This window comes from Zootoca vivipara, chromosome 7, assembly GCF_963506605.1.
Source record: "Zootoca vivipara chromosome 7, rZooViv1.1, whole genome shotgun sequence".
NCBI lineage: Eukaryota > Metazoa > Chordata > Lepidosauria > Squamata > Lacertidae > Zootoca > Zootoca vivipara.
This window is the reverse complement of record NC_083282.1, coordinates 56,880,068-56,931,906: the sequence shown is the minus strand read 5'-3', so window position 1 is coordinate 56,931,906 and position 51,839 is coordinate 56,880,068. Positions and strand designations below refer to the sequence as shown.

Below are 51,839 nucleotides of genomic sequence, written 5' to 3'. Positions count from 1 at the left end.
GCAGTAGAGAAGGTGGCAGGAAAATGTGGGGTAACAATTGCTTGATGTGACATTGTATACCATTCTCCACAAGCAAATCAGACTGAACATTCAACAAGCAGGTTGTCTGGAAGCAACCATGGATAATCTCAATGGTGCTGGTGTGCGTGCAAGAGACATTGAATGGCGCAACCATGTGGGTGGGGGCCAGCTATATGGCTAGACCTTTCCAGAAGATTGGTTCCCCTGGGATGCCAGTTGGGTAAGAAAGACCCACACATTTAACCCCACTTCACATGGTTGTTTCATTCACATACCCTTCCCAATAGGACGAGACCACATTGCAGGGAAACAGCGCACCTGCCCCCCCCAGCTTTTCCAGCTACAAATATTCAAATAATATGCTGTTGTTCCCATATTTTGAAGTAACCATCCCTCCATTTTAACCATCCCTGTGTTGGCTTCATAGTTCAAGTCTGTCGACTAGGCCTGTCACCAGGGTTACCGCCTGGTAGCAGGTGCCTGCTCTGAAGATTCATTGTCACTCGGCAGAGGTAGCATTATTAGCACAGAAGGGAAATTAACAGCCCATGGACAGTGATTTGTGTCTAGGGGGTGGGAGAAAGGGCAGCCAAGGGAATGCCTTTCCTTTCTAAACCACCCACTTTCCCAATTCTAAAATATTTGCTTTCAGAAAGGGGAGGTGTTGTCATGTTCGGCGCAGCCGTTCAATTTTTCTGCACACTGCATTTATCACTGAAATGGTTTGCTCCATCTGCAGTGTGGAGACCTTGCATTATGCCTGCTCCCGTCCACTGGGGTTTGGGCACATAAATCACCTACTAAGCAGGCTGGATAGGGTGCAAGGCAGGGATATGCATCTGCTTCTCCAATGGCAAATAGCTTCCTGATATCATCTTAATGCTTGGCTCCCCAGAGACCCCTGGGCTTCCTATATCACTGCTTGACACATTGCGGCTGCTGGCACATAGCTGAGTCAGCAGGCAGCCTCTGAGGATTACCCAGGGGCTTGTAAAGCCCAAGGATAAAAAATGGTTAAAAGGTGCAGAGCATGACAAATCCTTGCAGTCAACATGCCTCACCACCGAGCTAAAATGCTGTTTTCAGCAATACCCACCAGCTACTAAATATTCGGTCAGGCTCCCATCATCTCAGTTTCACTTAGCCCCACAGCACACCTCTGAGAAAATAGAGAGTATCAGACCAAAAGATGTCATTCTCAAATGCATGCCAAGGTACTCCACTGTCATTTTAAAGAGGAAAAGCTGCTTCAGGAAGCACTGAATGGAAGCAGAGGGGGGAGGTTTGGGTGGGGAGGAATGAAATGCTTAATACTTCACCCTGCCAGCCACCTTCCCACACCCAACCCACCCATCTTCAGGCAGCTTATTCTGGTTTTGTTTTTTTTAAGGGAGGAATAATCAGGAAACCAATCTGCAATTACGGTAGTCCTGCAACAAGAAGCTTGGCACTTAGTAATACAGTCATACCTCTAGATACGAATGCTGCGGGTTGCATACAACACGGGTTACGAATGTGCTGAACCCGGAAGTAACGGAATGGGTTACTTCCGGGTTCAGCGATTTGCGCATGCACATGCGCTGAATCGCACAGTGAGCATGCGCAGATTCGGCGCTTCAGGTTGAGTACTGCTCTGGTTGCATACGGGGCTCCGGAACGGATCCCGTTCGCATCCAGAGGTACCACTGTATGCCTTTCCCAAAAGATTCACCACTCCTGCATACTACTTTGCTGCAGCATAAATAAAATCTGTCTTCATTATCATTCTTGAATGGCTTACACATCCATTAGGTTGCACTGAGGTTTTTCCCCTTTCTTTAAAAGGTCAACTTCAAATATTTAACTTACATATATATATTGCGTTGCGGCCAATGCTAGTCCTATTCAGAGCAGAGCCACTGAAGTCAAGGGGCATGACTAACTCGGGTTCATTCATTTCAACTGGTCTACGAAACCCACCGGTTTCCATCTTTAATTTGCAAGAGCAAAATTGCTAACATGATCCACAGGGCTGTATACCATAGCTGAGCCCCCTTTCACTGGATGGGACCAGGTGTTTGGCTCTGCCCACGTGGCTGCAGTATTTCATAGAACTGTAGAGTAGGCAGGGACTCTGGGGGTCATCTAGTCCGACGCCCTGCAGTGCAGGAATATGCAGGTGACCTATATACTGCATCTCTGCTGGGGAGCATCATAAAGCAGCAGCTCCCATGTGGTTCAGTCTGTGTGGTTTAACAGAGCCAGAAACTGAGGGGAAGGGCCACAGCTCAGTGGCAGAGCATGTGCTTTGCATGCGCAAAGTTCGTGGTTCAGTCCCCTGCATCTCCAAGTGGGACTGTCTGAAAACCTGGGGATCCAGTGCCAGTCAGGGTAGAAAATGCTGAACTAGATGTGACTGTACATCAAAAGCAGCTTCTGAGGCAGGTTGAGGAGCAGCTGCTGCTGGGGGTGCAGGGAAGGAAGATGCCCTAATGCAGGCATCCCCAAACTTCGGCCCTCCAGATGTTTTGGACTACAATTCCCATCTTCCCCGACTGCTGGTCCTGTTAGCTAGGGATTATGGGAGTTGTAGGCCAAAACATCTGGAGGGCCGCAGTTTGGGGATGCCTGCCCTAATGTAAGGGCACCAGCCCTTGTTGTCCATCTCTAAGGGGGAATCTCCTGGATCACAACCAAACAATTCTACGTCAGCCTTAGCTTCTCTGTGCTGACATTAACTTATCTGCCCAGCTGTTTCGTTGTTGCTGTTTTAATCAAAGGAAAGCAGAAGACTCTTTACTTGGCTCACAGCCTTTTGGGATGAAAAAGTTAATACACACACCAGGCCTGTAAGCTTGAGATGAATCAAACCAGAAACCTGGAAGTGTGTTGCTTGCCTGCTCTGCTTTGGGGTGAAAGCAAAACATTTATAATTAAACATACATGCAGCAACAAGACACCTGCCTCTCTCATCCATTTATCCTAATCAATTTTGGCTTGTTTCCAAAAGCAAGCCTGAAATATATCCTGGCCATTTTCTATTTAGTGGGCAACACCTAGAACCACCTGAATCCAGCAAAGTATATTGAGGCAGACTAGGAGACAGGTCTGGAACAAATGGTTATGAAAAGAAAAGTCTGGTCCAGTCTTCTAAAGCACTCAGTGCCACTTTGATTAAAAACAAATAAAACCAAACAGTAACCAGTGAGTAAAACAGCCAATAAACTCACCAGAGAAATCAGCCCAAAGCAAGCTGAAATAATAATTAAAATGTTCCGCAGCCCTTGCAGAAAGTGACACTCAATACAGTGGTACCTCGGTTTAAGGACGCAATTGGTTCCAGGGAGCCATTTGCTCCCCAAGCAGTACTTAAACGGAGCGCCTCTTCTGCGTGTGCGCGAAGCGCCAATAGAACACTTTTGCGCATGTGCGCACCGCACAGATCGCTTCTGCGCATCCGCATGCTGCGGCACCCAGAAGTGTTACTTCCGGGTCTGCGAAATACTCAAACCGAGAGTACTCAAACCGCAGCAGACTTAAACCGAGGTATGACTGTACTGAGAGAATCCCAGAGTGCTCCCATCTCCATTCCAACTTGGCATAAAGAAGATATGCATAAGTGACCCTGGTTTCCTCCTGAATTTTAAAGATAAGAGCCTTGATCCAGGGTTGGACCCAGGGTTGACACAACCAGTACTCTTAACTCAACACTACGACCATTATGCAAGGCAAAAAGTCCTTGAGTGTTTTAAAACAGAATTTCCCCCCACTGATTTCCTGTTGTACTTTCAGTAAACATGTCTGTTGTTTATCTCAGGGGATGCAATACAATTGCACTGGTAAACACAGGAACACGCTTTGCATTACTTTTTTATGTGTATGCCTAAAATGTTTTAAAATGTGACCACATCGCTTAAACAATGCAACAGCTCATTATATCTATCAATACACTAAAACTATCAATACGCTTAAAACAAAAATACAACCTACATACTAAACCTTCTACAAATATTTTCTCATCAGAGTAAGGTTTTTTTTCTTATTAAAAAGGGTATGTGCACTGTGAGCGACCAAGGCTCTATTGTGCCCCTTGAACCACTCTAACCAACAGATCAAAAGAAGATAAATTAGTTTTGTTTTCTCAGACTAAGCAGCCCTGACAAGTGGGGTGGGGGGGTGAGTCTCACCTGACTGGCAGTTACAGGCAAGGAGCAAGGCTTCCTACACAAGACTTCTTCCCGGTAAGTCTTCCTATACAATGCCAGGTTCCAACAGACAATCAAAAAGCCCAGGAGAGAGAGAGAGAGAGAGACATGGCCAAACCAAGCAAGCCCTGTAGCAGGAAGGACAGCTCTCGGGAAGTGGACAACTTTCTCCATCATGTTCCATCATGTCAAACAGAGCCCGTGTGTCTCCTTTGGTGAATGCAGTTTTTAAACCAACCCTGTCTTAACGTCTCATCTCTTACCACTATTCAGATGCTTCCAGATGGGTTCATTGCCATAGTTGTCAAGAAAGGCAGAAAACTGTGAGGGCTTCAGTGCAGAGTTTATTAGTTCCTTGGGGGATTCCAGCTTCTCACATGCCACATCCTACTTTGGTCTCTGTACTGGCATCTACACCTGGCTTGTTTGCAGACAGCACTACTGTAGGTTGATAATGCCCACTTGCCAGACTCTCTGACGTCTCTTTTTGAAGTTAGTTTCTGAGTCACTGCTTGAAGCCTGGGGGACACAACTTTGGTCCCTCAAACCTAGGATCCTTTTTACATTAGACTACTGTACCAGAAAGGGCTCATCAATGAACAAAGGTCAACCAAGGAACAGTACGGTGAGGTATAGTTTCTTTGCTTCCGAGATAAGTATTTCTAGTACTTAACAACAAACATTTCAAGGCAGCCGGCTAGCCAGGTTTGGTTCAGTGAGGCTCCAGTGCCTGTTAAAAGTGCATGACAAGCTTCAAAATGCCAGCTCTCACTGAACCAAGGAAAAGAACCTCCAGTTCCATTGCTGAAGATTGACAGGAGTAAGCAAACAATAAAATTTGGGTGGGTGGGAAACAATATTTCTCTCTCTCAAAATGTAACTAACACATCAAACACATTTTGTTCTCTATTGAGGTATGCTGATTAGACGGTCCACTCTCTTAAATCCACATCAAAGTGCTACAGCAGGGAGGTAGAATGCATAGGCATCTTTAAGACTCAACAATGAAGTTTTCTCCCCAATAAGTCTTCAACGATGTGGATTTACCCACATTATAATTTCAGGCTCTGCAGCCTATTCTCATCCCTACAGTCCTGGTGCAACACCATTTAACCTAGAGAAAGAAAACAAAAAGGTCATTTGGATTAGAGAAGTAGTCACAACTCGCCTTTTGAATGCATACATTTTTCAGTCTTCGGAGAGCAATGCTTTCTTATCACACTTAGTACTTTCTCTTAGGCATAGCTTTATATGCTGCTAAAGAGATTTCAGAACCTCTTACCGCTGGATGATGCTATTGTTGAGCTGGAGATTGTGAGCTACTATTTTCATCTGGTCCTGAAGCTCTTGCATCCTGTTCAAGACACACACACAAAAAAGTACAGTTCAACTTTTTTTATTTAATTATGCATTTTAAAAATTATTAATTATGCATGACCAAGCAGATGCTCACCAGAACATTGGACAATGCATTTTCTTCACCCAGGCATTTGCAGATTGTTAATACCATGCCTGGGTGATATCTGGCTGGTCTGTAGATTGTGATGTATTTCACTATGTTGTTCTTACTGGAGTTATATTCTATTGTTGTAAACCACACTGGAATTACTGGTGGAAGGTGGCTTAGCACGTTTTGAATGTGATAATATATCAACTCACATGACACACACTGGCCTGAGGGGTAAGGGATATATTTAAAATATGTGCCATACACTAGTTGTTTTTCATCATAAATTATTACAATGGTGCACAAAAGAAGCACACCCAGAAAACATCCAGACTCCATATGCCTTGACAGTGACATCTGTGTGCACATACCCAAACACCATGTCTTGGTGCTTCTCGTTCATGTAAACTTGTGTAGGTGCAGATTGTGTTTTGTTGCCTTGGAGGATTCTCTGAGGCAACTCATCCAAAGCCTGTCAAGAAAACGAAAAACACCACAGATCACTACAGGTGTACCAAGCACTCTTCTACACTTTGTACATTAAATTATGAAAAGCGAATTGCCTTTCAAAATGCGAGAATCAAGTATTATATATGAAAGGTCCTACTTCCAATGGAAAATATTCAGGGGAAGCAAAATGCAAAACAGAGAACAAAAACAATGGAGTGAGTACGTACAATGTTCCTTGCATATACCCGTTAAAGGTGGATCCTGTTTGCAACAAGTGATTTAGGCAACTATGTTATGCATACAGTAACTGCAATTATGGTTCCATTGCTTTTGATGGGGCGACTCTCCACTGAACCGTTATTTCATTACATCACTGGGTGGAACTCTTGCCAGTTGTGAGACCTTCACAACATAAACAGCTGGTTAGTTGCCAGTCTGAATTAATCTTTTGGTCCTGGACTCCTGCCAGCCTGAAATAACCCTGGTGAAGTCCAAAAGATGCTGAAAAATTCCTCCAGCACAAGGTGGTATCAAGAAAAAGACAAAAAGAAATGGCAGAGTCTTGGGGAGTGGTCTGTGGAGGAGCAGACTAAGCATTCAAACAAGCAAGAGCAGTCCTTATATCCCAAGTGCTGCCCATCCCTGGACAATTTTGTATTACTTTTCTGCCGTTCTGCTTAGTTACCCTTCAACTCCACCCCTCAGAGAATGGAGCTAATCTAATGTGAAAATAAAGCCAACTTTTATGACAGAGTGCAGGGCCAGATTTACGTATAAGCTAAACAAGTTATAGCTTAGGGCCCCACTCTCTTGGGGGTCCCAAAAAATTTTAAAGAAAAAACCCCCTGGATGTACATTTCCAAAAAATAAGATAAAAAACAAAATAAAACTTACATACAGTGACAGTGTTTTATGTCGTGTAGGCTCCTATGGTGTAAGTAGCGGGCCCCGCCTGCTCCCCTGCTCCCTCTGAATATCACTAGTTTGCTCATTTCTATATATAGGGTGCCTACATTCTGCATGGACTGCATGGACATATATATTCAACACAAAAAACAGTGACAATTTGTTGTTGACAAAGGACAGCTGGACATATAAAGGGCCCCATTACCTTCAGTAGCTTAGGGCCTCATCAAACCTAAATCCGGCCCTGACAGAGTGACACACGGGGGTCACATTGTGGATTTGGATAGCTGGGACACTTAAATCAACTGAGGTACAAATAAGAGGTTGAATCTAACCAAGCCACCACAGAATTACTTCCGCTCGTGCAACAGAACTTTCCCTCCCTTCCTCCCCCTGCATTGCTCCCAAATCTGAACCAGAGGCTCTGGGAAACCCCAGAGCAGATTGTGCAAACACACACCCATGGATTAGAGCTATAATAAACTGGACATAGTTAAATTTAATTTCAGGTTGCTGTTGGTTTTTGAAATGGTTTGAATGGCAGAAGAAGAAAAATCGCCACTGTACTTTATCAAGGCAATCCTGGCACCCTGAGGTCTCTGCACCACAGGAGGTTAAAGATCTGTTCAGCTTCTTCAGACTCTTCTTCAGGTCAAACACCTTCCTGAAGGGATAAGACAACAAGTGTAGTCAAACAGTTCTTCTAAGGAGGCATTTTGAGCTTAGGTTGCTCTAAAACGGAAAGAAGTGCTCAGCCACAGGTCCACAAGTTCCCCATGGATTTGAATAGCAACGTCATACAGCACTAATGATGTTCCAAAAAAGTGATATAGTTTTTGGAGTCTCTGGGAATCTACTTAGGACCACCACCACCCTGCCAGGCATTTCATCAAAGCTTCTTCTTTGGCGATCACTTGTAGCCAAGTCTTTCATGAACAGGGTCTTAACAGTGAGTCTGTAAGTGACTGTGGAGGCCAATTCTGGATCCACATGTCCTTCCACATCAAAGCAGCCACATCCGATTGGCCATTTTTCACAGTAACAAAGGTAAGATAAATAGACAAGTGAATTTTATTTTAGAAAGTTACAAACCGCTTTTGGGCGGAAGCCCCTCAAAGCAGAATGCATTAAAAATTAAAACATAATAAAAATAGTAAAATACACAGAATTCTATTTCATTCTGCTCTGTGCCTTGGGGGGATTGAGAAAGGAGCTAATAGGGAACTTGTTGGACCAAGAGCAAAAAAGGCAATTAGAAACAAAGTAACAAATCAACACATATACACAAAAACAACAACCCCTGAAGATCACAGCACTGCTGGATATCAAGGAACAGTAAATGAAATGATGCAACATGATGTGCACATATTAGTTAACAATATTTATACTTTTCTGCAAGATCATATATCTGCCAAAGCTATACCATGGGTATACACTGTTAAAATACTAGAAACCAAAACCTATAAAGAGATCAGGGAGATGTGTTATCACTGTGAAAACTGTAAACTGTAATTTGGTTATTAACTCAATGAAGTGGATAGATTTAATGTTAAAAGCAGAGCATGAGCTAGGTTCCAATGATTTCAACAGGAAAGGTATGTACATGCTTCACTCATTCCCTTTGAAATCAACCTATATGTGTAAATCATTTAACTCAATGGGGCTTAATCTGAAATAATTGGATGTAGAATGGAAGCCTTAAAGCAGATCATATTGATACTTATCAGGCATCTTTAAAAAAAAAAAAACACCTTAAATCTACTGATGCAAATCTTTCACTCATGGTATCTACTAGGATGCAACAAAGCTACAGTATCTAGTACAATAGTTTTATTTACTCATCATGATGATGCAATTATATTTTGCTTCAGCATGATTCAGAGGTGGAACTGATTCTTGAATCTCCTTCCAATGTCATTGCTGCTTAATTTGATTCTGAACTCCTCAGTTTTGACAACCTGTGTGACAGCTTTTGTCACAGCAAGGGAAGACTAATCATGACTAAAGATAGATTCTTTTTCACAACAAAAATCCACACACATTTAATTCCCTTTTTTAAAAAAGTACGTACAATGTGTTTCAAGGCTTTGCATTTCATTTTCTTTCATAAAAAAATGTTTTAGCTCTCTGGAGCAGCTGAAAAGTGCACTGCTGCCTTGTACCATGAAAACGTGTCCAAAAAAAAATCTCCCTGGAGCTCTGGAAGTAAGTTACTTCCACAGTTCCAGGGGCATTTTGGTCTCATTTTCACTGTGCAGAAGCAGCAATATACCCTGGAGCCACTGCAAGCAGCTAGAGAGGTAAAGGTAAAGGGACCCCTGACCATTAGGTCCAGTCGTGACCGACTCTGGGGTTGCGCGCTCATCTCGCATTATTGGCCGAGGGAGCCGGCGTTACAGCTTCCAGGTCATGTGGCCAGCATGACAAAGCTGCTTCTGGCGAACCAGAGCAGCAGACGGAAACGCCGTTTACCTTACCGCCAGAGCGATACCCATTTATCTACTTGCACTTTGACATGCTTTTGATCTGCTAGGTTGGCAGGAGCTGGGACCAAGCAACGGGAGCTCACCCCGTCGCGGGGATTCGAACCGCTGACCTTCTGATCGGCAAGCCCTAGGCTCTGTGGTTTAACCCACAGCGCCACCCGCGTCCCATATGCAAGCAGCTACTACCTGTTAAAAACAAATAGCCCGCCCTTAGACCACCTTGTAAAATTTGATGGGAGTCCAGATACTGAAGGACTACAAGTCCAACCCACAACCTATTCTAGTAGATGTGGATCAGATGAGTACACTTCAGAAGTCAGTCCCAGTGAAGTCCTCAAGCAACCCTAATTATGATTAGTATCATCAGAAACCTTCAGGCCCTTTGAAACCTGATTGAAAAAGCTGCTGTGCTTCAAAAGCATTTTGCAATTAAAACCCCCCAGTTGGGGTTGCAGTTACTTCCTTAAGTGACTGCACTTTTCTCCAAAGTAATAAGTCAATGCATGACTCTCCATCACCACTGGGCAATTTGCTCTTTGCATTATTCCCCAAACACCCTTTAACATAAAATCATTCTTTCTAAGTGCTGCTCTTTGTCTTAATAATGGCTTCATTCCAATATGAGAAACTTGCTTGATACTGAAAACAAAGAAGTTCATCAATATTCCAACTCAAAGGCTTGGGAAAATTTGCAATGTGTAGTCCAGTGAAATGGGTACTAACGTCGGCTCGACAGCATGTCTTTGTTTATAATGTCAACTATCCTGCTGTGCACTATATCATGAAGGGAAAAATAAACTCTTATGCCTAGTTAATTCCAAGATTTCAGAAAGGCACTGGACGCTAATGAGAAAAATGAACACAACTCATTCTGACAACCAATCACAAAGCTAGATACAGAGCTTGAAAAGAAGCAATGTCCCTTGCAGAGAAAGGCAATGGGCTGCACCCAACAAAGTCATCCCACTAGCATAAGGACTTTCTCCTGTGCGGTGAGGGTTTTTTCTCTTTTCCCAGCACACCTCCATAACCTCCAATCTGTTTTGGGGATTTACCCCAACCCTTTATTGCACAGGGAAAGGAGAGGGAGAGGAAATCCTGTTGCAAACGTGGAAGTCATTGTGGCAACAAGACAACTTCACTGGATGCAACCGTATTATTGCCAATGAGCATGATTTCACCTCCGTTTTGTTTGATTCAAAGGTCTTCATTTTGTCTGGAAATGTTTGCTGGCATGGTATAGCAAATTAGGACAAGATGCATTTTGCAGATCCCATAAACACTATTCAAACAGAGAACCTCACAAATAGATGAGGTTGACTGAGATACAGATGTGTTACGGTAGCAGATGTGAAATTTGTGTGGGTATTGAGTGAGGGGATGTGTCTTGAATGAGTACAATCCTACTTTTGAATTCTGATGCTTGCTTTCTAGAGCATATTATTAAATTTCATTGCTTTATGTACTATTTTTATTTCTGGTGTGTGTGTTTATGTAAAACACTTGTGATCCTTTCTAAAAAGTGGTATATAAATACTTGAAATATAATAAATAAATAAATTTGTTGTTGGGGGAATACTCGAGAGAGATGCTGGAGAGGGGGCTATGAATTGAAGCCTTTGCCCAACTTTCTGTTGTTGACCTCCTTATGAGGCTTGGCAGCAAGCCCAGTTGGAAAATCTCCTCCCTGGCAGAAATGTGTTTTGAAGCAGCACAGGACATAACGGTCAATAAGGGGCAGGACTTATATCCACAGAGGTGATGTAGAATGCAGCTTTCAGCTCCTCTCTTGAACTTCCCTTCTCTTTTCACCTTCCAAATGAAGCGCATTTTGTCTCTTCGAGGAGGTCTGTGTTTATCATCCATGAATTGACCTTATGTGTGTACAATTCAATGATGGTAACATAGCAAATTAGGCTTCCATATGGAATGAAAGAGCCTGGAATGGGGAAAATTGTGGTGTGGCGGTAAGAGTGTTGGACTAGGACCTGGGAGACAAGGAATCAAATCCCACCTTAGTCATGAAGCTCACCTTGGGCCAGCCAGCTTTTTACAGCCTAACCTATCTCCCTAGGGTTGTTGCAAAGATAAAATGAGGGGGGAGAAAACCACGTATGCCACCCTGAGCACCTTCTAGGAAAGATAGGATCTAGGTGTAATAATATAAATGAGCATTGTTGCTTTAGTAGCAGCCAGTGAGAGTATGTGCTAGGAACACTGTTACCTCATTATAATTCCATGTGCCAAAAGAGCAGCTTTGTATTGTTGCAAACAGTTGTCCTGGAAAACTGAAAGAACCTTTTTTGCTAAATGTCCTAAATTCACCCTGAAAATGAAACAAAATAAAATGTACATTATTTCATCATTTTTTCTCATAATTTAAGCATTTAAAAACCACAAGCAAACACCCACACTAATGCAACAAGATTATTAGCCACAAAGAACCTCGCAAATTCAGTTCATTTCCAGTTAAAAGGATCAGGTAATAAGTGATGTGAAAAACCTCAGTCTGAGACTTTAGAGCAACACTGGGCTAGATGGATGAATACTTTAACTTGGTATAAGGCATATTGCTGTGTTCCTGTGAGCAGGGAAAGCCAGTTCCCTGTCTCAGCTGATGGAAGAGGAGAAGCTAGTTTTCCCCTTGCATGTGATATTCCTACTACTACAAAGAAGGGTGCTGGTTCTCAACAGTCACAAGGCTATTATGAGGTGGTTGTTATTCAAGTGCCTCAATGAAACTTTATTGATTGATATAGTGTGACTCACTCCTGAATCAGACAATCTGAGCATGAGCAGCTCAGGAAAGTTTAATGGCCAACCACAGACCAACAGAATACAAACCAGAAGTATCCGATACTCAGCTGGTCTGTTATACACAAACTCTTACACTTACTTATCCAGCTTGTGGATCTGCTGCTCATTGTAGCCCAGGCCTAGAAAGAAAAAGCAACTTATCAGTAGATTTTCCAGGGAATGACTTCAGGACTTTGCAGTTTCACAGATTAATACCAGTACTTCATTCACATAAAGTATATTACGAGATAGACCAATAGGAAACAGGGAGGTGTCACATTTCCAGTGAAAACCAATGAGCGGTGGGTGGGGGAGAAACTGTTCTAGGTGCTTCCAGCTAAATAATAATAATAATAATAATAATAATAATAATAATAATAATAATAATAATAATAATAATAATATATTTATACCCCGCCCATCTGGCTGGGTTTCCCCAGCTACTCTGGGTGGCTTCCAACAGAAAAATAAAACACAGTAATCTATTAAACATTAAAAGCCTCCCTGAACAGGGCTGCCTTCAGATCTCTTCTAAAAGTCTGGTAGTTGTTTTCCTCTTTGACATCTGTTGGGAGGGCGTTCCACAGGGCAGGCGCCACCACCGAGAAGGCCCTCTGCCTAGTTCCCTGCAACTTGGCTTCTCGCAATGAGGGAACCGCCAGAAGGCCCTCATTGCTGGACCTCAGTGTCCGGGCAGAATGATGGAGGTGGAGACGCTCCTTCAGGTATACTGGACCGAGGTCATTTAGGGCTTTAAAGGTCAGCACCAACACTTTGAATTGTGCTCGGAAACGTATACATGTTACTTTGATGCAGCAGAACAAAAGGCCCTCCACACCTGTTCTAGGTGCTTCCAGCACATCACTACCACTGGCTTCTGCCTGCAATCTAGAAGCCGTTCCTTCATTTTTCTCAATTTGTGAGGACCCCAGGGATGAAACACACAGAAAATAAAACAAGGCTTACAACTTTCCCTTTTGTTGTGAAAGAAGAAACTTTGTTGGCACTTGAGACTTAATAAACTTTTGTTCTGACACAGTCTACACAGGCACTTAGCAGATATGAGCACCTGCACGCAAAGCAGCCACAAGTCCCTTGCTTTTCAGACTGGGGTGAGCAGCCTTGAGATTAGCCACAGCTTTCAGAACTGTTATCTTATCGGTACAGGTGCTGCTGAATGGATGGCTCAAATCACCAAGTACAGCAGTGCTCATGTGGCATTTTTGTTTGTTTCAAGATACTGCTGCCAAGATGCCTGCTTGGGGCTATTTGAGTATTTCAAGGAATCTGCCTAATCAGACCCTTTAAAGATGTACCTGCCCTGGTAGTGGCTAACAGACCTCTGATTTATGAAATCTGTGCAAGCTGATGATTATATAAGAGAGACTACCATCATCATCAACAACTCACCCCTGCATTTCCGGGTCTTCTTGAACTGGTTGTAGATAAGCTGCATCTTGTCAAGGCAAGCCTCCATCTGCTGGATGCTGAAGAACCAGTTTGGGAAGCCAGTTGTAAGATAGAAAGAAATGAACTAATCAGTTCAATGACATCATGGGCCAAGGGCTGTGTCTGCTGTAACAAAACTCCCAGTGGACCTGGTCCAGAAAGGAATGAGTGGGAGGCAAGACAGCTACTGCACTAACTCTCGTTGTTAGCTCTGTTCCAAGCACAGTCTTGCATCTCAAGAAGCAATGTTGGTATGAACAGCCTTCACCAGAAATCTAGAAACTGATGCACAATCATATAATTTTTCTTGCAAGCCCTCAATGATGTCAGTGAACCAACACTTGTCTGTCCCTAGAAGACACAAACAGGAGAATCAGCTGTGGATACTGAGAAAGATTTGTTGGCCTTTCTGGTGCCACTCCTAATAGTAAAATGAACTGCATCATTACAAAGTCAATTTAGATATAAAATATAAAACGTCCTGACAGTAAGAGCTGTTCGACAGTGGAATTTGCTGCCAAGGAGTGTAGTGGAGTCTCCTTCTTTGGAGGTCTTTAAGCGGAGGCTTGACAGTCATCTGTCAGGAATGCTTTGATGGTGTTTCCTGCTTCGCAGGGGGTTGGAATGGATGGCCCTTGTGGTCTCTTCCAACTCTATGATTCTATGTTTATCTACTGCCTGCTAGGATAGCCAAGAGCTGAGCTACATGTTCAGAATAATTTGCATGTCAGAAAGATGTGTTCTTGCCTAGTCTCATTCCTGATGTTCTCACTTTCAATATGTTGGGTTGGAGGATCATCCAAATGCAATAGCTCTGCACCACATGACTCTTCTGAACATGTAGAAAACAAAGGCTCAAAGCCTATACTTTAAGCTCACTATTCTCTATTAACTCTCTATCCGCCCCCGCCCCCCATTTCTTTATTCCCCATTACTGCAGTATCTGGTCCATTACATTCTTTTCCATAAGTCTTCACACCATTTTTACAAGGAAAAGAGGTGAGTTGCTAATCCTATTTTGCAGAAGGGAAACTGGAGCACAGACAGTTTTAAAGACTTGCTCAGGCACAGACACAGACAGAGCTCAGACAGACAAGAACATTGCAGCTGGTTTTAGCAACGTCCATCCTGGTATACTCAATCTGTCTCAGTAAGGCCAATGTTGATGCCGGTTTTCTTGTACAAATACCTGAGTGCTGTGCCAAACACTGGAATGATGCATCTGATGGAAGCCTTAGCACTAATTGAGAATGTGAACTAACCACTTTCACCAGCCAAATTGCTAAGATAATGTAATGTGAGAAATGTAAATTAAATGAAGAAAAGTTATTTTCCTACTAAGGCATATGGATGGGAGCTTCTGCTTGCTCAGCAATTTGGCACAAAGTTGGAAGTGAGAAACGAAGCTATAATGAACTGTGTCTTATGCACCAACATGAAATGCATCACCCACATATAAGCCAGTATTACACACAATTGTTGCATAGGCAAGCATGAGATCAGTACAAGCTCTGCATGGCTGACAAGTATTGAGACAGTCAGCTGAGAGGAATGAACACATCCAAGAACGGACACTAAAACAAGTGATGCTCCTTTCCTTCCTGTGATGCTTGGCATGGAGATTTCCCTGATTACAAGCCTCACCTCTCTCCAGCAGCAGCGTAGCAAAGGACTTCGAAATGCGAGCCCAGTTACTCACCAGGCTGCATGCACTTAAAATATTTGCAATAATATTGCAGCATCAACCAAAAATATACAAAGGGTGTTCCATTACTGGGGCACCAGCACCAAAGAAGCCTTCTTTTTTTGTCACATATCACACTTCAGCTGAGAAAGGCACTTGGAGAAGAGCTTCAGCAGAAGGTCTGAACTCATGGGCAGGCGTCCTCCTCCTCCTCCTCCTCCCCAGCGCAAGATAGTTTCCCACCAAGGGCTTCTCACTTTTTACCTCTAATATATTGCCCTGTTCCCTGACCACACCCTATCCATATGATCTCTCTCCAAATGATGCTTCAGAGAAGTCACATAATACTTCTCTAGCTGCCAATATGGCTGCATCACAACTTCAAGAACTCATTTTTGGTAGTCTCGGTTATGTACAGAGATTGCATGCTATCCACTAGTCAAGCCCACCTCTTCACAGGTGTAGGAAGGTGTTCATTTCTAAACTTACATGCTGGTGAAGGTTTTCCTGCCAGGTTCAAACTGCTGCCTGAAACATCCTAGGGCATCATTCCTTCCCTGGGTTGCATATATGCTCGATACCTTACCTTATCAGTACTGCCCTTCACATTTCATCAACATGATTCCACAACTCATTCGCATTGTAGCTGCTTTTTTTGGGAGGCGGGGTATCAGGCACTGCTCCATTCACTGAGAATGTGCTATTTACTGCTGGAGGATTATGCATATTCAGACTGAGGGATGTTTTTGGCTCTGGTCTCAAGACTATTATTACCCGAAGCTTGAACATAGGATCTCTTGAGACAGGTTTAAGGTATCAACGAAGACAGAGCCTGGCTGAGCTTCTCCAGACAGAAGAGGCAAAATAGATTGCACTTGGAAACCTGCTGTTTGCTTCCCCAGTGGCTGGAGTTTAATCAAGGCTATGTTTACATTGTCACTTATTTTTATGGTGTGCTCATCATAGTCAGTGTCACAAAGTCATTTGCTGGCCAGCATTAATAATATGGCTTGGTAAGGAAGCTTAGAGAGGTGACAGTCCACAAAAAGCACTAGTTCCTTGTGAATGCCAATAACCAAAACCTATTATAAGCAATACCACCTGAACTGATTAGACTGGCATAGATGAGGTAAGAAAGACTATACAAGGGATACTGTTTTTATCTGCTGCTTACTGGTGGGTTTAGTTCTTTTTATACATTGATACTGAAGTAATGAACATCAGGTTTGTTGTTCTAGTGTTCCTATTTTGTTAACTATTTTGAATGCATTTGTGGTAGAAAAGTGACATTTAAATATTTTAAATAAATAAAATGGAGTCTTTCCACTCCACGGGGAGAGTGTTATTGTTTTCATTTGCTGTTATGTTACATATTTTTGTGTTTTAATATTATAAACCGCCCCATGAGCCTCAGACGAGAAATTTGAAATGAACAAACAAACAAGTATTCTTTTGGCTACTTGAAAACACATAGAGCAGGTGGTCCATCTACAAGAGCCTGGTTAGAAGAGAACCCTTCCTAAGAGGACATCTATTGTGGAGTTATCACAAAGGCCACAATATCTCGTTCCCTAGGAAAATTATATTCCTCCTCTTGCAACCATTGGAATGGAATCAGAGACATAAGCCCTTATTGGACCAGGCTCAGGAAATCACTTGTAAGAAATCAACCTCTGTACTATATTTATAACGAATGGTTTGATATCACCAAAACCCTCTAGATTTTTAGGATACGGATATTTAAGCAACCATTACTCTTATACTAAGTCTTGCAATTCAAGCTTATGTATGTCTACTCAGAATTGAGCCCCACTGTGCTCACCTAGACTTACTCCTGCGTAAGTGCCTTGCAGCCTTTAACTCTGAAAATACTATTCTACCAACCTTCTGACTTCTTTTATTTGACTCCTTTTCTTTCCCACATCAGACAGAATGCATTGTACAACCGACTGGTGATCAGAGATGCTTTGGAAACATTTAGAAATTTCTTCAACCTGAGCCAGAAAAGACAAAAAGGAAGACCAGAAGGATTCACTACAGAACATCTATGATCTTGCATTGATATCCACCAAAAACTTACATTTATTTATTTCTCTTTTTCTTTCTCTCTCTCACACAAAACCAGCATTTCTTGCTCGCACACATGCATTAGGTATATATTATTATAGATACTTATATAAAGTCATTAGATACAATCCAACTTTATCATAGTTCTCACAGCAATGCTAAGCATGTATGTACAACATGTATATATGTATAACCATCAATCAAAAAGAAGACCACCCACTCTATTCCTTTAACCCATTTGTGTTTATCAATCATTACACAGCCACCTCTTTTCCCAAGTAGCTCTGGCTCAGATCAGACCTTTTGCAGACAAGAGAAGTTGCCACACAGAACTCTCAGCTGTCTAAGTTGCTATTAACAGGTGGTCATGGGAATCACTCACAGCTTGTAGTCTTGTTTTCAGTTCCGCCAGGCCTTTAATCTCTGGAATCTCGCCAACCCCAGCAATAGTTTCGCACCTATTATGGTGAATGGGACCCAAAAAAAAAGAGGAACAGTTTCTGATCAGTCTTCAGAGGGGCTTACCAATCTCTATAACTGCAAAGTAACCAAAACAGGGGGGGGAAATCAATTTACCCAAGAAATTTTCATAAATACAAAGAAGAACTGTTGCAAAAAGTTTTCAAAATGGAATGGTGGGAGTGGGGAAGAGAAGTGTTGTTCGCTACCCACTGCATCACAGGAAACTCTCATGCAGTAACAGTCCACATACAGCAGCACTTAAAATGCAGTGGTTTTCTTGGCTGGTGTCTGTGTGGTGGTGATGTAAAACCACATTTTCCCAGGAAGCAAAGGGGAAAGGAATTTGGAGCTACGTACAAGCTGCAGGGAAAGAAAAAACAAAGCTTAGGAATCTGAAATGGAGAGCAGAGAGAGAAAGGGAAAACATCAACAACACAGGGACACAAGTGGGACAAAGAGGCAGCTGTATTTGGAAATGAGAAGACCCAGGGAATGAGGTGGGAAAGGAGAGCTGCTACCCATGGAAGAGAAGCCAAGGTGTCAACTGGAGAAGTGAAGGTTGTGCATTTATTGGGCCATTTCCTGGCAGATGATGGCATTGGGTAATTATGGGCTTGCAAACATGTTCATCCTCCTACATCGTTGCTTTTTAAAATTTTAATAAGCAGTCAGTCTCCTTTCCCCCACTTGCACAAAGCTCAAAATTGCAGTGCTGCTCTCTGACTTCATCCCTGTGGCTCCACTATTTTTGCTGTACTCTGTAATACAGAACATAAGAAATCTCAGCCAGACACGGCCACTACTCTAAGCTCCTATGAAACAGGGGACAAATGTTCAAAAAGGGCAGTTGCCTCTGTTATTGCTGGTAACCCCTCAAGAAGAAGAGGCTGCTTATTGTCCCCTTTCACCCAAATTATATCCTCTTTCTTTGGCCTTAATTGTCTGTTAGCACAACCTGGCTGTAAACAGCAATGAATCTTGATCCACTTAATAGGCACTAAGAGCTTCCTGCTGTGGAAAAATGTGATCTCCTAGCTCCTCCAGATGGTGAGTTTCCACATTCACGGTTCAGTAGTATACGGCACCAATGGGCAAATGGGAGGCATTCCAGAAAACAACAACCCAAGATATCTTTTCCCCCAGGGCAGCTTCACAGTTGGGACGTGAGAAGGCAACTATTTAGATAGCAAGCAACACTTGATCCCAAACAAATGGTCTCAAGCTGAGTGCAGCTGGCTGCTAGGGAATCAGCACAAGCCCTCTGGATCTGGGGAAGTACTGCTCCAAGTTCCCTGAGGTATCTGGACAAGCCTCTAGGCCATGGGTAGGCAAACTAAGGCCCGGGGGCCGGATCCAGCCTAACTGCCTTCTAAATCCGGCCCGCGGATGGTCCGGGAATCAGTGTGTTTTTACATGAGTAGAATGTGTCCTTTTATTTAAAATGCATCTCTGGATTATTTGTGGGGCCTGCCTGGTGTTTTTGCATGAGTAGAATGTGTGCTTTTATTTAAAAGGCATCTCTGGGTTATTTGTGGAGCATAGGAATTCATTCATTTTTAATTTTTTTCAAAATATAGTCCCGCCCCCCACAAGGTCTGAGGGACAATGGACTGGTCCCCTGCTGAAAAAGTCTGTTGACCCCTGCTCTAGGCTGCTCTGTGAAGAAATCTATTCCCAAGGCTGCAAACATAAGAGCTGGTGAGATGGAGAATGGAGCATTAATATTGAGAGGATAGTTGACTTGGAACGATTTTGGTCATCTGTTGCTGCCTTCTGCTGCTTTCCATTCAGACAGGGCTCAACTGTGAGGTGACAGAGCTGAAGCGTACATGGAAATAATCATCATTTGACTTGAGCTGTCCCTCTAACCCAGGCATCCCCAAACTTCGGCCCTCCAGATGTTTTGGACTACAATTCCCATCACCCCTGACTACTGGTCCTGTTAGCTAGGGATCATGGGAGTTGTAGGCCAAAACATCTGGAGGGCCACAGTTTGGGGATGCCTGCTCTAGCCCAAGGGCAGCCAAGGTATTCCAGCACCCAGCAGACCCAGTCAATGTGGCCAGTGATGGAAGTATTGGAAGGGCACCAACATGGGCGCAGTCAGGATTTATTTTGTGGCGGCAGGCTTCATGTTAGGGGGAGGCAGAACCAAGTTATCTGTGATGCAATTGGTTTAGGTATTTTTATTTATTTACTTGATTGGGGAGGGGGAGCTGCCCCCTGGCTAGGCCACGGGCACCATCTTGATTATCTCTGCCCTAGCCAGTGGCTATAGTTTGTGCACTGAAGTAGTGAGGAAAAGTATTTTGCTGAGGAAGCGGACTAAAGGCCAAACCTATTCAGGTATGCTGTTTCTTCATGCTGTGAAACTCACATGAGGAAGAGTGGGTTGTATGTACTGGCAAGGCCCACCCGCTTTCATGCAACCCCTTCCCCTGGTATACAGCCCCCCCGCCCGACCCGAAGAGCAAACCTCTGCAGCAGGGAGCCTCCTGTGCTCATGGAGGCTTCTAATTCACAGGAGACTGAAAATTAACACAAAAAATAGGATGGAACAGAGATATGAATGAACACATGTGATACAAAACATGCTGATCCATCCATTCTTTGCTCCCATCTGCTTCTAAAAACAGCAGCACACACAGGAGGAAGACAAACCAAGCATCTGACCTTTCACCCAACCTAGGTGTCAGGGGCTTCTAGGCACTTGAATTTTTGCAGCCCTGCATATTGTTCAAGAGGCAGATGGTTTTTGGGTTTGTTTGTTTTTTAAAGGCAAACTGGGCAACTGAAAAGAGATAATGAGACTTGATTGGTTTAGAGCGTCTCACCCCTCCTGGGTTGGCCAGGCAACATATTTTAACGCTACTTTGTGCTTCATGGAAAGCTCTTATTTGCCCACCAAGAACTTTGATTTATCTCCCTTTGTGAACACAGGAAAGCCAAATTATGCAGCAATCCTCAAAGAACATAGCACTGCTTGCTTTCTGTCCAGATATTGCAAACTGGCCCACCTAACAGTTTGTCCATTTACTGAAGCATTTCCCCCTTTAAAAACGGGGAATACAAAGCAGCTTCCAACCTTCTGTCCCCAAGAGATATGTCTTTGATCATATATATGTATATGTATGCACACAAACATCTTGCAGAATGAGAGGGAAGAAGGCTTTCTGCACCTTCCTCTTGGAAATGGAAAGCACACATACAAAACACATATGTGAAGCAGAAAGCCCATTGCACCCGTGACAAGAGATATATTGTCCATCTAATGGGAGAAGGCAGTTGCAATCCCAAAGCATTATTAACCCCATGATAATCCAAGCACTTCTCTGAGCTTGGGCTTCAGACCCTGGCATTTTTCTGCAGGACAGAATACTCCTCTTATGCAACGAAGCAGGGCAGTTAAGTAATTTAAGACTCTTAATTTAATGGTCTTATAGGGCCCCTCTCTATAGATGACAATGTGTTTTTCTTCACTAATTTCAAAATGCACTAAGCCTGACCAGCTGAGTCTGGGCCAGCTCATTCAAATTTTGCTAAATAGGGCAGGTTCTGTCCTAGGGGTATCACTGGTGTAATGCATGTTGGGTTCTAGGTTGGCTGCTGTATCAATTACCACTGAAAAGCAACACTTACAGCAGCAGAACCTTCATCTCTTCTCTTTGCAAGCAACTGAGTGTTGCCATCACACCTTGCTTCTTCTCTAGAATCCGCAGACACTCCAATTTCAGGGTCTCACTGCAAAAAAAAAAAAAGGTAACACCAAAAATTCTGGTTATATGGGCCTCAGGTCTCTTGCATAGACTTGCGTTTATGCTGTAAAAACACATTTCACAATCTTCCACTTATTCCCTGTTTAAATGGAGACTTATCTTCTCTTGACAACCTCGAACTGAACTGTCCACTCCCCACCCACAGCAAAAATGCCTGGATCTCCCACCCCCTGCTTTGCACAGTGAAGGGCAACTTTGGGAGAGATTCTGATCTGGAAAACAGTGCCCAAAAGCAAGGATTGAACTGCCTTTCCTTGCTGCTGCTGCTGCCGCCGCCTGCAAAACAAGAGTTCAATTATTGTTCGGGAAGGGGGGAGCCAATCACGGATCTCTCTTGCAATATATAGCTCGGCCTCTGGCGATCTTTTTAATGACAGCAGTCAGGAGTATGTGAGTCTAAGACACCACTGATTTGTTTGCAGTGCATTTTAGAAGGAAAGGCAAGGTTGATTTGACACCCCCCCCCCTCTGTATTCTAGGACATGGATGTCTCAATCGACGAGCTAAGGACCTCCACACAATTTTGTCCGGCCCTTACAGCCAATTATTAGTTTCCTGTAAAGCAAAGAAGAAGGCTATAGTGTGGGAGTACCAAAACATGGGTGTAGGAAATGTGAATAGGGACCCAGGTGGCGCTGTGGGATAAACCACAGAGTCTAGGGCTTGCTGATCAGAAGGTCGGCGGTTTGAATCCTGCAACGGGGTGAGCTCCCGTTGTTCGGTCCCAGCTCCTGCCCACCTAGCAGTTCGAAAGCACATCGAAGTGCAAGTAGATAAATAGGAACCGCTCCGGTGGGAAGGTAAACAGCGTTTCCGTGCGCTGCTCTGGTTCGCCAGAAGCAGCTTTGTCATGCTGGCCACATGACCCGGAAGCTGTCTGCGGACAAACACCTGCTCCCTCGGCCTATAGAGCGAGATGAGCGCCACAACCCCAGAGTCGGACACGACTGGACCTGATGGTCAGGGGCCCCTTTACCTTTACCCTTTTAGGAAATGTGAGCTTGGAGAAGAAAGCGAGGACAAAGTACTTGTGTCCTTTCTGAAGCAAAGGTGATGCCCTTCCACTCCTGCTGCTGAATACAGAGGTATATTTCTGAGGAATTTCAGCTCAGTTCTAGTCCCATCCCCACTCCAGCCACTGCTGCTCTGGAGTATACCACTGCACTGGAAGCAGCCTTGTTTAAGTTAGATAAATATATTATATAATGAGTGATTATAACTCTATGCCTCTTTATATAAGCCCTTTCTTGTAATGGATCTTGAGGCCTTTTGTGCACAATGTGAGAAATGACTTTTCTCAGAATGCCTTGGAGTTTATTAGTTAACTGGATTCTCCACAAAATGTATGGAGTAGCCAGGAACAGACATTGTCTATAAACCAGCTAATGTTTCCTTCAGCTCAGCTGCTCCTTCCCACATTAGCCACATGATTGTCTCCATGTCTCGTTTTGACATTCTATATTCAGAAAGTAATTCCTGACATGTTGGAAAGTGTGACAATTTCAAGCCACTGTATCCATTCATTCTGCACACACTCACCCCCACTATTGTTTATTTCTGTAACATGAAGCAAGTTCATGGTGTTCCACTGACTAGGCTGGAAACTGGTTATTTTGAAGGGGGGGAAAGCAAACTTGCACAGAGGAATGAAAATGTTATCACATATCATTCATTATGCTGGAAACACTGAATCTATAAAACTCCTACTCAAAGTTTTCATCTGGGTCTATGTATATTGTTTTAATAAAGCACCAAGTGCTTTATTGTTGCCTTTTAAGTTTATAAAGTGGGTAAAAAGAAGCTGAAGTTACAAGAAACATCAGGAAGAACTGTCCAATGATGAGAGATATTTGGCAATGGAATGAACTCCCTCAGAAGGCGGTGAATCTCCTTCCTCAGAGGCTTTTAAGCAGAGGTTGTATGGCCATCTGTCATGTATGATCTAGTTGAAATACCTGCATTGCAGGGGGTTGGACTAGATGACCCTCGGGGTCCCTTCCATCTCTACAATTCTAGGACTCTGTGAATGAGGAGCACCAATAAAAACCTGCACTCTGGGCACTACATTGCTCACTGCTCTGTAGAAGGATAACAGGGACCTTAATGCAAATCAAATCATAGAATCATAGAGTTGGAAGAGACCACAAGGGCCATCCAGTCCAACCCCCTGCCAAGCAGGAAACACCATCAAAGCATTCCTGACAGATGGCTGTCAAGCCTCCACTTAAAGACCTCCAAAGGAGGAGATCCACCACACTCCTTGGCAGCAAATTCCACTGTCAAACAGCTCTTACCGTCAGGAAGTTCTTCCTAATGTTTAGGTGGAATCTTCTTTCTTGTAGCTTGAATCCATTGCTCCGTGTCCGCTTCTCTGGAGCAGCAGAAAACAACCTTTCACCCTCTTCTATATGACATCCTTTTATATATTTGAATGTGGCTATCATATCACCTCTTAACCTTCTCTTCTCCAGGCTAAACATACCCAGCTCCCTAAGCCGTTCCTCATAAGGCATTGTTTCCAGGTCTCTGACCATTTTGGTTGCCCTCCTCTGAATGCCAAGCAAAAGAGACTTGAGTGGAAAAAGAAACAGGAAAAAAACAACAACAATGAAAACATGTTATTAGCCAGAGAACAATGGCCCAAATTAGGCAAGCAGTTGTGAACATTTGCTCACTCGCTATAATAGGCTATACAGTAGTGGTATATGGCCTATAGGCAGCCACATAAATGTGCATGCTGTAAGCTGTTTGGGAAAGCTGGAGGAAATTAGTGACCTGAACTGAAGCTCAAGGCACCTTGATCAGCTGTCAAAAAAGACCCTGCTGTATCACTTGCAACACACCAGCAGGAGACATTTTACTTACCTCACCCAATATAGGCCTCTGAGCATGAGCTCTTGACACTGCAGAAAGGACTGAGATATCCTCAACGTCTGGTGAGTTGCAGTCAGGACACCCTAAAGGATAAAGCAACAGTGTATATGGCTGCCCTGGATACTGCAGAGCTGCCACCTTGCAGAGTTCCCAGATATACACAGACATGATCCAGATCACACAGAGATGATGAGGAATTAATCACCCTTCACACGAAGATCCCAGGATGCGTCACAACATTAAAACACAATATTAAAAAACCGTTTTAATATTGGACCCTAAAAATACTCTAGAAAGTTACCACTTAGAGGGAGATGACGTAGACAACAAGAAACCAGGAGATAGTCTGTGGCTGGAGATGGAAGGAGAATGCCGAATAGTAAAGAGACTGGCCATTATAGGAAATACCCACCCTCTCCCTGCCTGAAGTCAAGAGTGGAGCAGAGCTGTTTGAGTTTGGTGACTGATACCAAAATGGAGCAGAAGCAAGGATGAGGGAAGGGGGATTTTGTGAGCTAAGAATATTTATCCTTTAAAGCAAAGGAGGCTAACCTGTGCCTCTTTAGATATGGTTACTGTCACAGTGGCCGGAGCGGACTACTTCAGAGTAACGACGCTACGCAGCTCTGCATTTTATTCTTTTATTGGTGCTGCGTATTTACAGTGCTAAAGTCATTGCTATTTACACGGAGTGATGTGATCAGTCGGTTTCAGAACCTCCTAATGGCTTTTGGCGCGTCTTTCTCCAACACAAAAGCTTTGGCAGACCCATCCTCTTTCCCCTCCTCTTTCTGCGTAGTTCTGGCGTTGGGGGGATGGGTCTCCCTCCCTTATTCGCCCCTTCCTGTCCCGCCTGGGACCCTGGCTCCTCTACCTTGCCTGAGCCTCGGACCCGACTTCCTGCTTCCCTACTGGAATCGGAACTCTCTCTGCTTTCCCCTGTGCTCGGTGATTGGCTTGAACTCAGGAGGGGAGGGACTTCGCGATATCCCCTGTCCCTCACATCCACCCCCCTCCCAAGCTCTCCTTCACCCCTCCCCAGGTCCCCCCCAGGTGTCGGTGACGACTGGAAGCCTAAGAACTCAGTGCTTTCCGAGCCCGTTGGTGTGAACACCTCCCCCCAGTCCTGCAAGCCCCCCCCTTCCGCCTGGGAGGATGGGAATCCCAAAAAGTCCGTGGCGTCAGAGCTGGTGGGGGTAAAAATGTTCTGCCAATCTGCTCCTTCCTCTGACTGGGTGGATCTCGGTGACACCCATACCTCATCCTCTGGTTCCTCAAACTCCGCTTCCCAGCGCCATGGTGAACTGCTCTCCCGTGCTTCCTCCCCCTCCCCCTCCCTTTCCATGTGCCAGGGCTTGGGTCTATGGGGAAAGAGGGCGTGAAATTCTTCTACCAGGAATTCCTCCTGTATCTGAGTGGCTGGGACCCATTCATTCTGGGACGGTGGAGCATCCTCCCATGCCATGAGGTACTCCAGTCCCCCCACCCCCCACCTTGAATCCAGGATGGCCGTGGCCTCATTGAGTTGCTCCCTGCCTTCCCTCTCCCCCCCTCCCTCAGGGGTTTGTTCGCTGTCTCGGAGCCTGCTGCTTTCCCTGTACGGCGACAGCAGCGATCTATGAAACACAGGGTGCACCCTCATGTCCTCTGGCAGTGCCAGCCTGTATGCCACCGGGTTGACCTGTTGCGTGACCGTGAAGGGGCCCAACCTTCTGGGCGCCAGCTTTTTGCATCGCCCTCTGATGGGAAGGCCCTCCGAGGACAACCACACTTTGTCCCCCACCCTAATGACCTCCCCCGGTCGCCTGTGGCGATCTGCCCCCTTCTTGTACGCTTCCTTGGCTCTCTCCAAGTGTTCTTTGAGCTGCTGGTGCACCGTCTCCAGTTCCTCTGCCCAATCCTCAGCCTGTGGGCCCTCCTCCTCCTCCTCCTCCTCCCTCTCTGGGAAAGATCTGAGGTCACGCCCGTAATTGGCCTTAAAGGGCGACACCCCTGTGGAGACGTGCACCGCATTGTTGTAGGCAAATTCTGCCAGTGGCAGGCGATCCACCCAGTCCGTTTGCCGCTGGCTGACGTAGCATCTCAGGTACTGCTGCAGAATGGCGTTGACCCTCTCCGCCTGTCCATTGGTCTGCGGGTGTCTAGCCGTCGACAAGCTGACCTCCACCTGCAGGAGGTTCATGAGCCGCCGCCAGAACCTGGAAACAAATTGGCGGCCACGATCCGAAATAACCCTTAAAGGTAATCCATGCAGTCTGAATACGTGATCCACAAACAGTTTGGCTGTCTCTTCTGCAGAGACCGCCCTGGCACACGGTATAAAGTGGCACATTTTGGACATGAGGTCCACCACCACCAACACTGCGGTCTTGCCCCTGGATGAGGGCAGGTCTGTGATGAAGTCCATGGACACTACTTCCCACGGCCTGTGCGGTGTGGCTAAGGGCTCCAGCAAACCTGCTGGTGGCGCTCTGACCACCTTTGCCCGCTGGCAGGTGTCACAGCCCCTTACATAATCCCTCACATCCTCCCGCACCCCTGGCCACCAGAAGTGTCTCATGACTAGGTGAGTGGTTTTATCCCTCCCAAAATGACCCGCCGTTGGGTTGTCGTGCATCTGCTTGAGGACCGTACGTCTGAGCTGGGTGGTGGGCAGGTACAGTGCACCCTTGTAGAAAAGCAGCCCCCTGCGTTCTGCAAAGTCTTTTGCCTGCTCCCCCCCCCCTTCTCAGTTCTCTGAAGATGCGGTTGGCAAATTCATCCGCTGCCGTCAGTGCTGTGAGTTCTGCCTCGCTTACCACTGCTGCTCCGCAGGACCAAGCTGACGGGGGGAAGATGTGCCTGGGTGCCGGTGGCGCCTCCTCCTCCATGTACTCTGGCTTGCGGGAGAGGGCATCCGCCCTGACATTCTGCTCTCCCGGGATGTAGTGTATGGAGAAGTTGAAGTTCGAGAAGAACTCTGCCCACCGTATCTGCCGCTGGTTGAGCACCCTGGCAGTTCTCCAGAACTCCAGGTTCTTGTGGTCTGTGCACACCTGGATGGGGTGCTTGGCGCCCACCAGGAAGTGTCTCCAGTGCTGGAACGCAGCGTGGATCGCAAGAAGTTCCCGATCAAACACCGTGTAGTTTCGCTCTGGCTGGGTCAACTTCCTGGAGAAGAAGGCACAGGGTCTCCACTCTCTGTTGGCGTCCAGTTGCAACAAAATGGCGCCCACAGCTTTATCAGAAGCATCTGTCTCCACGCGTAGGGGCGCGTCCTGAACCACGTGGAACAGGTTCTGGTCTGAGGCGAACACCCTCTTGAGGCTTTCAAACGCTGCTTGCGCCTCTGGTGTCCACCTGAACTTCTGCTTGCCTCTCAGGCAGTCAGTGATGGGAGCCGTAACGCGGGAGAAGTTCTTGATGAACTTCCTGTAGAAGTTGGCGAAGCCTAGCAGGCGTTGGGCATCTTTGCGCGTCCTGGGGCTGTGCCAGTCCAGGATGGCCTGCACCTTGTCCTTGTCCATCGCCAGCCCCTTGTCTGACAGCTTGTAGCCTAGGAAGTCCACCTCCTTGGTGTGAAACTTGCACTTCTCCAGCTTCACATACAGGTGGTTCTCCTTCAGGCGCTGCAACACCTCCCTGACATCCTTCACATGCTGCACTGGGTCATCGGAGTAGATAAGGATGTCATCCAGGAAGACCAAGCATTTCCTGAAAAGGAGGGACCCCAGGACGTGGTGCATGAAGGCCTGGAAGCATGCTGAGCCCCCTTGCAACCCGAAGGGCATCACGAGATATTCAAAGGAGCCCAGAGGCGTGAACATCGTGGTTTTCCATTCATCGCCTTCCCGGATCCTGATCAAGTTGTACGCCCCCCTCAGGTCTAGCTTGGTGAAAATCTTGCCCCTGCGTGCCGCTGTCAGGAGATCATCCACTCTGGGCATGGGGAAAGCCACTGGCTCTGTCACTGAATTCAGTCGTCTAAAATCCACCACAAGACGGCGCTGTTGCGTGTCTTTCTTGTCCACCCAGAAGACCGGGCTGCCCCCTGCTGCCTTGCTTTCTCTGATGAACCCCCGCTTGAGGTTCTTGTCGATGAAAGCGCGCAGATCCTCCAGTTCCTGGTCTGACATGGCGTACAGCTTGGCTGGGGGTATAGTTGCCCCTGGCACCAGGTTGATCTGGCAGTCAAAAGGCCTGTGTGGGGGTAGGTGGTCGGACTCCGCTTCGCTGAAGACCTCCTGCAGGTCCCAGTACGGCTTGGGTATCGCCTCACCCCCTTTGACGTGCATGGTGGCCACCGTGGCTATGGGAGGCCCCTCCCCTGGTTGGTGCTGCATGCAATGTTCCAGGCAAAAGTCCGATCCAAAAGTGATGCATCTCTGGTGCCAACTGATGGAGGGGTCGTGGCGCGCCAGCCAGCTCATGCCCAAGACGATGGGGGGGTCTGAGGTGGTGGTGACGTTGAATGCCAGTGTCTCTGAGTGCCTCCCCACCGTCATTCTCATGGGGGGGGTTTGATGAGTGATGGCCCCTCCCAGCAGCTCTCTGCCGTCAATGGTTGCCACGTGCAGAGGAAAATCCAGCTGCAGAAGCTGGATCTGGTGCTCTTCTGCAAAGTTTCTCGAGAAGAAGTTCGCTGAGGCACCACTGTCAATTAGGGCGAGGACCGTCAGGGGATAGCCATTTGGGAGCGTGAGCGTCACTTCTAGAACCACTCCTGCTCTGGGAGGGGTGGGCTGGCTCTGCTCCTCTCTGTGCGGGTGGGTGGGCTGGGGCTGTTGTCTGCTGACTGTGCCTGGCTGCTGCCCCTTGTCTCCTGCAGCCAGGCTTTCCCGTTTCCCTGCTGTGGTGCTGCGTCAGTGGGGGAGGGCACAACCGTTCCCGCCTTTCCTTGCCACTCCCTGCGATGTGGGCAGTCTCTGACGAGATGCTGGGGGGAGTTGCAGAGAAAGCAATTCCCGCCCCTTCCCTCCTTGCGTCTTGGCGCCGCTGGGGTTTGAAAAGCCCGCGCGCGCGCGCGCTATCAATCTGCATGGGTTCCTGGTCCTGACTGGCCCCAGGCGTGGCTTGAAAGGGTTGTTGGGGGAGTGGCTTCTCCTGCGACCGTGGGAACCAAGCCCGCTTTGCGCGCGTTGCTTGCTTGTCGCTCCACCGGGATTCCTGTCTCACCCCCACCGCCAGAGCCGCTTTGCTCAGCTGATCCATATTACTGGGCTTTGGACCTCTTGAGAGCTCATCCTTCACCTCCTCATGCACCCCCAAGTAGAACGTCGCTTGCATTGGGGGTGACTCGAGTTCCCACCCCAATCTGTGCACCAGCATGGTGAATTTCGCCCAATACGCGCGAACTGTCATATTTCCTTGGCGTAAATTATGAAGTTCCTCCTTAGTCTGGTCCATATGACTATCGGACGAATACATCGTTTTCAAACCTTCTAGAAATAGTTTGACATTCTTCATGCAAGGATTCTTTGTTGCGATTAACGGTCTTAGCCACTCCCTGGCTGCCCCGGTAAGGTGCTCCACAATAAACGCTACCCTGTGCTCATCATCAGGGAACTCAGCGTGGTGCAGCTCAAGAGCATACACAATCTCAGTCTCAAAGCCCTGATATTCCCTCGGGTCTCCATTGAACTTGCTTACTAGGGTCCCGGCTCTCCTTCCTGGCAGCACTTGGACTTGGGGTGCCCCTCCCGCCTTGTTTTTCTCTGCATCCAGCTTGTTTTGGAGGTCTACCGCCACCGCCCTTAATTCCTGCTCTCTTTCCTGTAGCGCTCTCACCTGTTCCGCAAGTTGTAGCCGGTCGTCCTGGACCTTCCTAGTCTCTTCTTTAGCTGCCTTCAATTCCCCCTGCGCCTGCAGCGACAGCTGCTGCAGTTCTTGCTGGGCTTGCTCCGCGATCTGCCGCCATTTCTCCGCCTCTGACACGCTCATCCCGGCAACTCCAAAGTAGCCCAAAAAGGATTAGGAGGTTGCTGTCACAGTGGCCGGAGCGGACTACTTCAGAGTAACGACGCTACGCAGCTCTGCATTTTATTCTTTTATTGGTGCTGCGTATTTACAGTGCTAAAGTCATTGCTATTTACACGGAGTGATGTGATCAGTCGGTTTCAGAACCTCCTAATGGCTTTTGGCGCGTCTTTCTCCAACACAAAAGCTTTGGCAGACCCATCCTCTTTCCCCTCCTCTTTCTGCGTAGTTCTGGCGTTGGGGGGATGGGTCTCCCTCCCTTATTCGCCCCTTCCTGTCCCGCCTGGGACCCTGGCTCCTCTACCTTGCCTGAGCCTCGGACCCGACTTCCTGCTTCCCTACTGGAATCGGAACTCTCTCTGCTTTCCCCTGTGCTCGGTGATTGGCTTGAACTCAGGAGGGGAGGGACTTCGCGATATCCCCTGTCCCTCACAGTTACACTCCAGTTTCCATCATCATGGGAGGGGGATCTGGATCATGCTCTTTTGAGTTTTAACATCCATTAACGATTTTGCTACATAGTGGATGGGTGTCGCATTTCCACACACTTGCATTCCACAGCATTTTAATATTAATGTAAATACCGTATATGTTTTTGTTTAACGAAGCCGCCAAAGCAAAAACAACAACAACCCCGAAAACAAAACCTTTTTTCAGTGCAATTTCCAGTGAGATATTTTGCTCCATTTTCATAACAGCAAAGAAATGCCTTGTTCAGTGAGATCAAGGCTTAAGAGTCACTGTCTGAAGCAGAGATATTTTTTATAGTGCAAATTAGCTGTGGGGAGGAAGCATTCTGATGCACATGTTCCAAAGACAGTGAGGTTGGAGTCTAGTTTAGATGGTTCTGAAAGGTCTGCATATCAGTGGATATCACTCAATGGAAGCTCCAAGTACAGATATATATCTGCTAAGTGACACAGGTGAAGGTTGCAGCCTTCCTTGCCATCTATTACAGTTGCAAACAATTTCATGAGCGACACTTTGGGCATGATCCAGCAGGTTGCTTATCCTTTTAAGCTGCAGTCAGCCCCCGGAATCAAAAGGGATGCAGCTGGATAAGGAGCTGGAATGGTTTGGGCAATGTTTCTCTCTCTCTCCTCCTTCCCATCACTTGAATCACCTGGGGCTTAGGCTGGAGTGGTTCATCTCTCTCTGACCACAGATTTAGATGATAGAAAAAGAGGGGTGTGCTGAATAATCTACTCCAGGCTTCCTCAGCCCTCCAGATGTTTTGAGACTAAAATTCCCATCATCCCTGACCACTGGTCCTGCTAGCTAGGGATCATGGGAGTTGTAGGCCAAAAACACATGGAGGGCTGAGGTTGAGGAAGCCCGGTCTACTCCTTTTCCCAGCCATTCCTGGATATCAGAGCACATGGACCTGGATGCCAGCCATAAGCCTTCAATTCCTGTATTGCCTGGGTGAGAAACAGACAGGGAACAGCCCTTCCAAATTGCCCATAGTCTTCCTAAGCTTGAAAGCAAGGTATACCTTTGCTGTGCTGCAATCTGCAACGACATCAACTTTTGGGGGGAATTTTGGGAACTCCAAAGCAGCTGAAACACAAAAACAAAATAAAAAAAATCAAAGCACAAGCTTTCCCCACATTCCATATCAAGGAAAAGGCACTGCTGCAAGAGAAACCATAGTGAAAATTAGGCAAAATGTGCACCCATTAGGAAAGAAATGCTGTCGCTCTGCAGCTGTGGAGCTACACTGACATCTAGTGACCAAAAAATGCAATCCATAAATATGGCTATGTATGGTGATTATGAACTCCAGTCTGCGACAGAGCAGGGAACTTCCTGGGTTATATCTGTTTTCCATATAAACAGGACTATGGTGTCAATTTTGTATGGAGTAAAATGAGTATAGACCTAGCTTTGAATGCAGAATCATAGTAAGCAAAGAGATTACATGCATGAAAACTACACAAACTCACGATCTCTGTATCTCAGCATCACTGGATCCTGAAGTTCTGTGCTCAGCATGATAAGAGGGCAGGTTTCAGTGGTTTTGGGGAAACGATGCGCTTGCAAGTTAGGCTCCAGTTCATAGGGGTAACCCTCAAAGAAATACTCCTGGTGATGGGGAGGTATATTTGTTTGCCTGAAGACATCTTCTAAAAATATGGGGGCTCTGAAGAACACAAAGCAGAGGGATAAAGGATCATTGTTTTCATTTACAATGAACCAGCACCCCTTCTTTATCCAAGACAGGCAGTAGTAGCCTCTCTAGAATTCCTTCCCCAGGAATAATAGTAGTAGTAGTAACAACAAACAACAACAACAAACAACAACAAACAACAACAACAACTTATTATTTGTACCCCGCCCATCTGGCTGGGTTTCCTCAGCCACTCTGGGCGGCTTCCAACAAATATTAAAAAGACATTAAAATGTCACACATTTAAAACTTCCCTAAACAGGGCTGCCTTCAGATGTCTTCTAAATGTCAGGTAGTTGTTTATCTCTTTGACATCTGATGGGAGGGCATTCCACAGGGCGGGTGCCACTACCGAGAAGGCCCTCTGCCTGGTTCCCTGTAGCTGGACCTCAGTGTCTGGGCAGAACGATGGGGGTGGAGATGCTCCTTCGGGTATACTGGGCCAAGGAAAGCTGGCCAAGCCAGCTTTGTTCTCACATTCAATAAATTATTCAAAATGTACCTATTATAGTACGGTAGGCACTCAGGTGAATGCGAATGTTCAAAACTGGGTTAAAAATACCTGATGTAGGGAATGAAATGACACTCTATCCCCTGCCAAATATTGTCAAATAGGGACCACAGAGACTTACTTAAGGATCACACCAGATGCCCATACTAGTCTCCCAAGTCACCGTGATTATTTTAACAGAAATGCAGGATAAAATGTTCAAAACAAAGATAAAAAGAATAGTTACAGAGCAACTCTTCCTCCCAGAACACTGACATTTCAAGAGAAAGTGCCTGCTGGTCTCTTCTGAACACCAGGCAAAGCAAAAACCCTTGATGGTAGTGGATGGTGATGATGATAATAGTCATCATCATCATCAATAATAATATGATATTTTATTAGACCTACTTAAATTGATGCAGGATCATTCAGGCTTTCTGCCTTAACCTATTTCATATATTCTACCGTAGATTACTATTCTTCTAGATGACTACTCTCCCTAAGGCAGCCATCATATCATTAGTCACTCAGGTGAACATGACTGTGACCCACCTACTGCTTCCTAGAAGTGAAGTCAGCCATGCAGAATTAATTGGTTCTCAATCAATAGTCATTCATAAAAAAAATAGGCAGTTGAATATTCTGATCTTGTCAGAAACTAGGAGGAAACAGCAATTTAAGGAGGAAACAGCTATTTTTTATATAGCAATTCCAAAACACCTAGTGCCTAATATGCAATGCACATTAGCTATTCATTTAACCAAATACTTTATCTCCAATATTCAAAAACCCAGAACTCATCTTTCCACCTCTAGAATGCAGAGTGCTGCCACAACAGCAATCCTGAGTTCTGGATATTGTTATTTACGGTATATGCAACTTAAGCTTTCTCAACTATTTTATAGCTAATTTGCCAACCTGTAGTAAAACTCTGGCCTGAGCATTAGATTAGGGCACTTGGATTCTACTCCTTTCTCTGCCCAAGGCAACAATCCTTACGTGTTGTAGGAGTGGATGTAGATCTTGTGCATGGTAGCTTGCGACAAAGAAAAGACGTGGATTATCTTTCTATGCAAGATGTCATTGGTTTCAGCAAAAAACTGATCAAAGCCCCAGCACTCCTCTTGGTTAGCCTCTAGGATGCTTGCAAGGATGGGGACAAGCTGCCTCTTCAGTCCACTGTAAGGAGTAGAGGAGAAAACCCAGGTGTTACTGCTGACCCCAATTTTCCAAGCAGTGAGACGTTCTTCCAGTGTGAATCAGTTTCCTTTGGAAGAAGGGCACAGGACCCTTCTGGCATTTAGTAATATTTGTGTTTATTTACAAAGATTCAGTTTGAGCATAGGTAGAGAGATTCACGGCATTAATACCACAATAGATACTTTCCCTCATCAGATTTCTACGAAGGGCCCCTTGCATCTTAAAGATGCTTCCAGAGCTCCAGTTGGTTTTCTGTGCTGCAGCCTCCCTCTTGCCTGAGTCACACTCTTTCTTCTTCCTGAAACCACTCAAGAAGCTTTCTTTGCTCCCTCATTCAAACCAGCCTGATGAGTAAAAATAAGCCCCCTTCCCTAAAGAGTCTCCTCGTCTGAGAACAGAGGGATGCTGTAAGCCAGAGCAGCTGGCGAGGTGGCCAAAGCAGCCAGTCTTGCAGAGACAATCAAGCTCTACCCCCCACAATGGCTGTCTGTCAAAGTGCTGGCATGAAAAGAGGGTGTTGTTATTAAGTCTGCCTGATCAGATTGCTCTTAACTAATGTGGCCAGAAACTGCTAAAACAGAAGGCCCAACTTCTGTTTTAATAGTATCCCTGCCTGGTGGGATATGTTTCCAATGGGAAAAAATCCCAAACAAAAACCCATTCACATTCAATTACTGACAAGATGTCATGCTTCACAGGAATACAACCCTCAAGAGCAAAAAAAGAAAGTTCCATACTCTTGACCTATGTACTATACACAGTCGTACATGGTGGACACAACTGAGTAGGGGGATGCTGGGTTAAGTGGAATCCACATGATCCTAGCAACTCTATGGGATATTCAGTTCAAATGTTACTGGTAAGGAATAGACATCAACCAAGGGCATGTAGCAACCAACCATGCCTATGCCTGCCTCTGGTATGGAGTAAGGGAATAGACAGAAATATTTATTCATCTCTCATAGGCATCCAAACTTGGGGTCAACCAATGAAAGTGGCAATGGATTCAGGACAGACAAAGGGAAGTAACTTTTTCCATACAGTGCATAATTTTGCAACTAAGAACTACCAGTAGTGCCTGGGCTGAAGTTTTTCATGCTCCCTCCCCACCTCTTTTCCTTTTGCGTTGTGTCTTTTAGATTGTAAGCCTTTTGGCAGGGACTGTCTTTTCACTGATATATGTAAGCTACCTGGGAGCCTTTTACAGCTGAAAATACAAACTCGTGGATAAGTGGTGTTGATGATAGGTGGTGATAAGGACTGATTTACATGTACGGTATTTAAATGAGGATTAGGCAATTTGATGGAGGTTCTTAAAGCCTGCCAGAGTTCCACAGTCTCTCAGATGCAAATTGTCTACTCCCAGGTAAGGATTAAGATAAGAAAGAAATTGTGCTGCAGAATTTCTAACACTCTTGATCATTAGCTTATCCGATCCCTTTCTACCGGTACTTACACAGAAAGCCGGCATGTGATTGGAAGCTCATAGGTCCAAATGATGGTTCCACTCTCTTGCTCTTGGGTTCCTGCTATAGCTCCAGTAGGTTTCTCAGTTGTTATTTTGTACCTGTTGAAAGAAGCAGCCCATCTTTAGGAGTTAGCAAGAATGGTGAGATTATAACCCTTACACAGATATAAGTAACATCAAATTGGGTGTGTTGTGTTCCCTCCTCTCTCCCCACCCCCACCCTACTTTTTAGTGCGTGAAGAGATAAAGCAGGCAAATCAAGAAAACATACGAAATACATACATGATTTCCTTGTTCCTGCGTGGTCCCCCAAATGGGATAAATGGGAGGCTGCCTGTGGCTGCATGGTAAAATGTCACCCCAATACTCCAAAGATCTACGGTCACCCCATAAGCCTTCTGTTGGGGCTTCTTCAGCACTGCTCGCTTATACATGTCTGGGTGCTTTAAGTGATAATGTAAAAGAAAAGGAAAAAGGAAAGACGGCTTGAGTATTAAGGCCATTCAAGCTTTTCAAACCCACAAATGAAAATAGGGAATACGTAAAATAAGTAATGCATGCTAAAATTAGATCTGCAATATTCAGTTGATCAGTTAGATTAGAACAGATGAATGACTGAACTAAAAAACCCTACCTCCCATTAAAACAAGCAGCAGTTTTTTAGAAAATCGGGTCCTCCCTTAAAGAGGGCACGTGTTGTGGTGAGACCTGGCAACCAAACCCTTGTGTTGTGGGTGGGTATGATTGGATAGCCACAACACCCAATTGGTAGTTCCCTCGATGCAGGGTTTTATCAGGCCAATGGGACGCAGGCTAAACAGATCGAGAGACCTATATATACCTATGCACATGACCCAGAGCTTTCTCTTTTGGTGTGTGCATCAGAACACCCGCCCACCTCTCCCTACTTTTAGGGCTTGTGCGCTTGACCTTGCTATGCCGTTGTGTATCGTCTGTCATTGGGACAGGGACACAGCAGGAATTTCCCCCACTTGGCTGATTGGCTGGTGCCATTTGGGTTTCGCCTGCCGCGTAGTAAAGCGTCACAACTTGTAAGGTTGCGGATAGGCTCTGGTTCAGGTGATAGGGATGGGGGAACGCTCTCACCATCCCTATGTGAAGGGTATTCCGTTAAAGGAACCCAGGGACTCAATGGTTTGGTCAACCCCTGAGAGGGGGTTGTGCCCGTGCCTGAGTCCAGGGGGATATCTGGGTGGTGGACATAGCATGTCCCCGACTTTCCACCATTCCAGGTGTTCACCCTAGGCTGACCTATGCTGGTGCCCTGGGTCAACACTACCTGCAAGGGTGCAGGGAGCTAGTCGAACCAGAGCCTATGCAACCACTCACTTGCTGTAATCAATAAAGTTGTGGCCTAAATTATGCCAAAAACTAAACCAAAATTTGAGTCTTTCTTGTCTGAATTTATTTAAGGGGGAGGTTTAAAGGTCTAAACACGCAAATATATTTTTAAATAATATTACGTCTAAAAGCAGGAGATGGAAAGCACCATCTTTTAAAAATATACTGTATTCTCCTTTCTATCCCAAAAAAGAGGAATGCCTATAAAATGGGAATAACCTAAAGTGAAGAATATGTGCTTCTTGCTTCAGAAATATCAATTTCATCCAGATATAGATTTATGCAAATTTAATCAATAGCTTGATTAACCTGGAGGCAGAATACAACCATCATGACCAGCAGCCATTGAAAGCTTTATTATCCATGAATTTGTCTGATCCCATTTTAAAGCCTCCACCACATCCTAGGGCAGCAAATTCTTTAGCTTATTAATCAGCCTATACTTTCTTTCATCTGTTCTGAATCACCTATTCTCCAGCTTCATTGGATTACTCTGCAGGTTACCCACACGTAACCACCCTAATAGCACCAAGCACAGTAACCCCCACTAAATGTTCCCTTCTTCTGGAAACAGAAGATTGCAATGTCCACTCTGGATCTCCCCCCCCCCAAATGATCTGTCAGTTGGAATCTTCAGCCTTCTTTTACTAATAAAAAGATTTCCAGCATTCCACTTTACTCACAAGATATTCTTCCGTCCCATAAACCGATTCAAACTTTTCGTCATCGTCTAGTTCTCGGGCAGCCCCAAAATCAGTCAGTTTGTAGATATTTTGGTTATCGTCTCCAACCAGCCTCATGATGTTTCCGGGTTTGATATCTCTGTGGACAACCCCATTCTGACGGAGATGGTTCATGCCAGCAACTAAAAAAGGAAGGAAGATGTGAACATTCTTCTATTAAAAGGCACTAACAGGAATCAGAATTTTCTGGTCTCTCTGGGCTTTCTCCCATGACAAAAGTAACGTGAAGATACACAATGGTCTGGTTCACACATAAAACTAAACCATGGCTTAGATCTATGGTTATAAGTTGTTTATTAACCAATGCATGTGGGGCATTGGAACTGGATTGGGACAGTTTGTGGTGGAGGGGGATTTATGTATTTGTCCCTATCAGGGTCCTGATTAGAACTGATCCTTCCAGACCATGGCAGATTTCACTTGTGAATAGTTTATCTAGGCACATATGTGAGGTGGGGGCAACTGCAATGAGGGCCATGCCAGAGGAAAAGGCTTAAAGCCCCCACCCTCCCATACTGTGATCCTGATCCTGCTTGGCTGCCCACATGCTGGCTACTTATGTTTTAAAAAGTAAACACACTATTATGTCGCATTTAGTATGGCACTGTATCGGAACACAGGAAGCATTATGTTCATAGCTGCCAAGTTATCCCTTTTTTAAAGGGATTTTCCCTTATGCTGAATAGGCTTCCTCGCGAGAAAAGGGAAAACTTGGCAGCTATGATTATGTTGAAGGCTGTGCAAAGTCATGTGGAGGATGTAAGATTCATCTTGGCCCACAGAGCAGTCACACTTACTTACCTACACAGTGCAACACTATGAGGAACTCTGATTCTGACAAGCCAAAGGCATTTTCTGGGTCTTCTAAGAGGCTCAGCAGGCTCCCACCTGAACAGTACTCCATTACCAACACCTTCTGTTTGCAGCTTTCCTGTGTTTGAATTTGAGGGCAAAAATGAAATCCCACCTTATAGGGGTTGAACCATATGCCTGATAGCATGCACCCAATTACAGAATGTGCTAGTGCTCCAGACATCTCATGCTGCTACAGTGGAAGCTAGCATAAATCCCCTGCAAGACTAAGGGCACTAATACATGTCATATGATTACACAACACAACTGATGAGTCTGGTTATCTGAAGAGGAAGATAAAGACCAAATGGGGAGGGGGCTTCTTAAGCCTTCCCTTTATGCTGTTTTTCCCCCTGCTGAAAATCCACAAAGCTGCTTTTAACCTCATTTGTAAAAATATATGGGGGCTTTAATCTGTTTTCCTAAAAGGTAAAAGCAGTTGCGAGCAAAGGAGGTGTGTGCATTTTTTTTTAGCTATACACCACATGTAGTTTCTGGCTAATCAACTTTTCTATTCAGAAAAGAGCTAACTGAAGAGAGCAAAGTACAGTAATGGGGGCAAGTAAGCAACTCTCAGACACAGCCCAGTCCCTGCCCATTTGATACACTTCATCTCTGTGTATCTTGAGTCCCTTTCCAAATGATAGGATGGAAGTAGCGTGCAGAAGGAAGTGAAGATGAGACCATATAAGCACTTGATCTGAAATCAGAAAGACCAGTAAGGGTTAATTATCCCTGTGTATATATCTGGGTTTGAGCCCCATAGTCCTTTTGGGTCAGCATCTCAAAGCACATTCCCACCGTAGGATGAAAATGAGTCCTCTTGGTCATAGCAGTGTTCTCAAGTTAATTCCTACTGTTTGGGGGGAAATCTGCATATTATTTAACATGAGGGCAGTCTTGCCGGATGAGGCCAAAGGCCCATCTAGTCCAACATTTCTGTCCTCATTTGGCCAACCGGATGCCCATGGGAAGCCCACAAGCAGGATCTGTGTGCAACTGTGCTCATCCCATCCGTGATTCACTGTAGTTCACACAACTGTCACACATGCCGATAACAGGGGTTTAAAGGTAAAGGGTAAAGGGACCCCTGACCATTAGGTCCAGTTCCGGACCTAATTTAGCATGCAGCAATGTCTTGTTTTTTCTTCAATTAATTACAGGTGCAGGGGAATCACCGCAGCTCATGAGAATTCAGGGAAGATTTATTCCTTCTCTTCCTAGACATGATTAGGACAAAAATCCCATACACACACACACACACACACATAAGCTATGGGGGCATGTAAAGTTCCCATTAGTTTCTAACCCTGGTAGCTGTGCCAGAGGGTAGGATTTTTTCATCCTGATCATGGCTGGGGAGGGAAAGGATAAACTCTTCATATACTGATCTGTTAAAAATTGGGATGGGCTGCATCTGGAATGTACCGTAGCTTCCACACAACATGTCACTAACCCAGGCATAGACAACCTTGGCTCTCCAGATTTTTTGGAACTACAACTCCCATGATCCCTAGCTAACAGGGCCAGTGGTCAGGGGAGTTGTAGTTCCAAAACATCTGGAGAGCCAAGGTTGCCTATGCCTGCACTAGCCCTTAAATGTACACTAAAAACAGATTCGTGACAACGCAGACACTTGGCTGCCTCAATGCCCCTGGACTGGTAAGATTTTCCAGTCTACTAATAGCTCGTTGCGAATATAGACCGGATGGGTGACAAAAGCAGCTAGCACTCAAAACGACACCTTTGCCGGGGGCTTCCGGTCTAGCGCCAGCGCCGTCCGGTGGGGTTTGCTTCGAGCTCCGAGGCAGCCCGTCTTCGCGAGGGGGGGGGAAGCAGCGGGAGCGACACTGCACCCCATAGAACCCAGTGTCGAGCGTCACTGGGGCAAATGCTCAGCGGAGCCCCAACTCCGACTCCCCAGCTCGCCGGTAAGCTCTAATAAGAGCGCCGGTGCAGGAAGGGTTGAAGTCGTGGGGGCCATTTTGAGCACGATCGTTGCCCTTGCGGAGAGAAGCTCCGAACCGGAGGCGGAGAGCGCTAGATACTTTCTAAAGAAGGATTGAAAAGATCAGGAACCGTGAGTAAAAGGACTTAAAAATTTTAATGGATCTCAAATTCGGAACGGGGGTGTGATTTAAAAACGGAAGCCGATCTCCCCCCACTGATGAAAAGAAGAAGCAGTAAAAGGAGTATTACCCGATGCCAGGGAAAGGAAGTTTGTAGCTTAAACAATTCCAAGGATCGAAAAAAAGAGGATTCTCCCCCCAGAGGCAGGGCAAAGGGGGAGAGCTGTATATATAAAGGTTGGAAACCCCTGCAAACAGTGGAAATTTAAGAGAGAAGCCCCTCCCCCCTCCCGAAAGCGGCAACCCGGACAGAACAGCAAGCGGATGGGGAGGAGATAAAAGAAATATTGGAATGGATTTTTAGAGACTTTTAAGCGAATAAAAGGCTGAACTGAGGGAAAGTAGAGATTGGACTGTTTAAATCGGATTTGTTGTAGCCAGATTGAAATAAAAAGCAAGGTAATAATAGTTGGAATGGACTCAATGCATCCAGTTGGCTGAAATCGGAATAGTTATTATTGGTGACCACTTCCTGTTATTCAAGTTCTGCTCTGGCCTTGAAGAGCTGGAAAAAATGTCAACAATGGACTATGCACCTGGTTTCCAGAGAAAAGTCATGGGACTCTTGTGGGAAATAAAAATCAGAATGGATAAGATTCAACAGCAAATGGAAAAAATAAATCAGGATGTACAGAAACAGGACATAAGTGAATTAACAGTGAAAGAAGATGATAGGACATATGAATCGAACCATAATTCAATCAAAGAAGACGAGGATGATTTGGATATACAAGAGGAGAAAGACCAAATTCAGATCTGGAATACCCCCCCTTTGGAGGGGGTGGAACAAGTGCTGTTTGAGGGGCAGGAAACCCACAAGAAAAACAATGTGCAAACAAGATGGGAATACTGGGGGGAGGACAGAGACATTGGGGTTGTAAAACATGTCAAGAAAGGGGAGGGTTGAAGGAGGATGGAATATATACTGTTTACTAGGATGGATAAAAAGGGATTGAAAACTGGATTGCTGATTTTGGAACTTGTTGGAATGGAAGGGAATAGCCGTGATCAGGGGAGGGGGAGGGAAAATTGAGAATAATTGATAAATTAAAGATTGGGAAGGTAAAAGAAAAAAGAGATTCAAAATATAAGGAGGTCCTTGGAAGAAAATTATGGTAAGGGAGGGAACAAGATTGTATGTTTGGTAGAATTAGGATGTAATAGTAATTGGGAGTATTAGAAAAATGGTTTTGGCAAGACGATTTGGGATGGTTGGGTGCTTTCCCTCTCTTGTCGGTCGTCCCCAGGCTGGGGGCCCCTGGTGGCAGGGGGGGCCTCTGGGGTGGGGGGGACGGGGAGGGGGGAGGGATCCAACTGGAAAAAGATCCACTTCCCTTCCTCTTTCCGTCCTCTGGGATTCCTCGTGGCAGGAGGGGTTCTGGCGGACGGGGGAGGAGGGGGGTGAGAAATGGGAATAAAAGAGAATTATTAAAGAATATGGATAGCAGATTAATATAAGATTGGAAAGATTAAAAATAGAATGAGGAATATGATAAGAAAACTGTTAAATATGATTCAAAAATGAAAATCAGATAGAGGGGGGATCGGGGAAGCCCACATAAAAACAATGTTTATGAAAAATGATTAGCTAATAATAATCTCTTTCTTTTTTCTTCCTATTTTTTTTTCTTTTTTCTTTTTTGGCTCCTCTTTTTTGAGTGCGTACTAAGATTGGATAGATGGTTGGATGGATACCCACTTGCGTCTCTCCTGCAAACCTGGAGCCTCTTGGTGGCAGGGGGGGCTCTGGGGGTGGGAGGGAGGAGTGGGGAGAAATTCAATCATAAAATGAACCACTGTCGATTGCCCATCTTTCGGGGGATCCTCTTGTGGGAGGAGAGGGCTCTTGGAGGGTGGACAGAAGTAGGTGGAAAATATGTTATGTTTGCTTATGTATGTTCTTTTTATTATGCAAAAAATTAATAAAATATTATTTTTTTAAAAAAACGACACCTTTGCCTTTCATTCCTAAGAACAACATATGCTGAGACTGGTCCTCAGGAGAGATTACAAAAGATAGAATGGCACAGTAAACTTGGAAACCAGGGACACCACAATCCAATGTCTTACATGCAAGCCAGCAGGCAGAGGAACTGCCTCTTATCCTTGTTTGCATTTTCTACTTCCTTCATGGCTATGAACACTCATTCCTCTATTCCCTTATGAGGGGAATTCCCCGCCCCCATTCATCAGTGTGCTTAAAGCTCAAGTGTGCTTAGGCAAAAATAATTTTTAAAAAAACTATGCAGTACAGCTCTCCTGAGACTATACCACTTCAGAATGCAGGTAGGAAAAATTGTATGATTGAAGTCTGTGTGTTCCTAAGTGTTAAATTAAAAAACCGCCCTGCCTGTAGCACTCTAGAGTCTTACTGTCTTACTAGCTCTCTACAAGCTGAGAGGACCCTATTATTATTATTATTTAGGAAAAGCTTCAATCAGACAAATTTTTTGTTCAGAGGTAGCCAATGTGGCATTTAAGGTTGATGTGAGTTATGGTCTAAAACACCTGACAGGTATTACATTGGCTACGCTTGCCTAAGTTGCTTTTCTCTTTGTCTGGAAACACTTTCAAACCTCAGGATTTTGAGAGGTTAATAACATTCTGTGGTACACAGATATGGAAAGAAATTCCCAGAAAGATGTAGGCATTGGCATGTTGTAAAATAGGAACATAGGAAGCCGCCTTATATCAAGTCAGACCATGAGTCCATCCGTCTCAATACTGTCTACTCTGACTGGCAGCACCACTCCAGGATTCCTGGATTCCCAGCCCTACCTCAAGATGCCAGGAAATTAGCCAAGAACCTTCCTGCATGCATGGAATTTCCCTTTTGTTTAAATAGCTGCTGAACACAGATGCTCTACCACAGAACTATGGCCGTATTCTTTCATTGAAAATGGATGTTGACAAGGAGCTCTGGCACAAATTAAGGCAGCAGTAGGGATTCTTTGATGGGCTAGCAGGTCAGCAAGTGCCTAAATCAAGGGTACCCAAGTAGTGTCCTCCAGACAAAGTTGGACTCCTAACTCCCATCAAGCTGGACTTACAGGTCATGTGGGCTGGAGCAGGTTGGAGCTGCAGTCCAAGTGCATATGGAGGGCACCACACTGCCTACCTCTGATCTGAATGCTGTGCCGAAGAAGGCAATGTTGTCCAACATGCTGGTGTGCCATTGCCAAAAATAACAAATAACTCCACGTGCAGATTTAGTATAAACAAGTGACCAGATAAACAGAAGTGCTGTTCAGGCAAGGCTAAAGTAACAGTACGCTATGTATGGAGGGGAGAACATATACACCAGGCATCCCCAAACTTCGGCCCTCCAGATGTTTTGGACTACAATTCCCATCATCCCTGACCACTGGTCCTGTTAGCTAAGGATCATAGGAGTTGTAGGCCAAAACATCTGCAGGGCCGCAGTTTGGGGGTGCCTGATATACACAGTGTTCAGTTAAGATACGTTTTAGTGGGGTGTTACACAATGCCACCGTTATCACACCACCCATAACACATATATCAGCCTTTGTTTGAGAGTGAAAACCACAACTTACAATCTCTTCCACGGCAAAAAGCTTGACAATGTTCTGGTGGTTTAACTTCCTCAGCACTTCAAACTCCCTTATCTGCACCTCCTGAGGTCTCATGTAACTGGCATTGTTGAAGACTTTCACAGCAACCAGTTCTCCTGATTTCTGGGGGGGCGGAGGCGGGGAGGAAACAAAGGGGAGGGTTTCAGGAACCTTTATTCATTCTACCGTATATGACCCTGCAGCATGTAAACATGAAAGAGGAGAGAGGCACATCTCCAAAACATGCAGCAGACAAGTCACCATATTTAGTTTACTTATTCCCATGAGTTCCAGCTATTTCATTTGCTCTGTAGAATATTCTCTGTAGAATATTCTGAAGTGATTAACAATTTAAAAAACGCAGATTCAAATACAATACAGATACAGATTCCATTTATATCGTTTGTTCCTCCATATAGCACCCAAGGTGCTCAGAAATAATAAAAATGCAATAAAAGACCTAGAAGAAGATAAAAAGCAAAAGAGCAGATAAAGCTTGTCATCCAAAGGAAAAGGAACAAGGAGGAGGGGGATAAATAGTGAGCAGGTGAAAATAACAATTATGTTATGTTCCAGCTCTAAGACTCGTTTTACCGTTATGCCTCAGTTTTATGTTGTGCAATTACTTTGTGAAGCGTAAAACAAGTAATAAAATTAATTGAACACCACACTCACAGGGCATCCTAGTTATATATAAATATATATATAGCCTCCTCACCTTGTTACGGGCCTTGTACACACTGGCTGTGGCACCTTGACCCAGCACATCATCCGTTTTCCACAGGTAGTTCAGCGTGCTTTGCATGGCCAGAAAGGCAGTGGTTTGCTTACGCGCTGCAAGGTAGATGGAAGCAGGCAGCAAATGTCACCAGCAGACAGGAAACAAGCTGGTCAGGTTTTCCATCAACTGAGCAATTTCTCCTCTCACTTATGCAAAATGATGTTGGGAAATCCAAGTCCCGTTTCCAGGAGAGACTCTGAATGCAAGGAAGTCTGAGGTGGGATAGGAAACCACCTGGAGCAGTAAGCAAAAATGGTCAGGGCACAGGATTAAAATACCATTCAAAATCCTTCCAGCGAGGTAGAGCCACCCTAACCCTAATGTTAGTTCAGAAAGCAAAAGGATTGCAAAACAGCAGGTGAAAGAGGAAATGCTCGGCTTCTTGCATAAAGAATAATGAAATTCCATGTTGCAGCAACAGTTGGCTATGATTAAGATTTTATCTCACTAGTTCCTCATCAAAGACAGTAGTATCTCTTGTGGCCATTTTCTACTTTTTATTTTAAATAGCTAAGCACCTTAAGCTAACCCTTAAGATACAGGGCTGAATGCTTATTAGAATAATCTCATTTGGAAATCTAGTATACATTTGCATCCAGATCTGCATTGCGGCTAGAAACAAAGCATGAACTGTTGTAAGGTGATGCCTAGAGAACATCAGTCTGGTGATAATGCAAATCTGGAGCCAAAAGTATACTTGGCACCTCCTTTTCTATATCAGCACCACTTTCAGCCATTCTACGGTACTACAGCATTTAGTAGAATTCCTGAATGATCCGAGGCTTTCATGTATTTTTATATATTTATATCGAAATCTAATAAATTTAGGCACCAGGCACCAGTTCCTCTTCAACCAGGCCTTTGGCTGATTGCCATTCTACAGCCTTTTAAACGTGTCTGTGGAAAGGGGGGTTATCGTATTGCTGTTTTGTTTTTAATTACTTACTTGTTTTTATCCCACATTTTATTCTGTGAACCACCCAGGGAGATCTTATGATGAAGGGTGAGACATAAATCAAATTTAAATAAATAAATAAATATTAGTTCTTTTGGGCAAGAGCCTTAGCTTAGTTTTATAGCATCTCCAGGTAGGACAAGGAAAGACTTTTGCCTATATCCCTAAAGAGTCACTGTCAATGTATGCAAAACAGTGCTAAATGAACCAGCTGCCTACCTCAGTACTGTACAGTGGTGCCTCGCTTAACAAACGCCCCGTAAGACAAAATTTTCACTTAAAGAAAGGATTTTTCTAGCGGAGGTTGCCTCGCTAGACAAATTGGTTTTACAAAAAATTCGTCTAGTGAATCGCGGTTTCCCATAGGGATGCATTGAAATTCAATTAATGCGTTCCTATGGGCAATTTTTTTAAAAAAAAAAATTCAATGCATTCCTATGGGATTCGCTAGACAAATTTTTCGTTATAAGAATAGACCCGTGGAACGAATTAAATTCGTCTAGTGAGGCACCAGTGTACAGTGGTACCTCGGGTTACAAACGCTTCAGGTTACAAACTCCGCTAACCCAGAAATACCAGTAGTACCTCAAGTTAAGAACTTTGCTTCAGGATGAGAACAGAAATCGTGCTCCAGCGGCGCGGCAGCGGCGGCAGGAGGCCCCATTAGCTAAAGTGGTACCTCAGGTTAAGAACAGTTTCAGGTTAAGAACGGACCTCCGGAACGAATTAAGTTCTTAACCAGAGGTACCACTGTATAAGGCAGTTCCCCATATTCTCTATACTGCTATGTTCTGCCTACACACACACACTCAGCTGTCAGAATTGCTGGCGCTGACCTATTATGTTCGGTTGTGTATTTTTAGCAAAAGTGCAGCCACATCAGGATTTGGTCCCATGTTAGGAGGAGCTCAAGGAATGTGATCTCTGAACAATTGCCAGGCCTAAGAGATATTGCATATAATGCATGAAGTAACCTTGGAAAGCCCCATCCTTCATGTCCATCAGTATGTGGCACACTCCTGTACATGCTCAAGGGTAATTAATTTAAAAATTCAATCCAAAACTATGTTCATCCATTTTATATCAATTGCACACAATTTCTTGTCCAGCATGAAACAAAGGCAGATCTCAACAGTGTTCTCTCCGCCATTGGTGACCCCTGGCCATATCAATTCCACCTTAGCCTAGTAAGCTATAGGAATGCTGGCTGCAAATAAAATGTCAACCAATGTGAAGAACTCACAACCTTGGCAGCCACCTTCACACCACATGAATGGGCCAAAACATACACACCTCTTAACAAAAGTTCTAGTATCCCTGCTATTCTAGTAAGGCACAATGTTTTAGTGTTGATTGTAGCATATCCTCTGTGGAGTCATTCCCAAAACATACAGCATACACAGGGGGAGAGGAAAGTTCCCTGAACATTGACCAATTTCCTTTTTTAAAAAAATCCCCTAATTTCTGTACTGTACTATGGCAAGTAGAAACTGAATCCACCAGGCTTTCTGATATATTGGCTGTTTTATTCCCCTGAGCACAGAAGGAAACAGCAGATACCACTGTTTCAAAAGGGCCGTTTTGCTAGCTATGGTAAGAACACCGTTTAGCACTCCTTATGAAGGCATGACAAGAAGACATGTTTATATTAGCATGTAATGTACCTCAAATAGATGCGGTCATGTTAAAAGTGCATTAGCACCTTTGATTAAATGGAAGCACCCAGACTCCACTCTTGAGAGGACATCACAGTCTTAAAAGATATTGAGGCTGTGGCGTTAATGCTGTGATGCTAATATCCATTATATAGGTGTTCAGGGCATCGATTTAGTAAATAAAATAAATAGGGTGTCAAAATTAAATGAACAGTTGCTGCATCCCCTGTGAAAAAGTCTCAGAAGTGCCTCTGGGGCTCATTAAAGAAATACAGCAAATGTTTCCTTATAAAGCATGCTTCCACGAAAATATACACTCCACCTTTGCATCTCTCTAGCCCTTATACGCGTTCCTTGCATGCCTTGCAGAAAGTTAAAAAAAAAAACAAAAACATGTCAAGGCAATTCAAACACGGCATTGCAGGCAGGAACAAACACACCAAAAATAGGATAGGAATTGCACCCTACAGGAAGCAAGTGTACAGGCACCGTTCATCTCCAACAACTGCCAATTAAGCCGGACGCAAGGAAGTAATCAATCAAGCAGCTCGGTTGCCGATCTTCACAGGTATATGCGAGCAAAGGATCCTACCTGAAATCGGACAGTCGGTCCTCTCTAGAGATCACACAGCTCAACTCCCCTCCGAGGGACTGGCAGGCTTGGTGACTTGTTCAGCGAGACCCCGTGCAAGCTCCGCGCAGGCGACCCAGTCAGTTTGCGGCTCCTCTGGTTGCCCCAGAGCGACTTCCTGCTTTCCTTTTCTCTTAAAGGTACACACACCAGTCTTCTCGGCCCTCCCCGTAGCAGCTGGCGGGAGGAATCAGGCGCCGGCTGTGCCGAATCCTCCTTCACTTTCCTCACCTCTGCGCCGCCAGTCAGTGCCGGATTTACGTATAAGCTAAACAAGCTATAGTTTAGGGCCCCACTCTCTTGGGGGCCGCCAAAAAAATTAAAGAAAAAAACACCATGGTGTACATCTCCAAAATATAAGAAAAAAAACCACAAATAAAATCTACATACAGCAACAGTGTTTTGTGTTGTGTAGGCTCCTATGGTGTAAGTAATGGGCCGCGCCTACGGTACTAGCTGGCTCCCTAAAATATCACTGGTTTGCTATTATTATTTCATGTTATAGCAAGTTTCTAGAGATTAGATTATGAGTCTTTGAAAATTCTGTTTCTAGAGGAACTTTTAGTTACAGGTAGGGAGCTGTGTTGCTCTGACGTAGTTGAAACAAAAATTAAAAAATCCTTCCAGTAGCACCTTAGAGACCAACTTTGTCAGTCATTGGTATGAGCTTTTGTGTGCATGCACACTTCTTCAGATACTGTATCTCATACCAATAACAAACTTAGTTGGTCTCTAAGGTGCTACTGGAAGGATATATTTTTTTTAGAGGAACTTTGTTATTGCCAAATGTCAATGTGTTTGCATTATTAAGTTTGTTATTAATAAAAAATCATTTTAAGCTAGAGCTTAATAATTATTTCACTATTCATATACAGTATTTCTAAATTGTATTTCACTTTTAATATACTTCTTCTTAATAGATTTCCGTTCAACAATTACTTTGATAAAACACATATTTTGTTATGTGCAAATGGCTTTAGATACCTACTAGGTCCATAAATTACCATATATTCAACACAAAAAACAGCGACAATTTGTTGTTGACAAAGGACAGCTGGACATACAAAGGGCCCCATTACCTTCAGTAGCTTAGGGCAGGCATCCCCACACTGTGGCCCTCCAGATGTTTTGGCCTACAACTCCCATGATCCCTAGCTAACAGGGGAAGATGGGAATTGTAGTCCAAAACATCTGGAGGGCTGAAGTTTGGGGATGCCTGGCTTAGGGCCTCATCAAACCTAAATCTGGCCCTGCCTGTTAACAAACCTTTTGAAGCAGACTTACTTTTGAAGCAGACTTACTTTTGAAGCGTGTCCCTTTCTGCTTGAACATGTGGAACCCACTCGCCAACAATTAAGTGGCAGTGTTATTAATTCTGGAAATTAAAAGTAAAAATAGCTAGCAGAGCCCTTTCTCTTCACTCCTTTTTTCTTTCTGCCAAGCTTCACTTTGCCTCAGGGGTCACCTGTCAAGGGCCACTCAGTTGGAGGCGGGGCTGAATCAAGGAGTGGGCGGGGCCTTCCTCAATTTCCCGGTCGCTTCTTACACCTCCTCTTTTCTCTGCAGGCTGCCAGAGGGGAAACAGGTTGCTCCTGCTAGAGGTCAGCGCTGCCAGCTGGCCAGTGGCTTTTGAAATTTGCTCCGAGGTTGCTGGTTGCCCACCTGCAGAGCCGGCCCTACCATTAGACAGAGTGGGGTTGGCACCTCAGGTGGCAGATGCTGATGAGGGTTGCGGGCAAAGAGGAGCAGGGAAGGGATGGAAAGCAGATGTGTGTGTGTGTGCATCTTCTAAGAAGCTTGCTCCCCTTAGCATTGGTGAAGGATGTTGTCTTAACACTGTACACATCACTTGGGAAGACAGGCGAACTAATGCCAGTGTACTGGAAAAAGATCACCAGTGTCAAAGTGATTCTTCAACATCAACTTAATTGGACGGTCATGTCATTCAGATGCCCGATTATCATCTTCCAAAGCCACTATAGTACTCTATTCCAAACTTGAAAATGGAAAGCATAGGTAAGTTAAAAACTTTGAAGCCAGGGAGGAAGAAAAGGGGAAGCCGATATGGAGAAGAAGAGGTGAATATTTATATTGAAATGAAGATGTAGAAGTTAGATTGATAAATATGGCAGAATATAGGATAAGTTTTATTTGAAGGTTCTTGATTGTTTATTTGTGTATTACTTTTGTTGTTGTGTATTTTTTGTTGGTATTTTAGTTGAATGTTTTGTTTTATATCTATTTTAAATTCAATAAAGATTAATTAATTAATAATAATAATAATAAAAGAAAAAGGAAAGCATAAAGCTGGTGTTCGACAAAAGACTCTCTCAAGGCAAATCTTTAAAAAAGTAGTATAAACACCGAAAACTGGGAAACACTGGCCTGCGAGCGCTGCAATTGGAGAACAGCCTTTACCAATGGTGTCATGGGCTTTGAAGACATTCGAACTCAGGACAAAAGGGAGAAACGTGCTAAGAGGAAAGCATGTTTGGCAAACCCTCGCCATGATTAACTGCTGCCCAAAAACCAATGTCCCCACTGTGGAAGGACGTGTGGATCCAGAAATGGCCTCCACAGTCACTTATGCACACACTGTTAAGACCATATTCATGGAAGACAATCTTACTCAGCTCCGAGTGATCGCCAAAGAAGTTGAAATGAGGTTTATCTGTGCAGTGCATGAAGGGAGGGGGGCACCTTGTCCTTTGCCTCAGGTAGCAAAACACCTTGTGCCGGTCCTGGCCACATATATCCTTACACCTTTTTGGCTATCTTGGCAATACTATCCACACATGATACCTGACCTTAACACATTTAATTTCACCACCCACCCACATTTATATCCCATCTTCCTGTACGTGGTTCTCCCCCACCCAGTTTTAGCCTCATGAGGTAAACTAACCTGAAGGAAAATGACTGGTCTGTCACCCAATGAGCTTCATGGCTGAGTGGGATTTGAACTCTGATCTCTCAGGTGCTAGTTTGACACTCTAACCATGGTGGCTTTTGTGATTCAGACTGCAACCAGAAAGCAGGAAACAATCCAAATGCAGATAAAATAGTTTAAGGAAGTGAACCAGCCACAACCTACAGGTGGCTCTCACACACGGTCATGAAATAAAGCACATAGGGAATATTGTTTTAAAACACCCATTTTACAGATATTGAGCCTGAGGGGTATAAAGGTAAAGGGACCCCTGACCATTAGGTCCAGTCGTGACCGACTCTGGGGTTGCGCGCTCATCTCGCATTATTGGCCGAGGGAGCCGGC

The 51,839-nt window shown here is 44.8% G+C and overlaps 1 protein-coding gene across 3 annotated transcripts; it reads right to left on the bottom strand.

Annotated features, from left to right (window-relative positions):
- Positions 1–3,958: 3,958 nt before the first annotated feature.
- On the bottom strand, positions 3,959–48,727 carry IKBKE (inhibitor of nuclear factor kappa B kinase subunit epsilon). 3 transcript variants are annotated; one of them, XM_060277127.1, is made up of 22 exons: positions 46,807–48,727; positions 46,271–46,519; positions 45,262–45,558; positions 44,526–44,666; positions 38,792–38,921; positions 37,931–38,112; positions 36,168–36,328; positions 35,874–35,984; positions 34,217–34,396; positions 32,504–32,700; positions 32,053–32,117; positions 24,594–24,685; positions 21,592–21,693; positions 17,873–17,948; positions 17,308–17,417; positions 13,701–13,777; positions 12,391–12,430; positions 11,719–11,820; positions 7,576–7,672; positions 6,024–6,124; positions 5,488–5,559; positions 3,959–5,319 (listed from the first exon to the last, which is right to left on the bottom strand). In XM_060277127.1, exons 3-22 carry the CDS (start codon positions 45,346–45,348, stop codon positions 5,292–5,294), a joined length of 2,151 nt encoding a protein of 716 aa, XP_060133110.1. In that variant the 5' UTR covers positions 45,349–45,558; positions 46,271–46,519; positions 46,807–48,727; the 3' UTR covers positions 3,959–5,291. The 3 variants fall into 3 exon arrangements, with proteins under 3 accessions (XP_060133110.1, XP_034979010.2, XP_060133111.1); XM_035123119.2 differs by lacking the exon at positions 46,271–46,519 and having other exon boundaries at positions 48,527–48,727; XM_060277128.1 differs by lacking the exons at positions 38,792–38,921; positions 45,262–45,558; positions 46,271–46,519; positions 46,807–48,727 and having other exon boundaries at positions 44,526–44,637.
- Between the last annotated feature and the right edge of the window lie 3,112 nt (positions 48,728–51,839).

Excerpts from the sequence above, each read along its gene's own strand:
- IKBKE (XM_060277127.1), bottom strand. The coding sequence starts at position 45,348 with ATGCAAAGCACGCTGAACTACCTGTGGAAAACGGATGATGTGCTGGGT. Across the intron at positions 35,985-36,167 it reads CGCAGGAACAAGGAAATCAT|GTACAAAATAACAACTGAGA; the intron begins GTATGTATTTCG and ends TTCTTTCAACAG. Across the intron at positions 17,418-17,872 it reads TGAAAACAAGACTACAAGCT|GTTGAAGAAATTTCTAAATG; the intron begins GTGAGTGATTCC and ends TTTCTGGCTCAG.